Genomic DNA, 72089 nt, shown 5'->3' with positions numbered 1-72089 from the left:
TTGGGTGGACAAATGCTTTCATTTCTCTTGGGTAAAGTAAAAGGGGTAGAATTGCTGGGTCATATGATTAGTGTAACTTTATAAGAAATGGCCCAACTATTTTCCAATGTGGTCGTCCCATTTAATATTTCCACCAGCTCTACATCTTTGCCAACACTTACTTGGTGGTGTTGTCAGTTTTTAAAATTTTGGTCATTCTAGTGGATTTAATTTGTGGTTTTAGTTTGCATTTCTCTGATTAATAAAAATGATGAGCATTTTTCAAGTGCTTAATCCGAGATTGCGAAGACTTTTTCCTATCTTTTCTTCTAGAAGTGTTATAGTTTTAGCTTTTAGGTCTAGGTCTTTGGTTATTTCAATTTAATCCTGGGGTTTGGGGAGAGGTAAAAGTCAAAGCTCATTTTTTCCATGTGGTTATCCAGTTTTTCCAGCACATTTTATTGAAAAGATATCCTTAGCTCATTGAATTATTTTGGTACTTTTGTCAAAAATCAATTGGCTATATATGTGAAGATCTGTTTCTGGACTCTTTACCATATTCCATTAATTGATATGCTTGTTCGTACACCAGTACAACACTGTCTTAATTACTGTAGCTTTATAGCTAGTATTGAAATCAGTTAGTGTAATTCCTTTTTTTTTTTTTCAAAAGTTCTTGACTTTTCTATGCCCTTTGCAATTCCATATAGATTTTGGAATGAGCTTGTCAATTTTTTCAAAACAATGTGCTGAGATTTTGACAGGGATTGCACTGAATCTCTGGATCAATATTTTTTCACTTAAAAAATTTCATTCTGATTTTGCTAACTCTTGTGCCTGAGGGCTTTTTTCCTTGTATGTTCTGAGATATATTTATTATGTGCTCATATTCCTTGGAAATCTATCTCTGATAATTTTTTGAGGCTTGGATTTAAAATACATTTATCAGAGGAGAGTTGTACTTATTTTTCCCAGGTATAATTTACTACCCTGGCCTACATTAGACCAAAATTTCAGGTAGGATTTTTTTGGAGGACCAGGTAAAGTGAATTCATCAGTAAGTCCAATTTATCCCCTATCTTAGGTCTGGTTTCCCCAGAAACAGACCCTGAGATGTGATCTGAGTGCAAGTAGTTTATTTTGGAGGTGATTTCAGGTAGCCCCAGTAGGGGAGGGTGGGATTAGACAAGAAAAGGAAGTGGATAAGGTGCATTAATGAGGATGAGTTACCCTTGGACAACTGGGGCCCAATTCCACTAAGGTCCTCTGGGAGGCGGTATAGAATATACGTTAGATTTGCTTGATGAGAGAGGTGAGGAAATTGGGGTATTTCTCTACCAACTTGCAATCGTCATTGGTTGAGGACTGCTCCCCCTGGGGCAGTAGGTCCCTACCTTCCAGCCATTCAGAGGGAGTGTGCTCCTGCAGCCAGGGAAAGTTCTCAGGGAGATAATCACACTCCTTTGTACAAGAGGGAGTTTCCCTCTTAGGTTCCTTTCCATCCAGAAAACTCAAGTATTGATAGAACCTCCAACATGAATATGCTTCTTTGTCTCATCGTTAGTCTGTGATCCTGTGATGATTAACTTTGTGTGCCAACTTGACTGGGCCCTGGGGGCCCAGATATTTGGTCAAACATTATTCTGGGTGTGTTTCTGTGAGGGTGTTTTGGAATGAGATCCACATTTGAATCAGTGGACTGAGCAAAGTAGGTTGCCCTCCCCCATGTGGGTGGGCCTCATCCAATCAGTTGAAAACCTGAATAGAACGAAAAGGCTGACCCTTCTGCCAGTGAAAGGGAACTCTCTGTCTAACTGTTTTGTGTTTGGACATGGGTCTTTTCCTGCCTCCAGACTCAAACTGAAACTTGGCTCTTCCTGGGTCTACGTCTGCCAGCTTTCAGACTGGAATTTATGCTATTGGCTTTCCTGAGTCTCCAGCCTGCTGACTACAGATCTTGGGACTTCTCAACTGCCATCACCTTGTGAATTGATTCCTTATAATAAATCTCTCTCTCTCTCTCTCTCTCCCCCTCTGATTCTGTCTCTCTGGAGAACCCTGACTAATACAGCTCCCGTGACAGAAGCCGAACATGAGCCCCCTAATTTTGATTTATTTCCCCACCTGGTAAGAGCTATGTTCTTTAAGTTATCTATGAAGTAAACACATTACAGAGACAATGTTCCTCAGGGTCCAAGGTCAGTCCGATCATAAATCAAGAAAAGGATGTTCCTCCTTTGAGCACAGCTCTGGTTTTACTCTTTAGGAAGTCTAAGCTCCCCTCTTACTGTACAGAGAAGCAGTGGGCCCTCTGCTGTCCTTCAGATCCTGCAGGCAGGTTCAAAGAAGCATTTAAAAGTTTCTCTTTTTTGTCATTGTATCATGATGGTGCCCAGTCTGATCATTTTGTTCTTTCCAGTTTTCCCGTGGAGATCAGGGTGAGGAATATTGCCCTGTTTAAGCCATAATAAATGTGTGAAAAATGCAGGAGTTAGAATTGTCTTAAATTAGGCCAACTCAGAGAGGACAGTCCTATTGAACTACAATCGGGACTTCTTTAGAATTATAGAGCCATTGAGTTTGTTTCTTTTATGTAAAAATTGGAGCCAATCAGTGGCGGATTTATTTTAATCCATTTTTATTACAAATGAGCCATAAAATGTGAAAATAGATAAAGAGGTGTACAACATTCAGCACTGGCGGGATGGAGCCAGAGGGGAGCTGCTGGAGAACAGTAGTGCGTGAACAGGCCACCAGAGCCTTGCTTTAATCTAAGAGGTATGGGGAAATCAGGGCCAGGACAAGGTGAGAACCAAACCAAGAAATGGAGAAGAGGCCAGGAGACCACCTCCATGCTGCAGAAGAAGCAACAAAAGGAGGTGAGGGGAAGTCTGGAGGATTTTCCTTACCTGGAGGCCTGGGGACTGTGCTAGGGGCTGGGGTGTGATGGGCAGGTCAGTATCTGGGCAGCCTGCCCTCCCCGTTGTCTGACATTGACTAATCCACTCATTCATTCAACAGATATTTATCAAGCACTTGTTCCTCGCCAGGCCCTGGGGAGGAACACACAACAACAGCACACAAGACACTCCCTGCCCTCATGGGAAGGGGGAAGTTGGCCAATAAACAGACACGTGAAAATGCCAGCAGAGGCTGTGGAGAACCACAAAACAAGGTTAGAGGGATGGGAATGCGGTGGCCTGGGTGCATTTGCCATTCTTTGTGGAGAGTTCAGGAATGCGGACTCTGATGGTGCTTAGCAGGGACTTAGAGAAAAAAGGGAGCAGGCTCTCTAGACCTTTGTAGGAAGAGTGCTTCAGGCAGAAACATTATGGACCTTAACTCCGAGACCTGGAAGGGGCCCAGAATCTTATATTGGGCTCCAGCGTCTACACAATTGGCCTAGCTCACAAAGCATTGGTCATGGCCTCAACGATACCTGATTAGAATGAGATGCTTACCTTCTTTAAAACAGTTTTTAAAAATTTTATTCTAAGGTTGGGATAGAAAAAAGTATTTGTAGCTTTCAAATTAATTGGCCCTGCAAATGGATTCAGGTGGAAGGAGGCTGGCTGGGGCACTCAGAAAAGGCTTTCCTGACCAAGTGACATTTCAGATGAGACCTAAAGGATGAGGGAGAGTCAGCCAGGGGTGCAGGGAAGGGCTGAGTCGGCCGTGCAGAGGGAACAGTGCGTCAAAGGCCCTGAGGAGGCCGGCTGATTTTGTTTTTTAAATTAATTTTTATTGGAGTATAGTTGCTTTACAATGTTGTGTTAGTTTCTACTGTACAGCAAAATGAATCAGCCATATATATACTCATATCCCCTCCCTTTTGGACTTCCTTCCCATTTAGTTCACCATAGTGCATTAAGTAGAGTTCCCTGTGCTATACAGTGGGTTCTCATTAGTTATCTATTTTATACATAGTATCAATAATGTATATGCGTCAATCCTAATCCCCCAATTCCTCCCACCCCCCCTTTCCCCCTTGGTATCCATACATTTGTTCTCTACGTCTGTGTCTCTATTTCTGCTTTGCAAACAGGATCATCTATACCATTTTTCTAGATTCCACATATATGCATTAATATACAATATTTGTTTTTCTCTTTCTGACTTACTACACTCTGTATGACAGTCTCTAGGTCCATCCATGTCTCCACAAATGACCCAATTTCATTCCTTTTTATGGCTGAGTAATATTCCATTGTATATATGTGCCACATCTTCTTTGTCCATTCCTCTGAGGATGGACATTTAGGTTGCTTCCATGACCTGGCTACTGTAAATAGTGCTGCAGTGGACATTGGGGTGCATGTGTCTTTTTGAATGATGGTTTTCTCTGGGTATATCTGGATGATTTTGAAGATCTCATTTCCAAGGTGATACTCTATAGCCTTGAGTCTCCAAGCACGGGTGGGGGGCACCATCTCCTTAGTGTAAACCAAAGCTGTTAGCCCGGGCGCGCTGCAGGCATTCTGGGGTGTCTTCTGTCCCCGTGCCCCAGGCTGCTATCCAGGTCCTGTTTATATATTAGACTCTGGTCCTTGAATTTTTAACCCCACCCCCACCCCCCTTATGGCTCCTAATGTGCGTCTATCTCCCTTGGGTCCTGAGGGCAACTGGCCTGCTGGCCCTGAATTCCTGTTCTCTTGCTTCATTGCCAGGCTTGGCCAGGTTTATTCAGTGACATCTGGAAAATGACTTTCCTGCCCCGTGTTTTAGCTTTTTCAAACTACGTGCTATTCTGTCATCTCACAACTGCACTGTGATCGCCTCGGTTGCAAAAATAAAAAAGTTTAAGATCCATCCTTTGAAGAAAATATTATATAATCATATTTCCTTTCATACTAGATGTTGGTGGGGAACTAAAAGTGTAATGAGAGGTGTATGCAGTTTTTGGGAAAACTGATACACGGACATTCTCATAATAGTTACATTTGGAAAGGATTTTCCACATTAAAACATCACCCCTGTGTCCTCTAAATAATTTCCTGTGTAGTTAAAGTAAGATCAAATTTTCCAAAAGCCTCAATCCATACCCAGCTTCTCAGCATCTGTAGGAAGATAGTCATTGTACAGAGAGGCACATCTGTATTAGTGTTTCCTTGCTCCTGTCACTCATCACAGCAGGATTTACTTGGCCCCTCCTCTCCTCTCCAAGCTTCAGTTGGGCCCCCTTTGCGCTCACCCCCAGACTTCGCCCAGTCCAGACTCTGGAACTGGAGCTGTCCTTGGAAGACCCTAGGCTCATCAGCCTTCTCTTGACCCCAAACTCACTCCAGCTACTGACCCATTTCTTTGCTCTTCTTTCCAACAAAACTCTCAGAAGGTTGTTGATACCAGCTGTCTCCAATTCCTTTCCTCCCTTTATCTCTTGAACCTGTTCTAGTCAGGCTTTCATCCCACCACGGCCTTGAACTGCTCATGTCAAGGTCACCAGCCAAGTCTGATGGGTGCTGCGCAGTCCTCATCTTACTTGACCTCTCAGCAGCTGACTGTTCTCTCTGCTGTGAACCCCTTTCCTGGCTTGGCCTCTGGACCACCATTCTCTCAGGCTTCTCCTCCTGCCGCCCTTGTCCCTCTCTGCTGGTTCCTCCTCTTCTATGGATCCCCAACCAATGGAATATATTCCAAGACTCAGTCCTAGGACTTCTCTCCTCCTTCTGCATTCAGTCCCTAAGTAATATCTTTGGTCATGTGGCTTTAAATATATTGTGAAAACTACCGAATTCGTATTTCAGTTGGGACCTCTCCTCTGAACTCCAGACTCATTTATCCAACTGCTGACTTGATGTTTCCACTTGGATATTACAAGATATCTCAAATTTAACATAGGCACAGCTAAGCTCTGATTCCACCTTGCAAATCCAGCTCTTTCTGCAGTGTGAATAATGGCCCCCCAAGTAGGTCCATGTCCGAATCCCTAGAATTCTGAACATGTCACCTTACATAGCAAAAGGGACTTTGCAGATGTGATCAAGTTACGAATCTTGAGATGGTGAGATTATCCTGGATTATGTGGGTGGGGCTAATGTCATCACAAGAGTCCTATAAGATAGAGGCAGGAGGATCAGAGTTACAGAGAGAAAAAGGAGATATGACAGCAGAACCAGAGGTTGGAATGATGTGCTTTGAAGATGCAGGAAAGGACCATGAGCAAAGGAAGGCAGGCAGCCTCTAGAACCTGGAAAAGGCCAAGAAATGTATTCTCCCCAAAGCCTCCAGAAGGAACATAACCCTCCCAACACCTTGACCTTAGACTTCTGATCTCAAGAACTGTAAGGGAGTAAATTTATGTTTGAAGCCACTAAGTCTGTGGCAATTTGTTACAGCAGCAACAGGAAACTAATACATACAGGCTTCTCCATGCCTGGAAAGGGGGGCTCCATCCTCTCTAGTGTCCTAGACTCCAGGGGACAGTACAGTTGTCTCTGTTTTTCCTCTCACTCACTCACACCCCACATCCAATCCAGCAGCAAATGCTATTGGCTCTACCTTCAAAATATATCCAAAGTCCAACAACTTTTCACAACCACCACCAGTACCATTTTGATCTAAACCATCGTCACCTCTTTATCGCAAGTATCTGTGAATGAGTCTTCCTAACCCTTCCCCCGCTACCCCCTTTGCTCATCTACGGTCGATTCCACTTAGCTGCTAGAGCCAGCAGGTTAAAACATAAGCTAGAGCTTAGCGTTGCTTTCAAAAAACCTTCAATGGCTTCCCACCTCCAGTGGAATAAAAGTCCAAGTCTTCACCAAGCCCTGTAAGGGCCTTCGCAACCTGGCCCCTGGACACCTCTCTGAGCTCATTTTCTGTCACTAATTCCTTGCTCACTCTGCTCCAATCACACCAGCATGCAGTGGATGGTGGGAGGGGCCACCCAGAACCTTCAAGAACTGAGGACTTAGCGCTGGGTGTGCTGCTGGCTGACAGCCCACAGACACTGAGGATGCCTCGGAGGAGGAGAGATGGCCCCCCCATCCCATCCCGCCCCTTTCCCATGGCAGCCACGGCTGATGGACACCAGGGTGTGAGAGCTCAGCCCCTTCTGCTCAATGTGGGGCAGCTCTGAAGGGCCATCCTATCTCCAGAACTCCCCGTTGGGGGTCTGAGGCGTTTGTTGAGACCATCACAGCTCTTCCTCTTCTTCTGCCCAGGCTTGCTTCCTTGCCCTCCCTTCCCTTCTACAGGTTGACCCCAAGGGCGTTCCCTAATAAACAACCTGTGTGCTAATCCCCAACTCAGACACTGTTCCCTGGGGAACCCGACCTGGGAAACCCATCTCTGCTATTCCTCCAACGCCCCAAGTACCCTTTTGCCTCAGGGCTTTTGCAGTTACTGTTCCTTCTGCTTGTAAATCTCTTCTCCCAGATGTTTGCACAGCCTGCTCCCTCACTGCTTTCAAGTCTCAGCTCACGTGTCCCATAGCGAGCGGCCCTTCCTGACTCCCTTATGGAAAATAGCAGGCACCGCCACCATCAACATTTCTATCCCCCCGAGTCGGCTGAACTGTTTTCTATGTTATTTATCAGTATTTGTTAACTACTTGTTTATTTGTTTTCTTTCTTTATACTCTGCCTCCATAAGGGCAAGGACTTCATCTGTCTTGTTCATGGCTATTTCGGTGCTAACGAGAATAGTGGCCGCCACACAGCAGGCCAGTGCTGGTCTTGCTCTGACCTGGCTCTAGTCATTGGCCATTGTCACATTCCCTGTGGGTTTCCACCTTGAACCCTTTGATCCCTTGATTCTGAGTCAAGAACATAAGCCATGAAGCTGTTTTTTTTTTTTTCTAACTTTTTAAAAAAATTAATTGATTTATTTTTGGCTGAGTTGGGTCTCTGTTGCTGCGCGCGGGCTTTCTCTAGTTGCGGCGAGCGGGGGCTACTCTTCATTGCGGTGCACGGGCTTCTCGTTGCGGTGGCTTCTCTTGTTTCGGAGCACAGGCTCTAGGTGCGTGGCTTCAGTAGTTGTGGTGTGTGAGCTCAGTAGTTGTGGCTCGCGGGCTCTAGGGCGCAGGCTCAGTAGTTGTGGTGCACGGGCTTAGTTGCTCTGTGGCATGTGGGATCTTCCCGGACCAGAGCTCGAACCAGTGTCCCCTGCATTGGCAGGCGGATTGTTAACCACTGTGCCACCAGGGAAGTCCAGCCATGAAACCTTATATCCTGGAGAGTTAGAGCGGGAATCCCACCTCTAACTCTCCAGATGCCATTGTATCATCAATTAGTGTACCCCCCCGCCTCAAAAAAAAAATCAAGTTCTCATCCTCATCAATGTCCCTCCATGGTCTGGGCATCCTCCCTGAAAGCCATGTCCAAACTATGAGCACAGCTTGATCCTCAGCCTCAAAGAGGTACTGGAGGTCAGTGTCACTGCTACAGGAAAAGAAGTTTGCATTTGGACCAGGAGGGCCTGGGTTTGCAGCAGCCCAACTCTGTCACTTACAGTGGAAAACACTCGGCAAGGCACCCACTTCCCTGCGCTCCAGCTTCCGCCCTCGGATAGCAGTCAGTGACGTCAGCCTTACAGAGTGGCTGTCAACAACACGTGAAGACGTGAAACACTCATGGAAGGGTCTGGCACATGGCTGGCAGTCAGCAAATTTCTCTCAACTGTACTGAAATCCTCTGAAACCTCTGCCCCATTGTGTTCAGTGGAGTAGCACAACGTCCCCAGCAGGGAAATTTCAGACCGGGTGGCTCTATGTGCAACATAAAGTGTTTCCCAAGGGAACACGTTCGGCATTACGTGAAATTCCATGATCATTTCAAACATATTGGAACAATACAACAATAATCTGTGCAGCAAAATTACGTTGTCAGCCAAGTATACGAGGTCCAGGCATTGTCTCAGGTACAGGAAAGCATGGCTTCAACCTCCAAAAGGTAGCCTTTAATGAACAGGTGACACTAAAGCACTATGAATAGACGGATTTCCTTCTGCCATCCTCACCTTTTCCATATTGACTGGAAACATTTACCCCAACGCTTGCCAAATTCACAGAAGTTTTTCTAGTTCCCACTACTTTGCTACTCAAAAGGAAAGGAATGATCGCTTCTGTGGTAGGGTGTGGTATATTTAACAGAGTGCTGAAAGCAAGTTCAACACAAATGACCAATGTTGGCAGACTGCACAGTTCTTGAGTTATTTTTGTGATGGGCAATGTTTTTCTTTTTCATTCCATTTTCCTCCCTCTTGAGCTGGCTAATGATTTCCAGTGAACAGAACTGCATCCAGCACAAGCCAGTTAGCCCACATTGACTACCTACCGTCCATGAGAGGTGCTGTGCTGACACTCTTTATTTTCATGGACTCCCAGTCTAGTGAGGCTGGAACATGAAATGCAGTTGGGATGTTCATCTGTAATTTGTACTCTTGGTTTGGAAGTGGGTCATCCGTTCAGCACAGAGAATATGAAAATACACAATAAGGTTACCACAACTTCTGAAGCCAGAGCCATCGTCTGTTGGGGAATCAAAACATGTGTAGACACATTATGAAAGTGTTTATGAAAGTGCTCATTCTTCTACATGACCAGGTGTGGAGTTTCCCTGTCCAACCTGGATGAGCCGTTTTATGCTGGCTTGACAGAACCTCAGGCATCATGTATATTTTCACTCCCTGCAGTCAGTGGGCTGTTACATTCACCACCAGCTACGTGTTCTTTGTGAAACTGTCAGGAAGAATGTGTTTAAAGCCATTATTGATTACTGTTGAATCTGACAGACATGGTATCTCCACTCAACCCCCTTTGTCCATGCCAATGGACGGGGGGAGGAAAGTGGCCTTGAAGATGCGTTCTGTGCACCCAAGAAGGCAGTCAGATCCCACCTTCAATATTCAGCCCATGACTGTTCAGAGAGTCCCAAATTCTTCCCGGGGAGCTGAGTACAGGAGTCAAAGGGAACATGTGAGTCAGTGAATATCTTCCAAAAGAAGCCTTGGCACTGAATCTCCAGATTTCATTTTTAAAAAGTATTACATGCTCATGGTAAAAAAAATTAAATAATACACAGTGAAGAGTGAGTCTCCCTCAGCCACTGGCCCCCTAGTTCTCTGCCGCAGAGGCAGCTACTCTTACCACTTTTTCACGTGTCCTTCCAGGCAGAGTCTATGCATATAAGAGGAGCTTTGATTTCTGAAATGCAGTTTTATACGTCAGCTGAAGTGGTTCATAAGACGCCTTTTCCAAATAACTCTCCATGGTAACATAACTTTGGAAAACACACAACACACACTCGCACAGACATGCACAAGCATACACGCAGTCATTCTCTTAAGCATAAAATGGAGGGGAAATGATGCAACAGAAAGTGACTAGAAAATATATTACAGTAAACTACAGTGGTTAGTGACTCTCAGATGGTTCCAGACAGCTTTTTGCACAGAAATAGCCCAGCGAGAAAACTCCAGCCTACTCAGGCTACAGAACAAATCCCAGGAACTTGCTTTTATGCGACCTTCCCCGTGAAGTTCAAGTCTAAACACATCAGAGCTTGGCAGGGCTGCAGGGGGTACATTAGCTGACAGACGAAACATTCTAGTTCCTGAGGCTCCCCTTGCTTCTTCCCTCTGAACCTGTAGATTCTTCTAGATTGCACCTGTTCCCCCCACCCCCCGACTCCCAACAACACACAGAAATGGAGAGCCCCTCAAGTTTCTCTGGGTCACGCAGTTGAATAAAAACCCAACTCACTCTCACGCTCTGAAGGAAAGGGGGAAAACAACCTGGTAAGTAGAAAGTTAAGATATACAGGTACATGTTTGGCAGAAATAAGAAAAATTGTTCTATCTACCAGACTATTCTGGAGCTAAGTGATGGGAAGTGTTGTTCAAACTGGGAAGGTGTACTTGTCTTCCGAGTGGAGGTGCCTGACTGGGAGTGATACAGAGTAACTGTATAAGATGTTGTTCCAGAGACTTTCCGTAACTGAAATGTGAATAAGGACATCGGTGGACTAGCTTTTACCAAAGTACTAAACAGAATAAAAGAGCTGTCATAATTACCAGTAAAATCAGCCAGTCTATAGGAGCCTCATCAGAAGCCAACATTCTAGTATAGGAGCCATGTGGAAGCCAACAGAAAAGGTACCTTTCCACTGTATTGTGGAAATACTTGGGAGTGCAGGGGCTTACTCCTGGTTAAGGAAATAGTTACTTGTGGGTATGGTTTTGGGGGACCCTGGAAAGATCACTCGCTGAGAAAATAGTACCTCACCTGCCGGCTAGCACCTGAAAATCCTTTGCTAGTTGAGAAAGCTTTAACTTCCTAAATTAACAGAGCAAGGGTAACAAGCAAAGTCCCCCGAGAAGAACAGCAATCATAATAATACTCATTTCCTGAGCACTGACTTATGGTCAGTGCTTCACTTACATTCATATTCAGGACTTTACATGAATGATCTCCTTTAATCCCTGGGGTAGCTGGTCCCTAAGATGGCCTCTCAATGACCCTTGCCTCTGCATATTCATGCCCTTGTGCAGTGCCCTTCCCTTGAACCTGGGCTGGCCCTGTGACTCACATGTAACTAGTAGAATAGGACAGAAGTGACACTCTGTGGCTTCCAAGCCTAGATTAGGAGAAGCCTTACAGATTCTGCCTCAGTCTCTTGGGACGGTCACTCTGGGGAAAGTCAATCATCATGTGAGAAATCCAATGCTTGGTGGGGAGGGGGGATAAATTAGGAGTTTGGGATTAACATACACACACTACTATATATAAAATAGGTAAAGAACAAGGACCTACTGTATAGCACAGGGAACTCTATTCAATATCTTATAATAACCTATAATGGAAAAGAATCTGAAAAAGAACATATATATATATATATATATATATATATGTAAAACTGAATCACTGCTGTACACTTCAAACTAATACAACATTGTAAATAATCTATACTTCAATTAAAAAAAAAAGAAATTCAATTCTGCTAAAACTGCCATGTTGTGAGGAAGCCCAAGCTAACTATGTGGGGTGGCTGAATGGAGAAAGAGATGCCCAGCCAGTCCTCAGCTATTCCAGCCACCCCATGCCAGGTACCAGGCATGTGAATGAAGAAGCCATCTTGGGCATCCAGCTCAAAGTAGCCATTGGGTGATTCCAGCCCCATTCAACATCTGACTACAACTATATGTGAGACCCTAAGTGACAATTGCCCAGCTGAGCCCAGCCAATCCACAGAACTATTAGAAATAGTAATAAATTCGTGTTTTAAACCACTACATTTTGGAGCATTTTGTTACACAGCAATAGATTACTGTAACAATCTCCGCATTTACTCCACAAGATTTTGAATATCACAGTTAACTCTGTAACATCCATTTCGCTCTTTCTTCCCTGTGCAATTTGAAGAACTGACCCCAGTCCAGGGGTAGCCCTGATTAGTCTATGTTAGTGGTTCTCAAAGAGAGGTCCAGCAGCTTCAGTGTTATCTCAGAACTTGTCAGAAAGGCAAATTCTCAGGCTCTTCTCTGAACCTATTGAATCAGAAACTCTGGCACTGAGTTTCTGTAGTTTAATAAATCCTCAGGTAATTCTGACGATGCTCAAGTTTGAGAACCACTGGTATGTATACCAATCATGGTAATCATGTCCCTACCTTGCTGGTAATTGGTTTAAGAACCCAGGCCTAAACCAATCAGCATTCCCTTGGTATCAGTTATCAGTTCTTGGTCGAGGGCATTGCCCTCTCTGTCCTGCTGGCAGCCACCCTGATTGTGAAAGAAGCCAGTCTTAAGGTGCAGCTGACACTGAGGATGGAAGGCAGAGACGCAGAAAAAACCTGGGCCCCTGACACCAGGGTTCAGTCAGCCTGTCCCACCTTTGAACTTCCGATTATGTGGGTCAATATATCTCCTTTTGGTTAAACCTACTTGAGTTTGCTTTTTGGCTACTTGCAGCTGAAAACACACTACCAGGTACGGTGAGTGTTATGACCTGTATTGTACATAGGAGAGGTCAGGCAATTTGCAATAGTTTAGACAACTAGGAAGCAGAAGAGCGAGGATTCGAACCCAGGTCTCTTGGTTTTTTGTCAAAGCCCACCCTTATAATGAAGCCATGAAAGGGTGAGATTTGCACTTTTCCTGAGAGTAGAGGGTTTAAGGTTTGGTTTTGGTGGGTTAGGGTCTTGAGAATACATGAAGGGAGTGGGCGTGTGACAGAAGAATGGAGACCATGGGATGAGGAAAAGGCCCAGAGAGCAGAGAGGGAGAAGCATAAAAGAGAGTTCCTGCTGAATTCTATTCAGGGCTGGCCTGTGCTCTGGTATTTCTTCATGTCCCTAAGTTGGAAGATGCCCTTTCTCTTCTCCTTTCCTCCCAAACAGACTGACGTATCATGTTGTTTTGCAAGAAAGCCTGGAAGACTGTAAAGCGAGCGTTCCTTTGAGGAGTAGGCCGAGTCGTCCAAGTAGTTCTATAAACTGCAGCCGCCCACATCATGCTACTCCAGAGACAGTTTATAATCACAAAAGGAACAATCTGCAGGATTCTAGTGGTCAATGCTGCTAAAACGTAGCAGCAGCAGACCTTTGCAAAGACGCATGAGCCATGACATGAATTCAGGATTTTTATAACCTTGGGGATCCCTGGGCCCCGTGCCCCCTCAGTGGATGCCAACATTTGCGGGGGGCTCTCCCCTCTAGCCCACGACCCCGTCCACTCCCACTGTATTCCTGCCTCCTCTGGTCCCCCTCAGAGAGTGAGCAGGCTTTTAACCTGTAATCTGAAGCCCAGTACAGAGCAGTCCCGAGGTACCAGGCTGGCGCAGCTACAGGACATTTTCAGGCCAAATATGAAACAAGGCTTCAGAGGAACAAGGCAAACAAGAAGGTGACAAGTCTCCAACAAACATCCGAGTTGACAATAAGGGCGGACCATCCTTGATAAAAATTCTGATGGAGGACTTTGTTCTCTAACTGGTGTCCTTTCCCAGTGCCCAAATAATGCCCTGCACACACAGAGTCTTTGGTAAATGCCTGCTGCTTCCCAGAGCAATCTGTTTCAAATTAGGAGAAAGTCCTCCATCAGAATTTTTACATCAGTTAGAGGACACTTCTTCCAAAGATGTTTGGAAGCAACTATAAAACATGTCAACATGTGGAAAATACACTCAATTCTGTGCTAACACAAATTGTTTCTAGGTAGTGGGTGCTTATGTATTGATACATAAACTAATTGAATCCTCACGATGGCCCTGTGAAGTAGGTTCTGTTATTATCCCTTTTTACTGAGAAGGAAACTGAGGCACTCCCTTAAGTCATTTGCCCAAGGTCACACAGGATTCAAACTGCAGCAGCCTGGCTCTGGAGGCCACGTTCCTAACCAAGCCACAGGGAGGAACACAGACAGCAGTGGAGTTGATCCAGGCAGCTTCTTGGAGGCGGTAAGTTTTAACAAAGAATGATAGAGATTCAGGGCAACGTTGGCGGTAAATGAGAATGAGTTAGAGTTGAAAAAAGAAGAAAAATGCTCCCCTTTTTGCTATCCTATGTTACTTTTAGTGTTTGTAATGGGCACTCTTTAATGGAAGGTCTCTTCCTTAAACACTTACATTTTATTGTTCCATGAGTCCTGGGTCCTGGGGTGCCCGCATTCCAAGACTGAAGTGCTTTAGAACCAGAGTTACGGTCTGGAAAGGACAATAAAAGCACCAGGTTCACCCTCCTTATTTTATGCACAAAGAAACTAAAGCTCAAAGTGATTCTGCAGTGCCCAGACCAGCACGCCCAGCCTCCTGGCTCTCCGTGGAGGTCCTCACACCCTCCCTCACAGGACCACTGGATGCCGCTGCCTGAGACAGGAGGATGAGGGGGAGGGGAGGGGGAGGGGGAGGGGGAGGGGAGGACGAGGAGGGGAGGAGGGGGATGGGCATCTCTCGGAGGAAACCGGAGCCTAAGAAGCCGGTCCACAGCTGGGGAATTGTGAAACACAGTTACCTGCCTACCCAGGCCTGGGTAAGTCCAAGTTGGGGGCATGGGGATGAATCACCAAAGTCCACTCAGCGTGGGGAGATGGGGGTCCTGGGATGGCTGACCTCTGGGCTTTGCTGCCTTTTACAGCGCCCCCTGCTGGCCCCATGCTGACTCGCTCCCTAGAAGAGGCCTCTGTCCCCTCGCGCCCCACCCTGGCTGCCACACGCATCTTGCTGGCCACTGGGGATGAGAGAGGAGCAAGTCCCGACTCTGCCCCGGGGCGGGGGGCCTACGGTGTCTTTGGAGAGACAAACTCGTAAATGGACGAGTTCTGATTCTCTCCCTTTGCTGATCAGGAGTCGACTCTGCCCCTCATAAAACGCTGCAAACATAAGGTGGACGACTAGGTTATGTCATTTAGTCCTCACTGAACCCTAATAAAAAGTAATTTAGGATTTAACAGCTACCAAAGCATCATCTCGGGAGACTAGTCAGGAGTCATGGGGCCACTGGAGGAGCTGGCCCCTCAGATCCCAGCCTGGGTCCCCAGTCACTGCTGTGTGACCCGTGCAGTCGAATGTACAATTCTCAGGCTTCATCTATAAACTGGAGGTGTAGAGTGGACATTTTTTAAAAAAAAACAGCTTTATTGAGATAGAGTTCAATGTACAATTTACCCATTTAAAATATGCCATTCAGTGGTTCTCATTACATTCACCAAGTTGTACAACCATAACCCAAATTGGTTTTTAGAATATTTCCATCACTCCAAAAAGAAACCCTGTAGAAATAGTAGAATTAGCTTTCACTCTTCATTTTCCCACACCCCCCAGCCCCAGGCAACTATCAGTCCCCTTTCTGTCTCTGTGGAGTTGCCTATTCTTGTGCAGTTGTGTATGTGTGTGTATAATATATACCAACATTTGGGGTGAAAGCATGGTGTGCCCTGTGTGTCTATTCTTATGCAGTTGTGTGTGTGTATATAATATATACAAACATTTGGGGTGAAAGCATGGTGTGCCCTGTGTGTCTATCCTTGTGCAGTTGTGTGTGTGTGTATGTGTGCGCGTATAATATATACAAACATTTGGGGTGAAAGCATGGTGTGCCCTGTGTGCCTACTCTTGTGCAGTTGTGTGTGTGTGTGTGTGTGTGTATAATATATACAAACATTTGGGGTGAAAGCATGGTGTGCCCTGTGTGCCTATTCTTGTGCAGTTGTGTGTGTGTGTGTACAATATATACAAACATTTGGGGTGAAAGCATGGTGTGCCCTGTGTGTCTATTCTTATGCAGTTGTGTGTGTGTGTATAATATATACAAACATTTGGGGTGAAAGCATGGTGTGCCCTGTGTGTCTATTCTTATGCAGTTGTGTGTTTGTGTATAATATATACAAACATTTGGGGTGAAAGCATGGTGTGCCCTGTGTGTCTATCCTTGTGCAGTTGTGTGTGTGTGTGTGTGTGTGTGCATATAATATATACAAACATTTGGGGTGAAAGCATGGTGTGCCCTATGTGCCTATTCTTGTGCAGTTGTGTGTGTGTGTGTGTATAATATATACAAACATTTGGGGTGAAAGCATGGTGTGCCCTATGTGCCTATTCTTGTGCAGTTGTGTGTGTGTGTGTGTGTGTGTGTGTGTATAATATATACAAACATTTGGGGTGAAAGTATGGTGTGCCCTGTGTGTCTATTCTTATGCAGTTGTGTGTGTGTGTGTATAGTATATACAAACATTTGGGGTGGAAGCATGGTGTGCCCTGTGTGCCTATTCTTGTGCAGTTGTGTGTGTATAGTATATACAAACATTTGGGGTGAAAGTATGGTGTGCCCTGTGTGTCTATTCTCGTGCAGTTGTGTGTGTGTGTGTATAATATATACAAACATTTGGGGTGAAAGCATGGTGTGCCCTGTGTGTCTATTCTTATGCAGTTGTGTGTGTGTGTGTGTGTGTATAGTATATACAAACATTTGGGGTGGAAGCATGGTGTGCCCTGTGTGCCTATTCTTGTGCAGTTGTGTGTGTGTATAGTATATACAAACATTTGGGGTGAAAGCATGGTGTGCTCTGTGTGTCTATTCTCGTGCAGTTGTGTGTGTGTATAATATATACAAACATTTGGGGTGGAAGCATGGTGTGCCCTGTGTGCCTACTCTTCCTCCCACCTCCTTGAGATCTGAAGTCTTGCTTTGCTTGAGAAGAGGACGAGACACAAGGCTTCCATGGAAAGCTGAGAGGAGGCAAGAAAGGTTTTACACAAATAAAGCAGAATTTGGAAGGGATGTGAGCATTCCCAAGGGCCTGGTCAGGATTTGGGTAGCCCAGCTTCCTGGGAAACCTGAAAAGCGGCTGAAATTTTTGAAAAGTGCCGCAGATGGTTGACTTGGTTGATTAAGAGTGAAGTATCCTAGTTAATGATCGTGTCACAGAAAGAAGGGTGCAGAACTAAGCAGTAAGGAATTAGTTAAGGCCTAAACTTGTAGATGAATCTAAGGCTTGGACAGTGGGCTCCATGCCAGCACCAATCCTTTTATAGAAAGACGTCCAAAGAAAAATGTGAACAGTCACCATCACCCTGGGATTTACATGAAGGGCTGCTGTGGTATAACACTTATCTCCACTAGGCCCTCTATATTCCTCTAATAACTACTCTAATCTATACAGCAGCCATTCAGAGGATTATGTTCTTTTGCTGGGATACTGCATCATCTGTGTTGGTGCTCTGGGGCTGCTAGGGAGCAAGCTAAGGGAAATGGACTCGTTCGGGTGGTGGTGTAAGTAGGATTCCAGTTATTACACATGGACACTATGTTTCCATGCATGTATGGGTTTACAGTTTACAAAACATGTTCACATGTTTGGCCTCACTTGATCCTTACCAAGTGCTCTCAGTTGGGCAGGGTCTCTATTCTTTGGTGTCAGAACCCTTGGGTTTGAATCTGGAGTCACCGCTTGGTAGCTGGGTACTCTCGGGCAAGTTATTTCAACTCTCTCTGCCTTCATTTCCTCATCTGTAAAACAGAGATCATTACAGTTCGTACTTCCTAGGGATGCGATGAAGATTCAGTGAGCACGTAAAGGCTTTAGTGTAAGACAGTAAACAAATGCTCTATAATTATTCCCATTATCATCATTATTGCTGTTATTATTATTTTAGAAATGTGGCACTCAGGATTGGCAAGGTTAAATGGCTTCCCAAGAAGCAAGTGGTAAGGCTGGTAAGGGGGCTAAGCCCAGGACTCCTGATTCATCGTATCAGTGGTTGTGAAACTAGCTGCCTGTAAAAACTGGTCTTTAGCAACCAGACCAAGATATTGTGCTGTCCAAACAAAATAATCATGGTTTTACTAATTGGCAGGAAGAAGTTAATAGACTTTTCTCCATCTTTCACTCTTTCTCTTAGAGTTTTCTTAAACTTTGTGGACTTGCTACTGATTTGCCTCCTACCACTTGCTGGTGTTCATAGCCAAGCAAAGGCATTCACATAAATATTAATGCAGAAAACCCAGATCTCACTGGCCATGCTTGGTTCAACAGCTACATTCTTTTTCCATGAACCCCTGACCTTTTGATTTAATTGCATACATGCATCAGAAGCAGACTTTCTGCAGGTACACCTCCCCTGGGTTGTAGGAAGCAAGTAGATACGTCAGTAATTTGCAGCATTTCACAAAGAACATATTGTTCAGTAGAGAACACGATGCCTTCTAGGTCCACCCACCCTGAACAAGCCTGAGGGCCACTGCCTGTGCCCCAGACATCCCTTCTCGACCTCGAATTCTACCAAATGTAGACTTACTTTTTGCACTTCCTGCAACCACTCAAATTTCAGATCAAGCTAGTATATAGCTCTGTTTAGTCTGTAGCCTGTGTTTTATTTTCACGAACATTGTAACCAACACTGTTGAATGCCAACCAACAACCATTTCCAGACTCCTTCTTCCTTGCCGGCCTCCTACCAGAGGGGCTGAAACAGTTAAACATTCCCTTTTGCAACCTCTTGCTACCATGTGACCTAGTCCTGGCCTATGAGACATAAGAGGATTTCTGTGGGAAGGGTGGAAGATCTTTCTCCCCAATTAAAAAGAGACAGACATATGAGAAGAGCCCTTTTTGTGCATCTCTTTTTGCTTTGGATGCTGCTGTGTGAGGATGTGATGCCTGGAGCTGTGGCAGCCACGTTGTGATCAGGCAATCCCAAGGGTGAAGTTGGGGGCTAACACACAGAGGAAGGTAAGAGTGAAAAGATGAAGGGTTAAGCTGCCAACCAATCCTGAGAATCACCTATTTCTAGACTTCAGTAATAAAAGTCATGAGGTATAAGTCACTGTTAGTTTTATGTTACTTGCAGTTGAAAGCATCCAACTGATACAAATGTAAAAAAAAAAAAATTCTAAGTGCTCTCATGGGTTCACTGAATATCTTGATTCCCCCAGGCTTCCATCTTTTCCCCACGAAGTCTTACCACTGAGATTTTCAAGATAGCAATTCTTCAGGTTTGAGAGAGATACTGCCTGTTACAGTGCCTCTGGGAATGCTGTGAGGTTCATGCAAACCATAAACTAGTATAAAAGTAAAAGAGAACTAGTGGAAAATACTTCTGTGCTGGGCAGACACTGACTTTCAGGCTGAGGGACAAGAGGCCGCTAAGCAGTTTTTCTCCTGGGGGACTGTGTATTGTGGAGTCTGAGTCTGAGACGGCTGAGGAGGAAAGTTTTTAAAAAACTTTTCCTGAAAGACAGTAAGTGCAGAAACCACACACTGAGCTGAGTGTGTGAGTGCAGCTCCTGGGCTTAATAAGCTGACTTGAAACTTCAGAATCATGTACAACGGATCCGGGTTTACCGAAGCACAGACTGCATGCAAAAAAAAAAAAAAAAAAAAAAAAAAAAAAGATTAAACTGAAAGGAATAGTTAGGATCTTGCAAAATGTGAGCATGTATCAACTTCTTACTCCTGCGTGTTGGCCTAAAAATAGTTCTCTACATACCTGCGAAATGTGAAAGAGCAGCAGCTCACTGCTCCCTATGTGTTAGAAATGCCCGGGCTCAGACTCTGTGGGTGACGGGGGCCACCACGATCCCTTGCCGGTGTCTTAGTCTGATCCTCCAGTGGAAACTGCAGAACTAAGGTAGAGACATGGCTGCCAGCACACTGAATGGTGGTGAGATTCTGCTGTGGAACGCCAGGGGTTTAGATTCCAGAGACAAAGCTGTCCCTAAAAATGTCTTTCTTTAAAACAATTTTCTTACTTTTAAAGAAACCAGAGACCCATGGCAAAGAACAGGTTTTTAGTTTGTCTGCACATCACAGATGCGAAAGTGGGATTGAGGTGAGAAGGCAGATGGGTGACCAGCATCTGGGACACCATTTTCACACGAAGACTGGGTTTGCAGATCATGTAGGGCCTTTGAGAAACTTGACGGCTCCCCCTCAAACCTAGGCAGTTTTTATGTGACTCTCCAACTTGAGTTAAGATTCACGGTTGGAGAAAATGGTATCTAAAATTAATTTCCAGGCTTTCATTTACCCACTCTCCCAACACGTTCCTTTGCTTTCCTCTCGAGCAGACGTCTGTCCCGTGGAAGGTCAGCTTCTGCAGGAAACTCAGAAGAGCCCAACTTTTCAGAGGTGGCACGTTTGCTGAACAGGTCCGGGGGGCAGAAGCGTGGAGGACCCGCCCAGGACCCTTCCTCTGGCTGCTACCTTAGGTACTTGCTCTGGAGTCTTCCTTCCAGGCTTTTCCAAAGTGGAACTCTCCCATCCTAAGACTTAGGGCATGTGCTGGCTGCTCTTCCACACGTGAAGTTGGTTTGAGAGAAAAAGCAGAGGTGTGAGGCGCCGGAAGGTGAGTTCTGATGGCATTTTCGTTTTGCTCTTCCTGAACTTTGATCGTGTAAGCCAAGAAAAGCAAATTCTTTGCTCAAGCTAGTCTGATTTGGATTTTATCACCTGTAACCTGAATCTTCAGCAGTTTTTAAAAACTTGCGTATAAACTTCATTTCCCCTCAAGCAAGGAGTTAAAGCACTTTACAGGAGCATGCAAAAAGAATTCTTTTGAACAGTAAAAAAAATTTATTTTGTAAATCAAACGATCACTTTCAAACATATCCTCTATGCAAATCCAAATGTTTAGGTATTAGATTTAAAAAATAATACAGCAATGTTACCATTCACAATTGGAGGGAATAATAGTTGAAATACAGCGTAGGCAGAAGTTCTAGTTTTCACATTCAATTGGAACAGATAGAAAAGTATATCAGTCACATATAGAGAATTAAATATTTTATTTTATATCATAAAAATATGCCCACTCTATTATATAGTAAAATGTAATTGAATATTTGCTTAAGTAACGAAAGGGTTAAGAAATGGTTTGGGTTATAATCAGAGGAACATAGGTTATAAATCTGTAGAAAGACTGATATTTTCCAAATGAAATTCCGATAAAAGGCTAAACAGTCTCAAACATTTTATATAAAGAATAAATTATTCCTGATTAACATGTTTTTGCTTTAGTGTCAGAAAAGTCACAACACATTTGATAAACATATGTTAAGAGCCACTTTTCTAGACATGAGCTCCATAGTGCCATCTATATGACATTTGTTCAGAAATGACGCCAAAATTCTTAAGAACACAGCATAGCAGGGGGGAGGAAGAGAGGTGCCTGCCAACGCTGACACAGCTAATTAACAGGAGGAGAGGCTGCAAAGGAGGAGCCTGGAGCAGAGGGAAGAGCCCGTAGCTCCATGCGGCGGCCAAGGGACACCACCCAGGCAGCGACATAGACACCGCAGCTCAGGATTTTGGTTTTTAAAGAGTTCAGAGACAAATTCCAGTAAGATGGCTGCTTTGAGTCAAGCCTTTCTTCCTGAACTTGTGACTTCTCAGCTGAGGTACTTGGCATACTTAAGGGAAAAGATGAAGACCTTCAGACTGAGTTTTGTTAGATACTGAGCTGGAAAACCAGCGGAGGACTAAGACCAGCACAGAAATCAAAATTCAGGTTTCTTGGGGCTTCCCTGGTGGCGCAGTGGTTGAGAGTCCGCCTGCCGATGCAGGGGACGCGGGTTCGTGCCCCGGTCCGGGAGGATCCCACACGCCCCGGAGCGGCTGGGCCCGTGAGCCATGGCCACTGAGCCTGCGCGTCCGGAGCCTGTGCTGCGCAACGGGAGAGGCCACAACAGTGAGAGGCCCGCGTACCGCAAAAAAAAAAAAAAAAAAAAATTCAGGTTTCTTGTAAAGAACCGTACACACAAACAGGCTCGCTTATTAAGGGTCCAGGAAAGAAGTGGGGTTGGAGTTTAAGCTCTTTAAAAAAAGATAAAGAGTAGGGGAGGGGAGAGAAAGCAGGAGGGCGGAGGAACCTCCTAAGTGATTTGTGCATGAACAGGAAATACAGATTCTGTCCACCTGACATTCTGCTTTAGGCACCTGTGCCTGGAGGGGTAATTTTCAGGACGTTGCTATGGCTAATTTCCCCGTGTGCTTAGACGCTGGGTATCTGGGAATTTTGCCAGGCATCTTCCCCCTTATGAGTGCTAATGCCGAATTTCCTAAAGTGACCTGCATCCTCTAAGCCAGGTGAGCTCAGGAGCCATCACACTGTGTCCAGTCCCAGTCACTTACGTGTTCACAGACGTCTGGGTCCACACCAGGAAGGGTACACTTGTATTTCTGGCTCTTATGCTTTTCAAATACAATACACATGACTAAAGAAAGGGAATATGGTCCTGAACCCTCCCAGCCTCCATATACGCATGCAATCCAGGTCACCAAAAGGAAAGTGCACTGTTCCCAAGGCAGGGAAGGTGGGGGGGCTGTTCCGTACTGCAGAGAACTCTGCAGCAAAATCAGTGGTCCAAATTAACTGACAGACTGATGTGGCCCCCAGCATCACCAGTAGGAATGTCATCTGGAATACTTCTGACAGAGGACAGAAAGTCACCGAACTGAAATGTTATTTTAAAAATATCTTGTCAGGATATAAGGTCACTTCACTTTCTGTTTTTAACCTGTAAAAGTTATTATTTGCTTTGAAACAAAATTGCATACAGTACTGTTTCCTCTTGGGGATTCTTTTTTTTGGAGGAGTGTCTGTGCTCCAAGCTCCTTCAGGCTCCTACTAGCCAAAGTTATATCGCAAAGGTGGTCTGAATGGTATGTCATTTATTTAACTCTTTAATACTTAGTGCAGTTGTTAAATGTACAGTATTTTCTGGGGCTCCTTCTCTGAAAGGGGAAGAATATATCTATAAAATGTTTTATGAACCAGTTAAGATAATTTTGGATCTAGTTGAAAAAAGATTAGATTATTATTCACTTTGAAACTTACACCACTCATGCCAAAGTACTTGATGTTTATACTTATCTGGAGCTCAGAATCTTTATGCTACACAAATGTTTCAAACAAGGCAATGGCTTACACTTCACAAAGTTTAGAAATGACACCCAAAGGACAGAGGGTAACTTTTCACCAGTGTGCATGAAACAATAACGATGGGCACTTGTACCAGTCTGATCCAGAAGTCTCTATGTGGTTTCTCCACTGGACCAGGTTATATGCACACGCGTGCATTTGGAGAAAGACAGGAAGGTGCCATTCAGTGTCATCGTTTCTCAAATGCTATTCTCTCTACGTGCAGGTCATTCAAGTAAGATGAGAATGTGCGTCTCCAAAATGCCCCCAGTTGTATCTTGGAATTTGTTTTAAATACAGAGGTAAGGTTGGTATGAGAATGTCTTTAACAACCAAAGAAATCAACCTAGATTAGGATACCTGGCATGAAAATTATCTAATTTTCAAAGCCTATGACCTGAGCTTGTAATGGGCAAAGGCGTATTCATTAAAGACATTTCTGGAAAGTACGTGCACTATCTACACATCTAGATATTGCTACAGAAGTTACACCTTGTGCCTCCCTTGGAAGACCAGAAGGAAGAAAGCCTGTCCCACAGACTGAAGTGGACTTCCACGCCGAGGGTGAGCCTGTTCTCTAGGGAGGCAGGGCCACACCTGAGGCGTTGTAACAACTCTCACACCAAGAGGGAGGAGAGGAGAAGGGGCCAAATGAGAGGGAGGGAGGGAGGGAGGGAGAGGAAGTTACCACTCTAGGAGGCTGAGAGAGTCTGCATCCCAATCACAGTGCTTCATCAGGCAACAAGATTTTCTAGCTGGAAGGCACACAGAAAATGAACAGAACAATAACTAAGACAGTGGAAATCACAAGAAAAAAATCTCTTTTGGGCGTAAAGTACAACGTAGCATGAGGCTACCAACCAAGCGGACTTGAAACAACCTCTAACACAACCTCTAACAACCTTGAAACACAACCGGCTGACATTAGGGTCTGGGTCAGTAGGTGAAGAGGATTCAGTTACAATGATTCTTCAGCACTTAGTAAAGCTCCTGTGCCTTTTAAATGGAGACCCCCAATCCTCGATTAAAACAAAAGATTTAAAATTGTGGAGAGTTATACAAATATTTACTGTTGGTATGTCCCAAAGGTTAGACCAAGTTCACTGGCCCAGCTAAGTGGAGTCTTCCTTGCTTCGTCCACCACCACTCAGAGTCATAAAGTCAACTAAACAGAAAAGATGGAAGAAGCAGTTATGAAATTTCTCACTTCTCTGCCTTGGTTATAGGTCCATAATTTGCATACAATAAATAATATGCATTAAATTAAAAATCAGCATTAAAATTGGAAATGAGGGGAAAAAAAGCACAGCAATCTGGTATTTTAAGGCAAAACAATAAAATGCTCTTTAAATAGATACTTTATTATATCCACAGACGATAAAATCCCAGAGCTACTGTTAGGCACGTAAATACAGATCCTGTAAGAAAAAAAACAATTGTGCATAGTATTAGTTCTATGAACAATTACTTGCGGGAACATCTTTTTATTAAGAAAACAGACACTTTTCCACCAAGAAAGTAAAACCAAACCCAAGAAACTTGGCTTGCTCACTGATGTGCCACATCCCATGAAACACCTGCCTATTAGAAAACCCCACACCTGAGACCATCATCTTGAAAGTACAAATGCATCCAATATCCAAGAAAACTTTTTTGGATATTTTCAGTAAAAGTACAGAATCACAAAAGTACAGCAAAAGTACAGAATCACAAAAATTCTGTGGTCACAAAGTATATGCACATGTAACACACAGGGACACACCTTTTAACTTGATGAGCAAATCCTACTTCTAAATACTATTAGACTTCAAAATATTGATTGATCCAAAATGTTAAATCTGAGTTAAAATAATGGCTAAGTAATATTTTTTGGTACATGAATCTTCCTTCCCTCTTTTGGCTCAAAAACTGCAAAAGGAAAATAATACCTTATAAGGAGTGTCACCCATTGAAGCAGAAAAGATCACAACTCAACTATCTGTAAAATATTCCATCTTGAATGTTATGAAAAATAACTCCAAATAACTATAGTTCGATGCCAGTATCTCATGAAATTTAAGATTCTATCAATAGTAGTAAATAAAATCATGTACTTTACAAAGAAAGAAAAAATGCCAATTATTGTATGATATTCCATCTATTGGAAATTGTAAGATGCCTTCCAATTTCAGAGATGTTAAAACATGAAAAAAAATTGTGTTAGACTCAACCAAATGCAATATCTGTCTTTGACTTAATTTATAAATTTTATTTATTTTGGGACTTCCCTGGCAGTCCAGTGGTTAGGACTCTACGCTTCCACTGCAGAGGGCACATGTTCGATCCCTGGTCGGGGAACTAAGATCCCACATGCCACATGGCATGGCCAAAAAATAAAAAAAAAATTTTTTTTTTGTTTAAATTTATTTTCAGCTTGTTTTAACTAATCTAGATACAAAATGGCTTACCTGCTAAATATTTAATATTATCAAGCTTGTGTGACTCAAGCATGGTTTTGAGGCCAGCAACCTCGGTATCTATCTTCCTGTCTGTCTGCGTGATGGCCCGATCTTGCTGGGCGTGCTTTTAAAAGAAAGATTCACAGCATTAAACCACTTTGGATGCATCCCCTCTGCTGTTAGTCCTAGAGTCCCTTCCCAGCAGGGTCAGACTAAGGAGACCTGGGCTTTAGTCTGAGTTCTACTAGCCTCATGCTGTATTGTACTGGTCAGGGCTGTAGCTATCTCTAGGCCTGTTTCCTTCTGTTTGAGACAAAGAAAAAGGCCCTGCCTTCACATAAGCTGTTTAGAGAATCAAGTGTGATAACTGATGGAGGGAAGCTTTTTAAATTATAGATTGCTCTGCAAATAAGATTAAGATTATGAAGCTGGTCTGTTCTCAATGGCAATGACTAAGCCTCATCCTTCTGAATTCCTCTTAGTGAAAGGTATACAGAAAGTGCTTTAACAAAATGAATGGAATCTCAGGCAATCTAAAAGCAACAGCGCTCGCCTTGATGCTATTTCTATTCAGTTTTAAAAAGTTTTCTTCCTTTATAGTTCGAATGCCAAGTGTTTTATTATTATGAGGCTTGGCTATACCAAGGACCTATATGCGTTCTTTCCCAAATATAATACAGTTAAACCAGATACACAATTAACTCCCAAAGGGTGGTAAGTCTGGCTGATGTTATAAAGGGTTTGTAACATTTCATTAATGCATAAAAGCATTGGAAATACTTCACTAAAAGTCCTAGGGCAAGTAAGTGGTTCCCTGTGATGAATAATTCAGGTAATGAATAAGGAAATAAATGCCTGGATGAGTAAAATATTCCAGAGGAATAGTTTAGTGTTCTCTCATGGAAGTCTCTTGCAGGTTTCAAAGGTCCCAGGTAATATAGGATGGTAAATAAGTTATGCATAAGCTAAAAATATAACAAAACATCTCCATTCCTTATTATTCTTCAATCACTGAGATTTAAAGTTTCATTAAGATAATTAAGTATTTTGTGTTCCAAAAAATCCTATGATGTTCCACTTCTCGGTATATATACCCAAAATAATTGAAAACAGGAACTCCAATAGATAGCTGTATGCCCATGTTCATAGCATTATTCACAATGGCCACAAGGATAATCAAAATGTACTACATCCATACAATGGAATATTATTTAGCCTTAAAAAGGAAAGAAATTCTGACATATGCTACAACATGGAGGAATCTTGAGGACATTATGCTAAGTGAAATACACCAGTCACAAAAGGACAAATACTGTATGATTCCACTTACATGAGGGACCTAGAATAGTCAGATTCATAAACAGAAAATAGAATGGTGGCAGCCAGGGGAGGAAGAAAGGAGGGGTTGGTGCTTCAAGGGTAGAGTTTCAGTTCTGCAAGATGCAAAGTGAATCTTTTCTTACCAATGACACCATTTCTGTTTTTACTTCCAGCAGCTTCCTTTCGTTTAATGAATACTGAAACAAACACGTAATACAGGTCAGATTCTGATTTATACCCCTCTCCCTCCTCCTCCTCTGGTGCCTTAAATATTCTGGTCTCAGTAATTCCAAGAATATGTACCACTAGAAGCCACCCCTAGGGTAAAGCAGCCTACTTGCCTTCTCCTTTTGATCTGTGTTTTGGGGTTTCTTATTTATATTCACTCATCGCTCCAACATCTGGATTCCCTTTTGTCATCCTCCACCACTCTCTGCTGGTTTTCTCTTTTCATCTCTTCGCTGGGATGTCTGTCTCTAGGTCCCTCCCACTATTATAACAGCATTCCCTGGGACCAATTTAGATGGACATATGCTTTTTGGCTTTGAGAGGGTTGAAATAAGGGGGGTAACAATTCAATTTAGGAGCTATCCCATTGTAACCACAAACAAAATTGGTCACTATTTGAGGCTTAGACAGAAGAGAGAAAAGATATAAAGTTGGGAAAAAAAAAAGTTTCAAGGAATATTATTCTGTGACATAGATGTCACCTTGTGATTATAAAACACTATGTAAATATACAGATACAAGAAATACACTAAACCGTCACATGTTGGTTTTAATTGAAAAAAAACAAAAAACAAACCCACATGGGCATTGTCACAATCCAGTGTTACTAAGGGAACTGACTAGTTCTACCCAGAATTAAAATGGTATCTTGCCTTTGGCTATTAATATCTATGCAAAGATATTGTGCAATTTTGTTGACATTGAGACCAAAATCAGACACATCTCCTTAGTGGTGGGCGTTAGGATTTAACTGAGCAAATGAAAATCTATAATTTAAGTGAAGAATTAAAAAACTTCAATAAATTAACGTTGTTATAGGGGAAAAAATTAATGGTTTTGAAGTATCTAGAAACTTTATAGCTATACAGTGTTCCCCTGTGACTACTAGGGGGATAAAGTATAGAAACAGCATTGCTTAGGAGCAAAAAAAAAAAAAGAAAAAAACCCAAAACCCCAAACCAAGAACCAGCTGCAGGACCAAAGAATGCTCAACTCCAGGGAGGGAGGGAGGGAGGGAGGGAGGGAGGGAGGGGGGGAGGAGAGAGAGAGAGAGAGAGAGAGAGAGAGAGAGAGAGAGAGAGAGAGAGAGAGAGAGAGAGAGAGAGAGAGAGAGAGAGAACGCGAGTGAGCGAGCGCTATGTGCCACATCACCACCAGAGGGCAGGGTGGAATGGGATTTTCTGCACCTCTTAAAACTCCAGTTTTCAGTAAGTCAATATTGACTCAACCACAAGAGAAAGGAAAAACCTAAGTCTTGATAGTGCCATGATTTTTTTTTAAACATCTTTATTGGAGTATAATTACTTTACAATGTTGTGTTAGTTTCTGCTGTATAACAAAGTGAATCAGCTATACATATACATACATCCCCATATCCCCTCCCTCTTGCGTCTCCCTCCCACCCTCCCTATCCCACCCCTCTAGGTGGTCACAAAGCAGAGAGCTGATCTCCCTGTGGCTGCTTCCCACTAGCTATCCATTTTATGTTTGGTAGTGTATATATGTCCATGCCACTCTCTCACTTCGTCCCAGCTTACCCTTCCCCCTCCCCGTGTCCTCAAGTCCACTCTCTACGTCTGTGTCTTTATTCCTGTCCTGCCCCTAGGTTCTTCAGAACCATTTTTTTCCCTTTAGATTCCATATATGTATGTGTTAGCATATGGTATTTGTTTTTCTCTTTCTGACTTACTTCACTCTGTAGGACAGACTGCCATGATTTTTAAAATAACATCTATATAGCTCCATCTCCCTGCACCCCAAAGCAGTTTACGGGCTACATTGCTTTTGAAACTGGCTGTAAATATCACCACAGTTAATTTTGTTGAAACAGTATTATAACTTTATTAAACAAGAGAATGAGAGGTTTGAATAGCTTATCTTCCTCAGTGCAGTTAAATTCATGCTAGGTACATACTAATATACTACTGTCCTGCACTTCAGAGTAATCTGAATTTAGGATTACCAAGAACGACTTCTCAGCTAGGTTAGTAAGTCACATAAATTCACTGGCTTTAATCCATGTTCACATCCCCTATCTCCCAATCTCCTAAATGAAGTTCTTCCTGGCTCCGTTAGCTACAGGAATCTTCCTAAATCAAGTGAATAAGGAATTCCTGCTAAGTCTACAACCCTGAGGACAAAGGTAACCAAAAGAGTTCTTCCTCTTCTAGATACTAGTCATATGCTAGTGATCATCACATATTTTAGTAATACTAAGTGATTTAATCTTCAAGGTTAAAAGTGTTTCAAGACTAGAAAGACAGGTAACACGGACATAATCATTATTCTGTATAACAAAGCTCAACTTAACTCTTGAAATCCAGAGGCAGTTTCAAAATTCACTTAAGTACTTGTTTGAATTTCAATATTAGCTTCATTTATCATTGTAGCACAGTTTGGTTAAAAGTAAATTGTGAAAAATGAGGAGACAATGAAAAACTGTGAATACTCATTTTTAGTAAAAAATGCTGTATATGCCCTATTTCTTTTTATGCTGAGAATAAAAAAGGTATCTAACTAATAAATAAAGAAATGCAAATACAGCCTGAACAAGAAGACAGACGGGTTAAAAGTCACTAGAGGCAACCCAACACATATAAAACATCCAACTTATCGTACCCCATGTTCACTGCAGCATTACTTACAATAGCGAAAACGTGGGAGGAACCTAAGTGTCCATCGATGGATGAATGAATAAAGAAAACACAGTGCGTATATATATATGCAATGGAGTATTACTCAGTTATAAAATTAAAAAAAATCTTGCCATTTGCAAGAACACGGATGGACCTGGAGGGTGTTACACTCAGTGAACTAAGTCAGACAGGGAAAGACATATGCCATACGATCTCACTTATATTTGGAATCTAAAAGAACCCAAAAAAACCCGAGCTCACAGATACAGAGAACAGATTGGTGGCTGCCAGAGGTGGGCGGGGAGGGGGTGAAATGGGAGAAGGGGCGTCAAAGAGTACAAACGTCCAGTTACAGAATAACTGCGTTCTGGGGATGTAATGCACAGCATGGTGCCTAGAGTTAATAATACTGTACTGTACCGCTGAAAGTTTCTAAGAGAGGGGATCTTAAAAATTCTCATTATAAGAAAAACAGTTTTGTAACTATGTGGGTGATGGATGTTAACCAGACTTACTGTGGTGATCATTTCACGATATATAAAAATATTGAATCATTACACTGTACACCTGAAATGTAATGTTGTATGTCAATTATATCTCATTAAAATTAAAAAATTTACAAGAAGTTACTGTGAAAGCCCTGAGGGAAAAACATTGTATTTATATGTATTACCTTTGAAATGCACATAAACAGGCATTTCAAAGGGAAGCGGAGCAATATTTCCAGTTTTCTTAAGTCTTGGGCATGGATCCCACAAGTTGTTGCACTGACATATATATATACATATACATATACATATACATATATATATATATATATATATATATATATATATATATATATATATATCCCTTCCACTTATTTACAACCCACATTTTGTGATATCTTTTTGGTAACAAATATATAGCACTACTTTCCCTAATAGAAAATTTCAATTTGATATAACTTCAAGAATCATTTAGAATTTGCACTTTAAAACAATGCAGTAAAGTCATTAAGATTTCTCTATTAAAAAAAAAATTTATGGAAATATTTTTTAAATCTTGAATTTTTAACATAGAATTTAATGTTATTTAATATTAATAATTTAATATTATTCAAATCAGATAATCAACTTAACTTTTGAAAAATCGGGACCAGAAGAGGTTTAAGTCAATATCAAATAGATCAAGATTGAATTTAATTTCTTTATTCATGCCTAAGTGACACATAATTTAGTATCTCTGAAACATACAAGATTCAAACTTGCTTTGACCAAGATTTTAATTTTAGTGTTACTTTTGAAAGCATCAAATTTAAGCCTTAATTCAAAATATAGTCAAAATAAAGAAAAAACTGTCTAACAATGATATACAGGTAAATATTTAACAATACTTCTGAATGGTATGTAAACAGACTTGACCAAATGTTCCATCCTGCAAAGAAATTAATTCATACTATATTTTTAGTAAAGAAACATACCAATTCTTTTACTCTGCTCTTTTCTAGACTGAAATCTAATTTGGTATCTGTTCGGACTTTGATCACTTCATCCTAGTGGGAGGGCAAACAACAAAGAAAGAAAGAAATCCAAAGTAAGAGATCCAAACTCTGAGGATGTGCGCCTTCCCTGCTGCTTCCACTGCTCCACCCAAAGGGGCTAAGGGGAAGGGGGAAAGGGGAAAAGGGGGGAAGGGGGGAAGGGGGGAAGGGGGGAAGGGCCGGGCTAGGGGCGCGCACAGGAACGGAGCTGGAGACTAACAGGGTCAGGAGACTGGCTAAGCGACGTCTGCAGTCAGCCCTGCTGGGACTTCCCAATTATATATACAAATAATTCCCCTTTGATGTTTAAGTCAGTCTAGAGTGGGTGATTGTTGCTTTTAACCTCAAGATTCCCAATGCAATCACCTTGTGAAATTTATGAATCAAGCTGTTCCTTGGACAACTTTGGAAAGCAGAGATGGACTCAAAAAAGTAAAATATTAAATTCTGGTTTAAGTAAAGTCTTCCTACTGACACTCATCAAAATTTTTTCTTCTTTAACATCAATGTCCTTTCGACTTAAAAAAAAATCAAACAGCTGGCACAGTCAGCAGTTTAAAATCACGTGTAGTTCTCTAAAGACAGTCTCTCCTAAGATAATCTAAGGGTTCCAGGTGGCTATTTTAGAAAATTTTTTATTTAAAAATGACTTCATTCCTTCTAGATCGCAATTTTCTTAATGAATTTGGTTACAGACATCAGTAACTTATTCATTGGCTATGTTCTTGGTTAAATCTTCCAATGTGTACTTTCGAGACACATCACACAAATATTTAACACAGAATTAAGTTTTTAAGAACATATAAGTATTTCGGACATTATATTTATTACTAAGCTTATGTAATTATAAACAAGCAAGCAAACAGGAATGAAGATCTTACCATTACTTGTTGTTTTAACTGATGTAGTTCAAGTTTTATTTTCTAAAAACACATTAACAAGAAATGTCAAGGATATATTTAGAAGATTATGAAAAACATAATAAACAACTATTAGAACATGTATTTGTGAACAAGTTCTTTCCTCATTCAACACAAATTCGGCCACGTTCAGAATACAAGCATAACTGAATAGTCTCAGTGGCAGAAATGACTGTCGTGCAAGGATGGTACTACAATCATGGTGTGTCTTGAGATACGTCTTAATCCATCTTGAAGGCCACATAAAATTAGTAACACAACGGTTTTCAATATATTCATCTCCCTTCAGAGCCCCTGCTTTAATTCCTCCTTCAATTTTTCTTTGAACTGATTCTGCCCTCAAATAACTGACTTCCAGACAACTTTGACAGTTTCACAGTTTACCTTTTCCTAGCAAAAGAAGGATCTTTTGCTAGGCGGTTTCTTATAAGATTAAGACCAACAGATAATAAATGAACTTCCTTCATGGGACTTTAAATAGGGCTGAAAATAAAGGAAGACACGAAGATAGCACTTATTTAAACGCTGATCCCAAACACCACACTTGAAGAAACGAAGCGATATTTTACAGCAGCACTTATTCATAATAACCTCAAACTGGAAACAACTCTAATATACGTCGCAGTAGAATAACGCGGCATATTCCTATAATACTATGAACAATGCAAAAGAATGACCTATCACTGCAAGACACGCTGTGATTCCATCCGATAAAGTTCTGGAACAGCCAAACCACTCAATAGCCATGTTAGCCAGGATAATGGTTTCCGCTGTGGGAGGTGTGACCAGAAGGGGGCGTCCGCAGCACTTCTGGGGCACTGGTCACCGTCTATTTTTTTTTAAATATATATATTTTTTTATTTCTTGATTTCACTGATAGTCTATACTGAAAATTCATCGAGACGTACACTTGTTTGTACACTTCTGTGTGTATATCATATCTCAATGTCTTAACATAAAGCATTTGGTAAATATGAGTGGTTCTTTAGTTTTACCTCATTTTCTGATCTGAGGGCTGAAAATTCACTCTTCTCCAAAATAATCATATCTTTTTTCACATTGGCAATCTGAGACATTATTTCCTGAAGAGTGATCTCCTGGGAAAAGAAAAACAAAACATATAACCTAGTCTGGCCTAGGAACTCTACCTCCTACTGTCTCTACCCAGTATCATCTTATTGAGAAACTAGAAGGACGGGGGAACAAAAAAAGAGGTTCAGCAAGGTCCTCCTCTGTCTGAAAATGAGAAAAGAATAAGAACTCATTTCCAGTGTCGGCATCAAGTGAATCACAGTTAAAAGGGTGGCAGTCAGAGGACCAGCTGCTGTAATTCTAGCCACATCTCCATTTATTAAAGCACAGTTGACTAGAATAGTCAGTTTTCAAACCCTAAGTGATTCTGTAACAGCTGACTAAATAGCTTTGAATAAATATTTTTTATGCCACTGTAACCATCTGTCTCTCGTTTATGTTAAAATTACTATATGCTTTTCAACAGAATATTATCCCAAAACATATATTACAAATAATACGCATTAGATTTCAAATTTGCTCAAGTGCCCCAGCAAAGCTACCTGCTGCATCTTGGTGACCATATCTTTGTAGACGATATCCATGTTGGCCTCCATGATCTTGACTAAGGCAGAGACAATGATTTCTGCTTGTTGAGTAGTAAACCCTAGGCAAACACACAAAGACAGTCACTCAGGAGACTCTAGTTGCCAGAATAAAAAAATCCTTCATAGAAAGGGGGAGAATGCAAACTGACACATGCAAGTGGATGTCTGAATTCAGAAGCACGTGGAAAGCCTAGTGTAGCAGGAGGGTAGAGTCTAGCCACAGGCTGTGATGTGTCTGTCACTTGGAACAAGTAGGACACATCGGAGTGTTTCCTCGTGTAAAATGAGGGGCTGGGATGACTGAGCTCTGATGTCCCTCCTAGCCATCAAAAACCATGTTTTCAAAAAGAGAATGCATAATGACACAGGGGATGCCTGCAGTGCAAGGTCAAGTGAAAAGATGCAAGACTCAAAACTATAGATACAATTTATTTCTTCTGTAATTTAACAAAGATTCTAGGTAATTGTGTTGTCTAAATTTTCTACAATGGATGTGACTTCCTTAATTTCAAAATGTATATGTTAGTAAAAAATAATTTACTTAAGTAGAGAAAGCTTATTTTATTTCCAGCACAAATCAGTCAAATCAGTGGCTATATAAATAATAATTCAGCTGTTAATTTACTTAATGTTAAAAGACAAAATTGGCTCTTATATTTTTCTTCCATAATTTTCCTCAATCACGAGTGGGGGGGGGCTCAAACTGGAAAAAATATATTCTTTTATACTCAATAAATGCTGCTGAACTGAATTACCTAAAGACTCAACTCAGCAGTGCTACTGTTTTTAATAACTTTAGGTAGTAACATATTTCACATTGAAAATTCTAATTAAAATGCTTAATTTTAAATGCTTAAGATGCATAAATCCCTGGAATACAATTCTTTCCGTTAAATACTTCCAGCTACGGGCTTCCCTGGTGGCGCAGTGGTTGGTTGGGAGTCCGCCTGCCAATGCAGGGGATGTGGGTCCGTGCCCCGGTCCGGGAAGATCCCACATGCCGCAGGGCGGCTGGGCCCGTGAGCCATGGCCGCTGAGCCTGTGCGTCCGGAGCCTGTGCTCCGCCACGGGAGAGGCCACAGCAGTGAGAGGCCCACGTACCGCAAAAAAAAAAAAAAAAAACTTCCAGCTGTAAGAACTTTAGAAGAATTTACTGATTCTTGCAATTAATCCATGGCACATTTGTTTGGATAAAGTTATAACTGATTCAATTTGGATGAGATTAAGCATATTTTATAATAAAAAAAAGAAAGCAACAAACTTAAAGGAGCCAAAAAGACCTCCAAAGACCTACTCTTTTCACTTTATTCAAAATCCTTTAATTTTCAATGTGTGGGTCATAAACAGCTAGAAAAAAATCACCCAAATATGAACACTGTTTAACTCTGGTACTGGGATTCAGAGTAGCTTTTCTTGTTTCTTTTCTGTCTTCCTAATTCTTTAAAAATGAACATGTCTTTTGAAAATTTTAAAACTTATTAATAAGAGTTCATAGTTAAACATAATTAGGTTTGGGAATTATGAAGAAAAGAAAGAGGGAGACCAAAGAGAACTTACGCTGCTAAGAAAAGAAACTTTAAAGCCTTATTATTTAGAACCACCTATAGGAGGAGAAAGGATAAGAAAAAGGAGAAGCCTGAAAACCTCCTGGGTTGCCATATGCAAATTAATTTTTTGTAGGAATGAGAGAATGGGACAGAATCAGGGCTAGTGAGATTACAGACACAGAGAAAGTTTTGTGAATCAAGAGACATAACTCTGGAGAGAAAAAGGGATAAAGGATGGAGCATTCCTTGAGGGGTCCTTCCTGGCCTTATCCTAACCCAGCCATCGCAGACACCCATCATTCATGTAAGCACCTTCACACCCTACATCCAGTGGGGTCTTCACATCACTGGTCTTGAAATATGCAAATATTCATGGGCCAGGGTTTGAAAATCAAGAAAAGCAGGCAGTACATATACTGAAACATCATATTTTAAACATTCAACATCTGCTATTTCTAATTTGTCAAAAATAAATAAATAAATGGATTTTGAAAGCGGGGAGGGGAAACAAATACCACCTCGCACTGGGAAACAGGATTTGGGACCACTGCAGCTACCTGGCCATAGTTACGCGTAACTAAATTAATGATGTTCCTTTAATATCATCAAACATCTAGTGTATATTGAGATGCCCCTATTATCTCTAAGATGTCTTTTTACAGTTGGTTACTTTGAATACAAGAACACAGGTCCATCAAAAAGAAAAAAGAAACAGAACGAAAGAAAAAGAAAAGTAGAAAGACTTCTGCTTAACAAGATCATTTTAGATGCCCCTCTTCTCACTTTTACTTTTCTTTTTTAAATTCTTAGCTGAAAGCAGTCTTGGTGAAAAAGGCTAACTGTTTCAAGTTTGAGAAGAAAAGCTGTAAAAATTATCACAGGGCATGTGACAGTTTTCCCAAAGTGCATTCAAGTACACTACTTAACACTCAAAGGGCTCTTTGGAATTCTTACCAAGGGATAAATGGGAACTGAGAAGGCACCAAGCAGCTGGAACGCGGCAGAGCTCGAATCCAGAGCTGCTAACCGTCCCACATAAGCACAGAAAGATCCCCCCCAACACAGTGTCCTGGGCATGTAAAGCACGTCCACACAGGGCAGCTTTTCAGATATGAACACACACAGCAGGATGAATAACTATACAATAAAGTCAAAACACAGATTTATTTCAGACATAAGCTATGATATCTGAGATTCTGATTTTGAGAATATATGTGTCACAGTAGAGAGAATTATAATGTGCATTAAATTGTATATTTGTCTAGATAAGATTAAATATGAGAATGCTACCTATATATTAAGTGCACTTTCAATAACTCATACATGTCACAGCAATCTTTTACATTAGTTAACTCAACAGCAGTAAGAGAAAAAGTCTGAATATTTTTAAAAAATCACAGGTTGGAATTATCGATAATTGTTGCTCAGCAACATTTTAATTTCATAAAAATTTTAAAGCACACAAGATGCACAGGAATAAAACTATCACTTTGGTGCTTAGACAGCTGTCATAGGAATCGTTCCTGAGCTTTGCTGGCTTATGTCTAATTTTTCACCTATAATACCATACTTCCAGAGTAATATTATAAACAGACGCTTCACTTGGACAAAGAGAGTATGTGGGAGAAAAGTCTCAATTGTATGGATGAAGCAAAAATGTCCTTAAACAAAAAACAAGGACTTAAAAAATGGAGACTGACCAAAAGATTACCTACAGACTTAAAAGTCAAAGAGAAATATGAGAAATTCGATAAGATCATAAGGGAAGTCCTAATTTATAGTGTTTTTCTATGGCACTGAGTAACCAAATGAGAGAGGATTACCATTTTCTTCGAGTAAACACACGAAGGCATGGGTGTCAAAGTAGAGCTTCCTACTCCGAGAAGAGGTGAAATCTCTCCTTTTGCTCTCCAGATGCAGGCTCCCAGCACAGACGCTAAGCTCTAGAATGGAAAGGACAATACAGTTCAAAACAGGTGGATGGTAAACAGGTGGATGTTTGATGGTAAACAAAAGCAACTCAGCACCATGAAAAAACAGGGCATACCTCAAAAGTCTATCTGGTTTTTTACAACAACTTTATTGAGACATAACTTAGATACATATGCTTCACCCATTTCAAATGCATATTCCAGTTGTTTTCAGTATATTTACAGTGCTGTGCAACCATCCCACAATAAACTTCAGAACATTTTCATCATCCCCAAAGAAACCCTATACCCTCTAGCTATGCTCTAGCTATCACCCCCTCATCTTCCTACTTCCCCCCAGCAATCACTTATTTTCTGTCTCTATGAATTTGCCTACTCTGGACATTTCATTTGAATAGAATCATTAGGATATGTGATATTTTGTGACTGGTTTCTTTTACATACAGTGATATTTTCAAGGTTCACCCACCAGTGTAGTATGTTGGCATATTTCCTTTTATTGCCAAATAATATTTCATTGTATAGATATGCCAATTTTTTTTTACCTCGTCATCAGTTGAAGGACTAACTGTATGAGGGTTCCAATTTCTCCCCATCCTCAACATTGTTATTATCTGTCTTTTTTATTACAATTATCCTATTGGGTGTAAAGTGGTATCTCATTGTAGTTTTGATTTGCATTTCCCTGATGGTTAATGACGTACATCTTTTCATGCACTTATTGGCCATTTGTATATCTTCTTTGGAGAAATATCCATTCAGACCTTTGCCCATTTAAAAAATTGGGGTTATCTTTTTATTACTGAATTAAGAGCATTCTTTATGCATTTTAGATACATGTTCCTTATCATATGTGTGATTTGCAAATATTCCCGTTCTGTGGGTTGGCTTTTACCTTCTTGATGGTGCCTTTTGAAGCACAAAACTTTTTAATTAAGTCCAATTTATCTTTTTCTTTTGTTCCTTATGCTTTTGGTGTCATATCTAAGAAACCACTGGCTCATCTGGGCACACAGAGATTTCCATCTGTTTTCTCCTAAGAGTTTTGCAGTCTTAGGTCTCACATTTAGGTCTTTGATCCTTTTGAGTTGATTTCTGTATATGGTGTGAGATGGGGGTTCAACTTCATCCTTTTGCATGTGGAGGTCCAGTTGTCCCACACTATTTTCTCCCTTAAATTGTCTTGTGACTCTCATCAAAAATCAACTGACTATAAGTGGGAGGATTTATCTGTGGATTCTCCATTCTATGCCATTGATTTATATGTCTGCCCTTCTGCCAGTGCCACATGTTCTTGATTACTTGTAACTCTGTAGTAAGTTTTGACATCAAGAAGTGAGTCCTCCAACTTTGTTCTTTTTCAAGATTGTTTTGGCTATTCTGAGTCCCTTGAATTTCCATGTGAATTTTAGGATCAGTTTATCAATTTCTGCAAAGAAGCCACTTGAAACTTTGATAGAGATTGTGTTGAATCTGTAGGTCAGTTTGGGGGAGTACTGCCATCTTAACAATACTAAATTCTTCCAACCATGAACTTGGGATGTCTCTCCATTTATTTAGGTCTTTAATTTCTTTAATAATGTTACATATATTTCAGAGTATAACTTTTGTGCTTTTTTTGGGTGAAATTTAAGTATTTTATTCCTTTTGATGCTACTGTAAAGGGAATTGTTTTTTAGATTTTTCGTTGCTAGTACACAGAAATACAACTGACTTTTGTTTTTGTACAATTTGTATATTGATCTTGTATCCTGCAATCTTGCTAAATTTGTTTATAAGCTTTAATAGTTTTTTTTAGTGAATTCCTTAGAGTTTTCTATGTACCAGGTCATGTCATCTGTGAACAGTGATAATTTACTTCTTTTACAATCTGGATGCCTTTTCATTTTCTTGCCTAACTGCCCCGGCTAGAACTTCTAGTAGAGTGTTGAACAGAATGGTGACAGCAGACATCCTTGCTCCGGACTTTGGAGGGAAAACACTCCTTCTTTCACCATTAAGTATGATGGTAGCTGTGGGTATTTCAGATGCCCTTTATAAGGTGAGGCGGGTCCCTTCTGTTCCAAACTTGTCAAGTGTTCTTTAACACAAAGAGGTATGGAATTCTGTCAAATTCTTTGTCTTTTGTGATGATCATGTAGTTTCTCTCCTGTATGCTGTGGATGTGGCGTACTACATGAATAGATTTTTCAGATGTTAAGTGAACCTGCTATTCCTGAGACAGAATCCCACTTGGTCATGGTATATACTCCTTTTTACATATTGCTGGATTTGGTTTGCTAGTGTTTTCATAAAGATATTGGTCTGTAGTTTTCTTTCCTTGTCTTTGCAAAAGCCTATCTTTGGAGAGATGTGTTCTAACAATTTATATATTACCTTTGCTATGGATTTCTGTGCGTTTAACCACAGATCCAACCTGTTTTGTAAACCTGTTTCAAGGTGCTCATTTGAAGGAGGTAGATAGTAATGGTTTCCTGGCTTTTGTATTCCACAAACCACAAAAAACAGCTTTAAAAAAACAGAACAATTGCAATGAGAACTTGTAATTTTGTCAAGAAAGGACATTTAAACATAATACCTCCTTACAATCACACTAAAAAAGGCATTTTGACAGAAAATGAGAGATGGACGATATAAAATAAAAAAATCTTTCATTTAAATGTAATAAACATAGCTATATAAAAATCTTGCTTCATACTTGTTCTTACTTTTCCATGATGCCAGGTGTTGTAGAAGAGTGGGAGAAGACAGAATAGTCATCTACTAACTCAAAGTTCAAAGGTTTTCTCAGTACCTGTCCTAAATGACCAGAAAAATACTTCAGCTAATCAACTCTTATTCTCAACCCGTAAACACTCAAAGGAAATTCCAAGTAAGCAAAAAATGTGACATGGACAGGACCCTACAGACCTGCTGCTTTTCTGTAAGATGACAGCAGTGGTTCCCAAATTACTAGCAACGAGGAAGGAGTGGGGTGGCTGTGGTCACAGTCTGCACCAAGGTAAGTACCAGAGAGCCAGGAATCACTCTGTACCAAACACGGTTTGCAGACTGACAAAATATAAAATGCAACAATTCGTGTATGCATGTGTGTGTTTAATGGTTAAAAAAAAAGGTGGGTCGGATGGTGTTTAGATTCAAAGAAGCACTAGCCTATAGTGTAAGGCCCTTGGCAAGGCATACAAAGCCTGTTCTAATTTAGCCACTTATCGTTTCAGCTTTTGTTCTAGCCACCTAAACTATTCTGTTTACTGCACGTGCAGACCTTACTCCATCCTTAAGGTTGGCTTGCTCCCCTTTCTCAACTGGCAAATTTTAAGCATCCTTTTTACCCTTCCTCATCTAATGTGACAACGTGGTAAGCATCCATTATGTTCCGGGCAGGGCACTATGCTACCCTGTAAGGTTCTTTCTGCTACCTCCTCCCAGGTCAGGGAGCAACCTTTATTGCTTCCTTATCTGTGTTCTCAGCCCGGTACAGATAGCTCTACCACAGCACTTACATTTATTCCCATGTCTGTATATTAGTCCAAGCTCCCCCAGAGCGGCCAGTTACTTTTGTGTCACTAGGAGAGGGCCTGGTATACTGCAGGCCAGAAACAACTTAAAAGAAAATTCAATTGTAAGAATTCTAAGATCCAAATCTAGAGACTATCTAGAAAGAGAGTTTGAGATGAACCCCTTTCTGCTCCTCACCTATGGTCTTCCCTTTTCACGTTAAGGGCGCTCACTTAAATCTGGCACCTCTTTTTCCATCCTTTATCTCCAGCCCTGGGCCTCCATGAGAAGAGACCCTGACACAGAACAGCCCGAGCTGGATGGCAGATAGATGAATGAATGAATGATTGTACCTCTTACAGGTGCAATGTATAATATATATACATATATATTAATATATATGTATATATATTAATCTCTTCACAAGCCACCCTGCCCACTTCAGAACCGTGCTGGACTGTCCCGTGGGTCAGGGAGCTTGAGAACATCTGGGTCTAGAACTGGCTTGTGAAAAGTGACGGGATTATTCTAGCCCCAAATTCCTTTTTTCTAATAACAATAACCATTCATGTGATTTAAAACAAAACTGCAAGCAAGCTTATTTCAAAGATATACTGTGGGCTGAAAAGAGGAGAAAGGGCCTAGTCACTCGTCACTTGGCCCTCAACTCTGGCTGATGGAGGCTGAATTCCGTCTTGCCTCTATCATAGGGCAGCGCCTGGGGACTCTGGCACTGGGAACACCTCTGACTCACTTTTCCTCCTTTATTGTGACAACGAAACGAGGCCCAAGAACTATGAATTCCCACTAATAACCGGGAAGCAAGTAAAGAGAGCTATGTTAAAGTGTAATATGTAATTCTCCTTTTGGGGGGGCCATCGGCATATCAAAAGGATGTGAAAACACACACACAAAATAAGCCCAAAGCTAGCCCTGGACAGGGGAGGAAACTGGGCACAAATTTCTTATTCATAAACATCCTTAAGTCTAAGTGGCTCTACTGAGAACCCTGGACACCAAACAGGCCACTAGCCTGAAGACAAAGGGTCAAAATTCTCATTAGCTGAGGGAATTATGAGAGGAAAGCAAATCACGAATTACCAGTTTGTCAAAAACAGAGCAACGAAAGGCGAAGTACAGAAATAAAGCCTCACAGGCGCGGCAGGACACTGACAGAGTTCGCCGCTCATGTCCCAGCCTCTGGACACAAAGCTGCTTGCACTCCTTGCACTACCAACCAGTTTCTCCCCCAGCCAAAGGTATTTTTTTTTTCCGGTACGCGGGCCTCTCACTGCTGTGGCCTCTCCCGCTGCGGAGCACAGGCTCCGGACGCGCAGGCCCAGCGGCCATGGCTCACGGGCCCAGCCGCTCCGCGGCATGTGGGATCCTCCCGGACCGGGGCACGAACCCGCGTCCCCTGCATCGGCAGGCGGACTCTCAACCACTGCGCCCCCAGGGAAGCCCCGCCAAAGGTATTCTTAAATCTTAGATGCAACTAACATTTACCGAGCATGTCTGTTGAGAAAAACGTTTTCTTAAATAGCCATCAGTGTAGTTACTGAGAGCCACTGATGGATATGCATAGACTATCCAAAGTTAGATTTTTGCCAAGTTTGCTAATTAATAAGGATTCTCCCGGATGATTTTTTAATCGGCAATTTGTAATCTAGTAAACTGAGTCTAATCTCATGCAGGCCGTGACTGCTCTCACCTCCTTAAAGTATTTAATGAAATGCCAACTTCTCAGTGAAGCAAACTTATTCCGAGGACTCCATTTAAATTAGCAACTGAAGGCCCACTCCACCTCCTAACCTTTACCCCCTCTATTTTTTCCGACAACATTTATCAGATATTATTATATATGTATATATATTAATCTCCTCTGCTACAATTAAGCGCCAAGAAGGAAAAGAGTTTGTTGACTGATAACCATCCCGAGTTCCCAGAAAAGTGCCAGGCAGAGTAATGAACCCGCGAGAGTTTGCAATTAAATTGTGAAACAATCCCTTCGTCTCCCAGAGCTTCGAGCCTCAACTTGCCAGCTTCCTGCACACCCCTTCACCCGAGCCCCCAAACGCTGTGCACCTGACAAAACGGCTCTACAAACGCGCGTGCGCTGTGCCCGCACGCACCGCCCCCACCCCACCCCGCCGCAGCCCATCACGCTTTGCGCCAGACACCTGGTGCCCGCATTCCGAATAATTCAGGTCTTTTCACCCGAGGAAGCCCAGGTTTGCGTGGCCCAGAGGGCGGGACCAGACAGACCTTCATCCCCACGCCCGGAGGAGCCCGGCGACCTCGGCTGACCCGCCCAGCTCCCGCCGCCCCGGCCCTCACCTCTCCTGGAGGAAGCGAGGGCGGCCACCTGGCCGAGGCACAGGTGGAGCGCGCCCGCCGCACAGGTGACGCCTGGGGCCAGGCCCGGCTGGCACCTCCTCGCGCAGCCGCGCCCCGCCGGGGCAGCCGAGGGCCCGGCGCGCGAGCGCTCCCAGTCCGCCAGCGGCCGGCGCGGGGAGGCAGCAGCCAGGCGCGGGGAGGGCAGCAGCAGGAGGAGGAGCAGCGGGGAGGCACGTGACGCGCCGCCGCGGGCCGCCGGGGCGCGGGGGCGCAGCGCCCCCAGACCGCCGAGGAGCCCGGGCAGGAGGTGGCGCGTGGGGACGCCGCGGCCTCCGGGACCTCCACCGCGGCCGGCGACCAGGGAGAGCAGAAGCCGCCGGCGGCGCTTCGGCCTCTCGTTCGTGACGGAGCCGCAGTCCATCCCTGACGCGGTCACTGGCCCGCGAACGCGCTCATGCCGGTCACGCGCGGCCCCAGCCAGACACCGACGGCAGGAGCGAGCGTGGGCGGTAGCGCCGAGCCTGCGCTTTCCTGCCGGATGGGCGGGGCTCCGGGCATTCTCCGGGGGCGGAGCTGAGCGGCTAGGCGGGGCTCCGGGCTCGCGCCGGGGGCGGGGCTGGGCTCCCAGTGCGCGCTGGGGGAGGGGCTGGGCGGCGGGCGCCCGGGGCGGTGCAGAGCTCATCCCGCGGAGCAGGCACCCCGGGAGAGGCGAGTCTGGTCCAGAGCGAGCACCCGGCCCTCTCGGTGTAGGCGACTGGGAAGACCAGGAGATGGGTGTGGACCCTATCGGAACTGGAATGAGCTCGGCGCTGCCACGATTTGCATATTTATAAGGACATACACGGATGTCCTTATTAAAGACATAGTTACCCTGGTGCTCTTCAGAAGCCCATGAAAAGTCCGTGCACCACCGGGCTGCCCTGGGTTTTCCAGACTTTCCCCGTCCGAAGTCCCCCAACGTGTTATCTCTGGGGTGCATTTTAAGGAATTATTAACAGGGCCGAGGGAACAGCGCTTATATAGTCCACACATTTAAATCTAAACTTTCAGAGCTTGTTTCCGGATTAGTGTATCATAGGATTAAAAAATCTCAATCTTGGAATTTCAAACGTAGGGGCTTGAGTTTTAAATGAGACCTACTGGTATAAAAAGATATCTGAGACTAGCGGTGTTCAGTTCAGTGAGCTTTTTGAATGACTACTGCACCTGTCTCAGTTACTGGTCCGTTGTGTGAACTCTGTACTGTTTCTTGAATGAAGGAATGAAATGCACAAGGCACCAGCCTAGAAGATACAAAGAAAAATGAGATTGTCCTTGTCCTCTAGGAGTGGTTTTCTTATCCACCCATATGTGTACAATACATGAGGGAAGAAGAATGTGTTATGAGCCATAAGAGAGCTACAAAGTGCTGGTAAGAGAGAAGAGAGGGCATATGGCTGTGGAAATGGCTATCAACATATAAAGAATTAAAAATATTAAGGTGCAAGTAGACACTTTCATAAAAGGTTAGTAGGAATTATACATTTGTAGAACTGGTAGGGAAAGCAATTTAGCAATATGTACAAAAGTGTTTTATGGTTGTAAATTTTGCTCAAGTCACCCAACTCTGAAAATTTAACCTAAGAGAATAGTCCAAAATATTAAAAATCTACTAGATTGAACCATAGGAACTTGCCATTTTTATAGGTGGAAATGTTGAAGATTGGTAATTTCATTTGGATCAACCTAATATATGCACAAAGATATTCATTGTATCATAGTTTATGATTGTGAAAAAATGGAAAAAAACAAATGTCCAACGTTAGAGGACTGGTTAAATAAACAGTGGCACAAACTTTATTTAATGAAAGCCCTTTGTAAGTTTTTGAGGTTGAGGTATAATTTGCATGTAATAAACATCCACAGATCTTACTTCGATTTGATGATTTTTAACAATTATATACCTCATGTAACCACCACCCAAACAAGATATAGAACATGCTTGTTTTGCCACGCTGCATGGCTTGTGGGATCTTCCTTCCTCGACCAGGGATTGAACCCCGGCCCTCGGCAGTGAGGGCATGGAGTCCTAATCACTGGCCCACCAGGGAATTGCCTAATTTGGTCTGTTCTTGAACTTCATATAAATGGGATCATACAATAAGCATTGCCTTTCATCTGACTTCCTTCTGTCTTGTGTCTGTCTTCAGTGTAATAGCTGGGAGATTCATCTATGTTGTTTTATCAGTAATTAGTTCCTTTCTGTTGTTGAGTAGTATTCCATTGTATAACTGTGCCACAGTTTGGTCATCCACTCTCCTATTGACAGCATTTATTTTGTTTCCAGTTTTTGGGTGTTATGAATAAGGCCATTACGAACATTTTTGCATAAGTCTTTGTGTGGACATATGTAATTTATCCCTTGTTAAAGAAAAAATTAGTCAACTACACTTTTTTGGTGTTTTTTTTTTTAAGAAGATGTTGGGGGGGTAGGAGTTTATTAATTAATTTATTTATTTTTGCTGTGTTGGGTCTTCGTTTCTGTGCGAGGGCTTTCTCTAGTTGTGGCAAGCGAGGGCCACTCTTCATCGCAGTGCGCGGGCCTCTGACTATCACAGTCTCTCTTTTTGCACAGCACAGGCTCCAGACGCGCAGGCTCAGTGGTTGTGGCTCATGGGCCTAGTTGCTCTGTGGCATGTGGGATCCTCCCAGGCCAGGGCTCGAACCCGTGTCCCCTGCATTAGCAGGCAGATTCTCAACCACTGCACCACCAGGGAAGCCCTCAACTACGCTTTTTAAAGCCCAGTAAGGAAGGCTTTATTTAAGGGAGGTGGACTGTCTCATTAGGTACGGGGACCACTGTGCTGGAATGTTGTAGTGGCAGGGAGAGAGAATGGGGTCAACTTGGAAATCAGCTGGGGCAGGTGGGAATTTATAGCCAAGGAGCAGTGTGGGGAGCAGTGGATGGGAAATTACTAAGAGGAAACATCGGGAGTAAGGGGGATTTTGGCTAAACCAGCTAACAGGACTCTTGCTGAAGAGGGGCCAGTGTGATCGGACGTCGCACAGAGGATGGTAAAGGATGAGGAACCCGACCAAATATGGAGGGTGATCAGACACCTTCTTTCCTTTGGTTCCAGCACTCCAGTTTTCCATGGGGAGCCATTCTTCCCCGCTCTTAGCCCATGTGGTTTGGGCGGGCCAGTCTTCCTCCAGGCCCCAGGCGTGAGCATGTCACCCAGTCAGAGTTGATGAGCTTCAATTCTAGGATTTTTCTAGGAGTTATTGGAAAAAGAAGGTCACATTTTATTGTGATACAGCTTTTGAACCTTGAGCCGTTGGGGCTACTACATGGCCTGAGACTGAAGCTATTATGGAGAAAGCAGATCTGAAAGACGACAAGAAATGCTCCTGGCTCTAGCTCAGCCTGAAATCGACGTTTTTATTTATATAACCAATAAACTGCTTTTGTTTAGAATAGCTAGAGAAGGGTTTCTGCCTCTTATCCTGACTAATACTAGGTACAGAAATCTAAAGCCCACATGAAAAAGAAGTATCAACAAATTAAGACTTCAGGCAGGGGCCAAACAACCCCCAGGGCTCAGGACTTTCTGACAAAGTTGGACTAGAGAATAAGCTTGGACATGGGGCCAAAGTGGGGCCCTCCTACTGTCTCCCCACGTCTGGACCTGGGGACCTGCCATGAGCAGAGTTGGGTTCACAGAGCAGACCCTCTGACATCCACCAGCTGTGAGGTCTCTAGGTGGACCTCACACACTCTGAGGTCACCAGGAGAAAGGAGAGGAAGGATGGCAGAGCTGCCGCTGGAAGCTCTGGGCCTGCCCTGTGTGTACTTCCCAGGAGGTGGCAGAAAGGTGACAAATATAACATAACTACAAAGTAAAGGGGCAGGGATAAAGAGACCTCTATGGTAGTGAGGTTTCTATATTGCACCTGAAGTGCTAAAATACTGATTCTAAATAGGTTTAGAAAAGTTAAATATGTACATTGTAATCCCTAGAGTAATCAATAAACATATTATCCGAAGAGATATAGTCCAAACACACAATAGATAAAATGTAATAATAAAATATGTTCAAATAACCCAAAAGGAGACAGGAAAGGAAAAAATGGAAGATCCAAAAGCAGAGGGAACAAATTGAAAGCAAATAGTAAAATGGTAGACCTAAATCCAAACATAGTAATAATTATATGCAATGTAAATGATCTATACTAGAGAAAATCAAGCTAAAATACTGTTAAATAAAATATGTTCTATCCTTCTTCCTTGTGAAGAGTAGCAGACTATGCCACCCCCAAATATACCACTTTGGCATGAAGATTATTTTGAGCTGAAGGCAATTGAGAAAAAGTAGATACAAGAAAATCTCTCTACTCTTCCCCTGTTGGCCTAAAAGCAGGACGTAAATTTGTAAAGTTGTCCCCCCTCCTCTCTCTACTAGGAAGGACAGAAGGTAATCACCAGAGAGAACCCTTACCAGCCCAGAGACAGAATCAGAGGAATCTATATAGTAAACTCACTCAGACTAGCCCTTATCTACCATTATTCCCCATGTATTTGCCTTCCCACAATTTGCTGCCCTAGGAACTTAAAGTCTTTTTCCTTTGTGTTGCCATTTCTCTACAAAATTATTGTTCTTTGCTAAGATACTATGTGAGCCCAAGTTCTAACCACTCCTCTGTGTTACTCCTCTCTGAGTACTCTCTGGTGAATGTGCTTTGTACATGTTAATAAGCTTCTGTTTGTTTCTCTCTTGTAAATCTATCTTTTTAAATCAGCCTAATATATGGGGCCCCAGCCAATGAATCTAAGATGGGAAGAGGGAAAACTGTTTTTCTTCCCTTACACTTGACAAATACACTTTCAAACTGGAAAAATAGAAAATATGTGTAAAAGTCATGATTTTTCATGGTTTTGTATGGTTTTTACACAACTGAAACTTGGCAAGATATTAAAGATGATGAATGCAATTATCAGTGGGCACATTTGAGTGTTCTGTTCTTTGGCCATCAATGCTTAGATGAGTACTGAAATAAAGACTCTCCTACATCATCTATTTTTGTCTACTCTATGAAATTGATTTCAGCAAAATCACTAATTATCTCAGTATAATGAAGATTTTCACATAGTTTGTTTTCTTAGGATAGGAAAGATCTAAAGGATTAAAACGTAAAATGTACTCAAATTGAACAAAAGTTGAATGATTTACATCAAAAACATAAGGTAAATATAAAAAATTTAAAAACTAATTGCTTTGATGATTTTTATTTTCTTCTAAAATATAGAAATTTCTCTTTTAAAAGACAAAAATAGGGCTTCCCTGGTGGCGCAGTGATTGAGAGTCCGCCTGATGCAGCGGACGGACACGGGTTTGCGCCCCGGTCCGCGAAGATCCCACATGCCGCGGAGCGGCTAGGCCCGTGAGCCATGGCCAATGAGCCTGCGTGTCCGGAGCCTGTGCTCCGCAACGGGAGAGGCCACAACAGTGAGAGGCCCGCATACCGCAAAAAAAAAAAAACCCCAAAAAACCCAACAAAACAAAGACAAAAATAATTACAATTAGCAAAAATCAAAATTAAAGTTGACATTTTAATTTAATATTTACAAATTTTAATATAATCATAGTAAATCTTGTATTGAAAAACTATTTGCAGTTTTAGTTTTTCATGTCCACATAGTTACCAATGTAAAGAATTAGAACCATGCTTCACATATGTCATGTCTTGAGTGTATGTATGTACACACTTAAGAATAATATATAATTGTTTAATACTGCAGAAAGTTCTTTGGATGCCATGTGCAACAGCTGTGAATAATGTCAACCAAAAAAGAAAAAAAAAAAAAACCCACAGAAGGCCTACATCTGACACCATGTAATGTCAACCAAGAAAACCTGCAGAAGGCTGCAAATAAAAAAAGAGTTTATTTATGGTCTTAAAAATTGCAATTTGGGAGACACAGATTTGGGTAAAACCAAAAGAGTGTTCCAAGGAAGAGAAAGAGGGGCTTCTAAAGGCAAAATCCATGAGACTGTACTCTAATGCAGGAAGGGAAATATTTGTCCTTAAGAGATGGCTGTCAGAAGTTACTTTATGGGAAGGGTCCATGAGTATCCCGAGTTTCTAGCAGATGTTCTGGACGCCTTTGTTAGGACAATAAATGGTCAAAAGACCGGATTCCATCCAGGCTGAGATGTGCATAGGTCACACGTCCTCAGTGGCCTCCTGGCTCCATTTTAGGGAGCTCTTTTAGCAATATTGACTCCATTTTGATTTTCCTTTCGTATTAATCCCCTAATTTTTTAGTATCTCCCAAACCAATGAATTAGATACAAAGAGAAATGACAAAATGGAAGCTTGGCCTACTGGGAAGCAGTATTTTGTTAGACAAGAATCTAATGGATTCATGGTATCTGAGACTATTTGATATGCTAATTAATTGGTCCTTTATTTTTCCTAAACACGTCAGCTCAAATCCTGCTCATATTCTCAACCAGTGGCCATCTCTGAGGCTGGCAGAGGCACACGAACCTTCATGGCATTTGACATTCTTTAATGCATTTGAAGAAATGTTTCCTTGGGGCCTGAGAAGTATTACTTATGAAGCAGAGTTTAAGGCTATGGATTTCACGGTGCCAGAACAGAGCACTGGAGGTGCCTGTGTGTTCTTTAAAGTTTATTTTCCTGGATGTTTGGAACATTTGTGAGATCACCAGCACTCTAAAGATCAGGGTCCCGGGCAGGGATCTCTTTTGCTTGTGTGTAAGGGTGTATAAAAGAAACAATTTATTCAGCTATACTTCAAAAAAAAAAAAAAGAAAAGAAAAGAAACAATTTATTAGGTATTCTCTCTGTCTTTATTTTGTTTGTGTAGAATTACAGATCTCTCTTTTCATGTCATTGCTTTGTGTTTCATCTTGTCTTTGAGTTCGTGGGGTTTTAAAAAATTAATTAATTAATTAATTTTTGGCTGCGTTGGGTCTTCGTTGCTGTGCACGGGCTTTCTCTGGTTGCGGAGAGCGGAGGCTGCTCTGCGGTGCTTGGGCTTCTCACTGCGGTGGCTTCTCTTGTTGCGGAGCACAGGCTCTAGGCGCACGGGCTTCAGTTCTTGTGACTCGGGGCTCTAGAGCGCAGGCTCAGTAGTTGTGGCGCACGGGCTTAGTTGCTCTGCGGCATGTGGGATCTTCACGGACCAGGGCTCAAACCCGTGTCCCCTGCACTGGCAGGCGGATTCTTAACCACTGCGCCACCAGGGAAGCCCTCGTGTTTTATAGAATTCATATTTTTATTGAGTTGTTTTATAGCAAAGGCATTATAGATAATTCTCTTCTTGAGTTATATTTTCTTTGATACTGGGTTCTGTGTCTTTATTTCTAATCTTGTTTGTTTCCTAATCCTTTAAAAAATATATTTTCATAACACATAGTGTGTTTTCACCTTCTTAATACTTAAGGTAGGCAACTCTATCCAGACCTTCAATTTGCTTCGATGTGGATGAACTCATCACAAATCTTTTCTCATTTTGATGTGAGACCTGTTTGTCTCACTGTCTGAACTTCAGCATGAGGGCGTGGTTCTCGTGCTCTATCCACTTTTCCATAGCCTAAAGCTGTAACATTGATGGGAGAGAGCTCAGATGTAATTGCCTCCGGCCTTTCTTGGAGAGATTGCACTCTAAAATCTTTTTGAGGTTTTATTAAGTATCTTGCTATAGACTTTGCTTCACCACAATGGGTTGGATGTTGAGGAAGAGGTAATGGAGGAGTAGTTCTATTTCCATTAGAAGGAAAAATTTCCTCAAGTGTATGTTTCTGTTAAGAGTCAAACCTGCCTATTCAAGCCCTCATTTTACTTGCTTTCCCCCAGTAGCTAGAAAATAGCATTTTTGGAAGATTAGTCTTGCATCAGTTGTCAACATGGATTGAAATGGAGGAGATTGGAGTCAGGGAGAGCAAAGAGGTAACTCTTACGGTAATGTTGGTGAGAAATGAATTAGGTTGAAACTGAGTATGAAGGGCAAAAAGTAAAATATTTGAGGGGAAAAAAACCACCACAAATCTATGGTGACAGAAGAGACAAGATAACTAAGGAATGAAAATATTCAAAGTTTATATATTTAAACTTGGAGACTGAAAGATTGATAATGCTATCTGCTGAAAACTGTATTGATTTTTTTTAAATATGCAGGAAAAGATTAGCTCAGTTTGGGTATACAACTATTCAAAAGTGAAAAAGAAAGCAACGTGTTATTGATTACATATAATCAATAATAATAAACATAGCATTATATATAATCAATGTATTATTAATATAATAATAGTATGTGTTACTATCATGTAGTAGAATATATATATACTATATATTATTATATATAGAGAGTAATATATATGTTATTCTAGAAGCATGTATTAAAATATTTAACACATACTTCGCAGGGGGGTTTATAGATGGATTTATTTATTTTTCTTTGTACTTTCCTTTATTTTTCAACTTTTCTACAAATGAACATGTATTCCTTTTATAATACAGAAGAAGTTGCAAAAAAGGGAGATATTAAAGTGTATAGTACTATATTTTATGCAACTTGCCATGAAAAATTGTTAAACAGTTTTTTAAAAAAACCTTGACCAGAGAAGCTTCAGTGCTACTGAGCATTTCAAATGCGGCTGGTCCAAACTGAGAAGAGCTGTAAGTGTAAAATACAAAATGAGGGACTTCCCTGGTGGCACAGTGGTTAAGAATCTGCCTACCAATGCAGGGGACACGGGTTCGACACCTGGTCTGGGAAGATCCCACATGCTGCAGAGCAACTAAGCCCGTATGCCACAACTACTGAGCCTGAGCACTAGAGCCCTCGAGCCACAACTATTGAGCCCGCATGCCACAACTACTGAAACCCATGCACCTAGAGCCCGTGCTCTGCAACAAGAGAAGCCACCGCAATGACAAGCCCACGCACTGCAATGAAGAGTCTCCCCAGCTCGTCGCAACTAGAGAAAGCCCGCGCACAGCAACGAAAACCCCAATGCAACCAAAAATAAAATAAATTAATTAAAAAACAAAATGAGCTTCAAAGATTTACTGCCAAAAAAAAAAAAAGAATACAAAATATCGCCTGCATTTTTAGACATTGGTTACACATTGAAATGATAATTTTGGATATATTAGGTTAAATGAAATACATTATTAATATTAACTCCATGTATTTCTTTTTATCTTTTTAAAACATGCATATTAAAAGAAACCTTTAAATTACATGTGTGGTTTGCATTTGTGACTATGCTTTTATGAGGCAGTGCTGGTCTGTATTTCATCCAACTTATTTATTTATTTATATTTTTATTATTTATTTATATTGATTTTATTTATCTATTTATTTTTTATTTTATTTATTTATATTTTGGGCCACGCCTTGCGGCATATGAGATCTTAGTTCCCTGACCAGGGATTGAGCCCATGCCCTCTGCATTGAGAGCTCGGAGTCTTAACCACTGGACCGACAGGGAAGTCCCCATCATCCAATTTTTAATAAACCAGTGAAAACCAAGTGACTTCAAGTGCTCTATTTTCCAGTGTCAACTATTTCTGTACCATTTGATAAAAGGTGTTACCCTCTCTGAGCCATATTTACTCACACTTCTGACATCAGGTGTGTGGGGAGTTTTTCCACACCGACTTTCTCCAACTCTCCAGGCACCAACTAGGTGTCTTATAATTCAGTTCAACAACTCTGGGAGTTAGTGTCAGACTACATGTATTTCAGAGCTCAGTCCCACAAGATGGTCCCCACTTCAGGTACCAATTACAAATCTCAGATTGTACCTGTTTGTACTGCTCTTTTATATAAGAGACTTGACCATCCGTGGATTTTGGTATCCACAAAGTCCCAGAACCAATCCCCTGTGGATACCAAGGGATGACTGTACTTCTGCCTAAATAAATGGCTCTCTTCACCAACCCAGATGCCATCTGGATTCTGTTATTTCGGGGGTTTTATGGAGCTTTCATTACTTAGACATGATTGATTAATTTCATTGGCCATTGGTGATTGTCTCAACCTCTAGCCCCTCTCCCCTTCCATGCCTTGGTCTTTCTGGACACCAGCTCCCATCCTGAAGCTATCCAGGGGCCCCCAGCCACCAGTCAGCTCAGCCCACAAAAGGCACTCATCATTGAAAAAAATCAGCTCATGCAGAAACTCAGGTTACTTCAGTTATTGATAGATCAACAAAGTCATTTCTCCTCTTTAATAAGTTAAAGTGGTATCATTTATATTTACCCTGTTAGAACAAGACACTTCAGTTCCATTTTCTGGAAAAATTTTGTACTGAATGTACAAAAATGCCCACATTTGGAAGAAAAAAGGTATCATAAAAACACACATACACAAAAATCAGAAGAATACAGCTGTCTGATGCCGATGTTGTGTGGTGATCGCACGAAGTATACAACCTAAACACACGTGCATGGCGGCCCTGAGCATGTGGATATTGAGGAAACGTGGAAGACTAGGTGATGTGAGGGAGGGTTAGGGAAGACCAGCCACAGCCTGCAGGAGTGCCCTGAGTTGGCATCATGAGCTTTACTCAGGAGGTTATTTTCACTTACTCCCTAAGGCAGCCACAAAGGACATTTTAGCCTCCCTTTCACCAAATTTTTTTTTTTTTTTTTTTTTTTTTTTTTTTTTGCGGTACGCGGGCCTCTCACTGTTGTGGCCTCTCCCGTTGCAGAGCACAGGCTCCGGACGCGCAGGCTCAGCGGCCATGGCTCACGGGCCCAGCCGCTCCGCGGCATGTGGGATCCTCCCGGACCGGGGCACGAACCCGCGTCCCCTGCATCGGCAGGCGGACTCTCAACCACTGCGCCACCAGGGAAGCCCTCACCAAATTCTTTAAAGGGACAAGTTGAGGGGCTTCAGTAAGAATGTTTAGTGTAGACATATGCGTGGCTCGGGTGCACCCAATAGGAACAATGCTACCAGGAGCCCTGCCAGGCACTTTGGGGGCAGCAGGTTTGCAGAAGTACCGCTTGTAGGCCCACCCTGCAGGGACCAGCTAGGAAGGGACCTGGTGGTTAAGGAAAGGGGCACGCCCAGTCCAAACTCCTGGAAGACTCCTGGGTAGATGGGTGAGAACATCCTGTGGGCTCTGATCCAGCCCGACCATATGAGTCATTCAGGAAAGCAGCTCTGGGGATGAGTCCAGAGGTAAAAAGGAGGAGGAGATATTCTGAAGGTCGAAGAATAGGCTTTCCTGTCTTCCTCTTTTTCTTCTTCTTCTTTTTTTTTTTTTTGTTTTCATTTTCCCTTGCATTATTTCCTTTAAAGGAAATCTAGGAAATGGGAGTTTAATGTGCAGATTTTGTGCAGATCGAAGTGGAAAAGTCTTATCCCAGAAGAAGTTTATCAGGGCTAAAAGACATACAGGATGTGGCTTTTATACGTGTAGGGATTTGTCCTGGGGATGTCAGGGCTTGGCACGTATACCCACTCAGGGTGACTGAGCCAGTGAGTGGTTCCTACTTGCAAAGAACAATTCTGGGGAACTGCATGGAAGAACTTTCTATAACAAGGACATGAAATGACAGGATGGCTGAATTGAGTGAATTTGCAGCATTCAGTACCCAGGGAGAATTGGATGGAGGCTTGTGATTGGTTTAAATTGATGAGAACACTGGGGGGACTTCTGCCATTTTCCTTTTATGTCTCAACCCTGAGTGTATCAGACTGTTCAATAAAACTCAAGGGACTCATGGACTTAGAGCTAGGCTTAATCACGGTCCTTTGAAGGTGAGCAACGTTGTAGAAGCTAATGTTTCCGATGCCTTTCGGGTACTGCTTCGCGTCCTCTTAGCCTCAACTCTGGTTTCAGTAATGGCTGAAACAGATAGTTTTCTGTGGGCTTGGGCTCATTTCTTGCTGACAGCATCTCACCCTGAGCATAAACTCTGTGTCTTTTGTTTTCTGCCTAAGACTTCTCCAGTGTAATAGTACAGGATGACGGTAGGTCTTTGCCCTGCACGCATGACTGCGAAACCCACTGGATGGAAGGAGCAGGCTTCTTGAATTGCCTCATGGAAGACTGCCTGCTGAATGTATGATTGGTCTGTGATATGAGTGGGAAACAACACCTCTAATATGATAAGCCTCTGGGACTTGGGGGATCGTGGGATAAGTGTCCGCATACCCTGAATAATACACTAACTATACAGCTCTGAGGAGAGCCACTCACATAACTAGGACCTTGTGCAGTGTGCAGCCTGCATGTCTGCACAGTGACCCTACTTGCCCCTACAAGAGAGAAGCCAGAAACTCACTTTCCCTACTTCTCTTGCAGTTAGATATGCGACTGAATCTCTACCCATCAGACACATGTGTCAGGGTGGGACTTTGATTGGGAAGTGAACAATGGGAGGTGCAAGCAGCATTTTTCTGGTAATAATGGTGGTTGAGACATCTAGTACAGGGGCAATAGTGGCAGCAGCTTTGGCATCTAATGCACAGGACAAATGTGATCTGCAGGGTCTTTGCTGGTGTAGTACCGTAGCATGGTTTGGGCATTGTTCCTGGCTGTGTACCCTCCAAGCCTGACTCTGATACTCCCTCAAATTTTGTAACCTACCTAAGACTCTTCATTAAATTAATTTTCTGCTTGAATAAGGCAAGAATTTTATAGGACAAATATCTGTGTCCCCTCCCCCCAAATTCTTATTTTGAATCCCTAAACCCAATGTGATGGTATTAGGGAATGGGGTTTGGGGGGAGGTAATTAGGTTTAGATGAGGTCATGAGGGTGGGGCCCCCATGATGGGATTAGTGCCCTTGTAAGAAGAGGAAGAGGCATCAGAGCTCCCTCCCTGATATGTGAAGACACAGTGAGAAGGTGGCCATCTGTAAGCCAGGAAGAGAGTCTTCATCAGGAACCAAATAGGCTGGCACTTTGATCTTATACTTCCCAGCCTCCAGAGCTGTGAGGAAATGTCTGTTGTTTAATTGCCATGCATGGCATTTTGTTTTGGCAGCCCAAGCTGTCTAATGCACTAGGTAAATTGGCATATTAATTAGGATATAGGATTAATTCAGCATCTAAAACAAAGACCTCATCTCTTCCAGTGAACTTCAGGAACAGTGGAGTCTGTGGGAAGGAGAAGGAAGAAAGGGCACCAGCCCTTTTCCCAGATGGAAGGTTTGACTGTGGCCAGTATTGCCGTCACGGCACTGGTGGTTGGAGAAGGTGCCATCTGTGGTGGCAGTTCAGCTCTGGCCTTTTCCCAAGAAAGCTACATCAGTGCCATAGCTCCCTCTGAAACTAGAAAAGATAATGTCACTTTAAAATCCTTTTTTCTGTTCTCCCCAAAACAATGACTTTGATTTTATATGAAAAGATATACATTTATAAAACTGAGGAATTTGGGGATGAATTTTCACTTGAGCATAAGGGTTAAAACTCTAAGTTCTAGAGATAGACTCCCTGAGTTTGAGTCCTGGTTCTATCACTTCCTAGTCTTGTGACTCTGGGTAGGTCATCCTATCCCTCTGTGCCTCAGTTTCCCTATCTGCAACATGGGGATGATAACAGTGTTTATCTCAAGGCCATGCAAACAAAATGAATTGTGTAGATAAAGCATTTAAAGCAGAGTAAGCATCCATAAGTACTATTATTATTATTATTGTCATTTAAATAATGGGCTCCTTTATTATGTTTGAAATATTTTATTATGGGGTATAAATGAAGGATCCCTGGACTTGGGTTCAGAATCAATGAGTTTTGATCCCAGTTTTCCGTTATTCCCACAAGATGCCTTGAACATGTTGCTTAACCTCTCTGGGCCTGAGCTTCCGCACTTATAAAATGGGATAAGGGAATTCCCTGGTGGTCCAGTGGTTAAGACTCTGTGCTTCCACTGCAGGGGACAGGGGCTCAAATCCTGGTCGGGGAACAAAGATCCTGCGAGCCGCACTCAGTGTGGCCAAAAAAAAGGCATAAGATGATATCTAAGTACTCTTTCAATGCAAATAGTATTTGCCCATTTTTATGACTTCTGCTAAAACTTAGAGCTACCTTAAGAAACTTGTCCTAGTACTGGACCTACAGTAGTAGTATCTACGCACACACTCGCACACACCTTATTGAGGGATCTACTTTACACACCCCTAGGCTGATGCAGAACCATTGAGCAAAGTGGGAATTGGATGTACTCTTTTTCAGCTCACAGTGATACCACACTGCAGAAAATAACTAGAGTTGTGTGGCTTAAGACACACAGGCACAAACAAACAAACCCAACATCTTACAAAGAAGACGTTTCAATATGAGTCCATAATATTTTGACAAATCTTCCAGCCTGACCATTTTGATATCAATTCATTTTGAAAAGCTAACACTATGAAGAAGAAGAAGAAGGAAAAGAAGGAGGAGGGGAAGAAGGAGAAGAAAAAGTTGATATGAAACATACACGTTTTGAAAAAAATTACCATCATAGTTTGAATACTTCTTGAGAGATAAGCCTGAATCAAATACTTGAAGGAAGGGTGATTCCAGGAAAAAGAAAGGAAGAAGTGGAGAGAAGTAGACCAGGAAAGAGGGAAAGCTGATATATGGGTGAGTTATCCAGGTGATGGGGGTTCAATTCCACTTGCCCCTGAGTAGGGTACCTCCCAGAATTATCTCTTCGCAGGTTAAGACTTGGGGCATCATCCACCACCAGCTCTGTCAACCTCCATGGGTTGGGGGTCACCCTAGGAGTGTTAATTGCCCTGTGTGTCCAGGCCCTGTCTTCATGAAGTCCAAGTGGGCTCCTTAGAGTTCAAAGAAATACTTGAGGCAGGTTGTGGAGACAGGAGGTGAAGGCTCGGAGTGGGCTCCTTAGGTGTGGGTCTAAACTAGTAGGAACTGCCTACTGCAGGTGTGACCAAAATCAGAGCTGAGTCAAGGGGGGTGGAACACAGGACACCCAAAGAGGTTCTACAATTTCCTGTTACTATGGGCATCTAATGTCTCACTCTGCCTGGACACGAATTTTTCTTGAGCTTCTTTCCATCATTGTTGGGCCTCTTACTGAGCTTTTGTAGCTCTTTGCATCAGAGGCTCTTCAGTGTCAGTATATGAAGGAAGTTGTAGGTTAGGTAACATCCCCGAAGGGTCTAGTACAGTGCCTGGCTTATAGTTGGCAGTGTAACAAAGTTAATTATTTACATTTGATATTTTCAAGTCCAAAAGATTTAAGTACCTTTCATGACTCCTTTTATCATTTACAGAGATTCAGAATTGCTCCTTTGATAGTGAAAGCTCCCTTTGGGGCACATATGGTTAAAAATACTTTTGGCTGCAAGTAATATAATATTGATACCAACAAATAGTAGTTCAAGCTAGAAAGCATGTAATTATAGCACTAAACAAGAAGTTGGGATAGGCATTTCCATGTTTGGTGCAGCAGCTCAACAGTGTCTTCAAGGACACTTCCTACTATCATTTTGCTCTAGCCTAAGCGTGTTACTTTTTCATGCTAAGCTGTGCTGCTTCATGGTTGCCAGGTGACATAACAGCTCCAGATACTGTGATTACATTTGAAGATAGGAAACAAGTGGAAGAGGTGAGGGCAGAATGACAATCTTTCTTTTTCTTTTTAGGGAGTTAAAATATATTTCCTATAGTCCCTGCTCCCCCAAGGAGATTTCTGTCACAAACCTTTGGCCAGAACTGGGTTTTTAGCTACCCTGCCTTCAAGGTATGTTGGCAAAACAAGTTTCTGAGGTTTTCATCCTCTCTAGTTTATAGTAGGTGAAGGACAAACAGGCAGGGGATGCTTTGGAACTATACAACCAACAGCATCTGTTACAGCATGAATACTGGACAGAGGGAAAAAAAAAAGTAGCTTTCCACTTGTCTGAACATTTCCACCAGTTAAATGGCTGGTGATATGAGGAATTCTTTTAAATTGCATTTTGGGTTATACTTTTAGGACTGAAATGTTTATATTTATTATATTTTAGGCATATGCTATAAGGAAATCACACATACATTCCCCTGATAATAAAAAATATTGACAGCAACATCTCATTTGTTTTCTTCCTGGTGTTTATGCTACTGAAAGTCAACTTCCAGGCAGGGTGCAAGTTGGGAAATCTAGCCGCCTCATGACCTTCACGTCTGACCTCCTATCCCATTCTCCTAAGTGCTGTCCAGGTATGAACAACATCTTGAGAAAAGGGGGTGCTGAGTTTAACCTTCTTCCAAGAATGATAAGCACACTTCAGGGTGGCCACGCTCGTTAGGGCTGCATATTTTGGGAGAAGTGTTTCCCTCTTCACATGAACGGGGGTTGGATATTCAGTCACGTCATGTCATGTCAACATGTCAATGTAGGGTCAACAGGAGAAGACCTACAAAATCTTAAAGAGAAGGAGTCAGACGGCCTGGGACTGAATCCTCAATCAGTCACTACCCTGGTCAACTTTCATACCCTCTTTATATATTCATTTCTTTATATGTCAAATAAAGATGATATCTATCATGTTCCTGGCACACATTAGGTACTTCCTATTCCCTTCATTTTAGGAAAATTCTATGTCTAAAATTCAGATTCTAGTTCAACACAGTTATTTTACAAGCAAAAATGTTGAAGAAAAATGTAGCCATTAGCTAACTGGCAGGAAGAGTATTCACTAAGTGTCCGAATTGTGACTGGAGCTCAACTGTCCTGACGTTGGACTGTCAATCCTTCCAGGAATCACTGGTTGATCGCTTGTGATGCTAAGCTTAATCATTAGAATAACAGACTTTCTTTTGCGGGAATTTCATCTTTCATAAATTATTCAGTTTCTCATTTAGTCCGATGACATGGTCTAATTTCACAGCTATGGAGTGAAGAGGTTGGTGGTTTGCTCCAGAGCATAGAACTCGCTTTCCCTTCGAATGAACCTGAGGATCGAGTAAAAGAAAGCATGTGAGTAAATTTCTATACCAGGCAAGTAATAAGAATGCTGCTGTCTATAATATCCCATCAACGGCACTGATGGCATTATTTTCCATTATACACGTAGTAAGTGGTAATTAGAAAATTGGAAACTATGAAAATGTGTAAGGAAGAAAAATAAACAAGAACGCCACCATCAAAATAACATGATTCTCAGCTCTGGTAAGTTTCTTTCTGTTCCATTTTCCATTGAAAGATCTGACTGCACACATTTGAAAATATAATTTTATATCTTGCCATTTACCCTTGATATTATAACGTAAGCATTTCATGTTATTTTATAGTCTTCTTGACGCTTCTTATGGAAAGGCTGCATAATATTTTATTGAGAATGGCCGTTTATTTAACCGTTCTTTCTGGTAACCACTTGGGTCATTTCCAACTTTCTGCTATTACAACAGAATTGTAATAAACAGCTTTCTGGGTAAAGGTTCTCTGTATTAAAGATTACTGGACTAAAGAATATGAACAATGCTTGTGACACACAGTAACTCTCTAGAAGGATCACGCTCTATTTAGATATAAACTGTCATTTAAAACTTCTGGTTTATTAATTTTAAATTTATTATACCTATTTATATTTAAAATGAGACAGAAGCATTAAAAAATTACAGAAGTAATATGTGATGCTTGTAAAAATCTACATGATGCAGAGATAAATAAGGTTGAAAATGAAATTACCCCATAATGTCATTTCCTAGAGTAATTACTGTCTATAGTTTGTTGTACATTCTTCCAGATTTTGTGATATGCACATACTGACGTTTACTGCTGTTATCATTAGTATTAGAAACACACACAGCGTTTTGCATCTTTCTTTTTTCATTTATTGGTAGACGTTAAAAATCTTGTCACATTGGCACGTGTAGATCTACTTCATTCTTTTTCATAGCTTCATGGTAGGAACATAACACAGTTTCTGTAACTCCGCTCCTTTGATAGACTTTTGGTTTAGCTTCAAGTTTTCTCCTCTGGCAAACAAAGCTGCCATGAGAGTTCTTGACTCTATGGTTTATTTTTAATGAGCATTTACTGCTGTGAAAATGTGACTTTGAAAATAATTGTTGGCAAGATCATTCTCTCTCTGTGTGCTGAAACATACAATATTTAAATGTCATTTAAATTTTAAAACTTGAATTGAGTCATTTCCATGAAAACCAGGTTAAAATCACAGTGATCTTTTTCTGTCATAGAGGAATGAATCCTCTTGCTCCAGATGGGACATAAAGCTCCTTAAATTGAAATTCATTGCACAGGGGCTCTGATGGCCCTTAACAGATGGAAGTACAATCTCATTTGGATGCTTATGTAATTCAGTGATGATCATGGAAGCTGTCGGATAGCCTCAGACAGGAGGGCAGAGTCAGGCTCTGTGGCAAAGGCAGGTGAAGAGGCTGTGTGTATTTATTTGCCAGTGTCAGTAAGACTAGAATCTGAGATCTGAGCAGTATAACATGGTCTGGTCCAACGACTAACCTTGGGATCTCAGAAATCGAGCATTTGGATACCAGTGGGAATTCAAAGTTTCTTGTTAAACGACCTTGGGAGGATCATTCCATCTCTCTGAAGGCCTCATTTTCACTAGTATGCCAGTTAAGGCCTCTAGGAGGAGGGTATGATATTAATATTTATTCATAGATATTTATTGAGCTGTATGTGCCAAGAACGAAGTACCAGGGATAGAGTTGCAAACAAAAGAGGTAATCTATTTTCTTTTTCCCCTAAAGGTGGGGCTGTTGCCTTCCTCAGCTGCAAGTAATCAACGAATCTACTTGAAGTTAGTCAACATTCCCCACCAAAGTTTAGCCTTTATGCATTACATCTTCTTGGTAATGTAGGCTAAACCACAGCAAACTTACTAGCTAAAACAAACGACCTCGTCTGCACTCATCCATCCAACAAGGCACCATTTCTCCTGTCTTGTATCATGCCTGCATTGCTAAAGTTAGCACTCATATTTTCAACACACACTAAAATCCCTCCCTCCCTCCCTCCCTCCATCCCTCCTTCCTTCCTGCCTTCCTTCTTTCCTCCCTCCCTCCCTCCCTCCCTTTCTTTGTCCTTCCTTTTACCTGTAACGGTGCCTAGAATAAGCACCTAGAACAGTGATTGGTACACAGAAGTTGCAAAATAAATTTTTGTTGGCTAGGTATCTAAAAATATTTATGGTCTAAACTTTAGGCATTTGGAATACCTTTGGAGGATACATGTATAAAATACTACTTCTGCTATCAAATGTCTCATATCTACTTAGGAGATGGCACATCAACCAGTAATATGGTGGATGCTTCAGGAATTGTGTGCGCAGCGTGTCTTCCTCCATCGCCCAATTAAAGTCGCCATTTCCCATTTTCTTGTTCTAGTCACCTACCCTAGACTTTTTAATTTGCCTAAAATCAGCAGACCAGACAAGCCAAAACTTTTTTTGTTTCTGTTTTTGGTGAATCAGAGGTTACATTTCCTGTCCTTTTCAAGGATGTCTTTGGAGGCGGAACTGGTAAATGTTTTATACTTATTTGAAAAGCTGGTATAAATATTTCAGGTCACAAGTGAGCTTTTCATGTTAAAGCCCATTCTTCTGTTTCTGTATGCGTAAGTTTTTAGCTGTGGAGTGAAAGTACTATTTTAAAATAATTGTGTGTCAGGGGGATGGGTTAGGAGAGTGGGATTGACATATACATACATATGTATGGGTAGATAACTAATAGGGACCTCCTGTGTAGCTCGGGGAGCTCTTCTCAGTACTCTATAATGACCTGTATGGGAGGGGAATGTAAAGAAGAGTGGATATATGTGTATGTGTGACCAGTTCACTTTGCTGTACAGTAGAAACTAATACAACATTGTAGATGAACTATACTCCAATAAAAATTAAAAAAAAAAGAAGCCTGACTAATATGATGGCATATAAAATCATCAATTCTAGAACTTGGAATTTCAGATCATTCTGATCTTAACCTAGTGTCTTTCCAAACTGAATATTGGCTAAGACTGGGCCATACTAATGAATAACACTTTCTCCTTATCTAGAAGTGAGTTGTAAGAACCAGTGCAATCGTGCTGTTCCACCCACATGCATGCTTATCCCATAGTTCCTGCACAATGTTTTTTTTCAAAAGACATGGAGAATGTTGTAGTATAATAGAGAAAATAGAGCATTCTCAAGTGACCGGTTTATTCATTTTAAGAGAGAGTATGTATAATGAAATGGATTTTTGCTCAGAAATGAAAAGGGTCCTCTCTGCTATTGTCAAACATGTTTTTATAAACTCCTATTTTACATTTTATTTTGGTACTTTTGGTATTTTGAGTACTTTATTGTCAGGTCTTCATTGGTAAACCCCTTCCCTATGACAGTACAGTGTGTACTCAATTTTGGAGCATGGAAAATACATGTACTTGTTTTGTACCTGTAGTTTGGATATATAATTGACATCTTTGTGCTTTGGTGTTTCAACAATTCTAAGGCTGTGATGAGGAGTCACATTTACAATCATCAATATATTCTCTACAATGAATATGATCCCTTAATTAAATCATGATGCTGGAAAAACACGGACGCACACACACACACACACAATAATTGTGAAGAGCCTAATTCCATGGTAACCATGACAAATGGACTTTTGCTATAATAGGTTTTGATGAGCTTATTTTCCATCAGAACAATGACATTTTGTTATTAAAAAATCCCTTAACCTAATTTGATCTCTGCTTTTCAGCTTGCTCTCTGTTAAAGGCTGTGGTGGGCTAGAGAAATCAGAATCAATTTATTTTTCAAACCGATAGCATAACCTGTGAATCACTGTTCTCAGGAAGACTTGGTGATATTTGTTGTAGAGTTGGTAGATATCTTAAATCTTCCTTCTTTTGTTTCTGCATGAGAGAAAAATCAACAAATAAGCAAAAAAATCTTTGGTACTTTCCATAGAATTTCATTCGAATGTGCAGTAATGGATATGAGAAATTTTCATTTCCCCTTAAGTCACTTTTAATGTCCTACCCATAGATGGCAGCAAGTGACTAGACTGCTGGGCCTTCTAGCCCCTTCTATCAGACCCCTGGGTTGTAAAACCCTGGTAAAGGAAAGAACGTGGAAGATGACAGATTACCTCTCTGATGGATGTTTCATTTAGTTGTCTGAGATGCGGTTCTTCTCTTCAGAGCTGGGGAACTCTGTTCTGCTTTGATTCTTCTTCTGAGGCTTCGGAGAAGAACCCCAGCAGTATCGAAGCAGCGGTCATGGCCAAATAAGGAGGATCAAGGCTGAACAGGGAGGGCCGAGGCCATGCAGGGAGGGCATGTGGTTGAGGGCTTCCCTGGATTGCCCAGTGCCTCCGGCTCCTGCCTTGACTCATTCAAATCAAGCCTTACAAATTGGAGGTGCTCTGACAATTCAGCCTCGTCCATTTGGTCCCCGCGGGTCTGGAGTCCCTCTTTCTAATTTCCCAACCTCTCAGCAAATTGTGTCCTTAGGCAGTGCCTATCTGAGTCCTGATGTGCACTGCTGGCCCCAGGAGGTTGGAGAGTCAACATGCAGATGATTTTAGACAGAATAATTGAAAGTCAGCATAAACTGATTGGTAGGTATATGCCTTTTATTCTGTGCTTATTATTTGTCTAGTACTATATATACAACTTCTCATTTACTACTCATAAGGGCTCTATAAATTAGAGATTATGAATTTCATTTGACCAATGCAGGAGTGGAAGTAAATTAACTTGTTCAAGTTTGTAAATCTGGTTTAAACCGCTTCGGCTAGTTTAAGGAGGCCCCTTCTTGAGATGTGGGAAGACTTTGACCTTCTCAGTTAGTATGTACAGATTACTTCCATGTGCATCGTGAAAGATATAAATGTTCCATATCTTTGAAGACTTTACGGTGGGAAGGCTTACACACATCAAAATGACATCAAGGCAACAGAATTTGAGAAAACCCAAATTATGGTAAGTGGGGTCTTTGGAAGATACTGGAATAAAAGAGTTTTCATAGATACGAAAGAGGCCTGGGTAGAAATGTAAGCTAAGTAGAAGGCATATTGAACTCAAGATGAGCTATCCTATTCTTTCAGTTTCCCTTGATTGGTATAACATTAAACACATGGCTAGTGTCCTCACCTGGCAAGGGTCAAATTGTATGAACTGGATCTTCTCAAACTCTCTTGGGAACCTAGGACCTGGATCTGCTCTCAGAATATCTCTGGTGATATGTTTCCTGAAGCATGAGCGAGAGGTATTTTATAAAAATCCAAGGCTTGCAAATGGCCAATAAGCACATACAAAGATGTCAACAACATTAGTTATTAGAGAAATGCAAATCAAGACCACAATGAAATACTACTTCCCACCCATTAAGGATGGCTAGAATCAAAAAGTCAGAAAACAACAAATGTTGGTAGAGATGAGAAGAAATTGGAATGCTTATGCACCGCTGGTGGGAGTGAAAAATGGTGCAGCCACTGTGGAAAACAGTCTGGCGGTTCTGATTAAACACAGAGTTACAAAAGGACCTAGCAATTCCATTCCTTGGTTTATACCCAAGGGAAATGAAAATGTATGTCCACACAGAAACTTGTACGTGATTGTTCATAGAAGCATTGTTCATAATAGTGAAAATGTGGAAACAACCCAAATGTCCATGAATTGATACATGGATATAGCCATACAATGGGATATTACTCAGCAATAACAAGGAATGAAGCACTGATATATGTTACAACATAGATGGACCTTGAAAACACTGCGTGCCAAGTGAAAGAAGCCAGTCACAAAAGACAACGTATTGTATGCTTCCATTTATATGAGATGGCAGAATAGGCAAATCTATGGAGACAGAAGTAGATTAGTGGTTGCCTAGGGTTGGGGGGTGGGATGTGAGGGGATAGGATGATAGCTAAAGAGCATGGGGTTTCTTTCTGGGGTCATAAAAATGTTCTAAAATTGAGTGTCATGGAGATTGCACAACTCTAAGTATACTGAATCATACATTTGAAGTGGGTGAATTGTATGTATGTGAATTATATCTCAATAAAACTGTTAAAGAAAAAAAAAAAGAATCCGTAGTCTGCTACAGCTACTTCCTTAGAACTTTGTCAGGTACTCTGCTAAGCGCTTTACGTATGTTAATTTTTGTGATCTTCACAACAATCTCATGAGGTGGGGACTTCAATCTTCCCTATTTTACAGGCAGGGAAACCTAACCGTAGACACGGGGGGATTGAAGGATGCTGCCCAAGGTTATTTAGCTTTCAAGAGGCTGAGTTAGAGTCTTTTGGGTAGAACTAGGAATCTCTGCTCTTAATCATAGGTCATGCTGCCTGTGAGAGAGGAAATCACCTGGTTAAACCCCTCCTCATTTAATATACAGGAAGAAAGAGCACACGTAGGGTGGAGCTGATACAGATGCCTCATCTACTGCTCCCCATCTGGGACTCTTCATTGAATCCTGTCACCGAGGCGCAGAAGGTTTAGCAAGGACAAAGTCCTAGCCATTGGCGGACACAGGAAGACAGTTTTTTCTTAAACTCTATTTTTATTATTTTTGAATCTGGGAGGAGAGGTAGGTCAGAATGCATAGATGGTGTTGGAGGAGTATTAAAAAGAACATGATGGAGCAGGCAATAAAATTGGTTGGGGATTTGGGATTTATGAGTGGTAAAGTGAAATAATATGCAAGCATGTCCATGAAATAGTGCCTGTTTCATTCTTCAATATGCATTATCAGAGGATTTCAAGGCAACTAAATTTGCAGAAAGATCTTGCCTGAAGTTAGAGTGATTCTTTTTTGTAGGAGAAACTATTAGGTATTCCACATTCCACTTCTGCTTCACTGTTAAATCTAGTGAGAAAGTGGGTGGCTAGCAGCAGGCTATGGAGAAAGATGGGGGAGCAGAGACAAACCTTGACATCCCAGTAAGTGACTTAAAGTCAGAGTACCAATGAAAGCCTTCGGAATTAGCGTATGATCGAATTCCCCGTCACTGTTCCTCCTCCTAGCTATCTTTCATGCATCATTCTCTTATTTACCTAAATCAGCCTTCTGTAGCAGACCTCCGACAGCTCTCGTGCTCCTCCTGTCTCTTTACAATATGGGCAGTCATTTGGTCCAAGGTCTTCTGAGATTTCTTTGAGCCTGAACTACCTTTCTGTTCCCTGGCATTTTCATCTGCCTTCTTGAATTGTTCAATTGCCCTGTTTGTTCCCATTGCTGTCTCCTGAACGGCTCAAAATGGAGCTGAGCTTCAAAGAACACTCTGATACTTGTAGTCTTACATTAGATTTGTAACTGTGAAGGTTTCCCTTGGGGGGAATTTCTATGTCTGTGGGCAGCATTAGATTGCAACACGGTCAGAAGAACACGGCAGTGGATCTGTGAATCCAAGACACGAGGGAAGAGCCATCCCTGCAAGAATAAAGGAAATAAATTTGAGGTGAGCCAGAACAACCATAAAAGGAAGGCTGTAAGGAAGCATCCTGAGAAGCGGTGATAGAAGATAAATGGCAGCTGTAGTCAGGCTAGCAGGAAGTGACAAAGGTTGGGTGACTCAGTTTGAATGAAAGCTCCCAGCTATGGACAGATGGAGAGGAATTTCCCCACAGGTCGGGATAAGCCTCCGGGGCCCAGTAATTATACACAGCCACTATTTAATTTAGCAATGAGCGTGAAAAGAATAAATAGTGATAGCCTTTCGGCTTAATTTAAGTAAACATAAGATAAATGTTTTCAGTAACCCCGTATAAACATATCCAGGACAATGAAACGAACTATAGCTTAAATCAAGAAGACAGCCTTGGTCTTTTAGATTCAGTCCTTTATCATCATCCTTTTTGATGATGACGATAATAATAACAACAATAACAGTGGGCTATTATTATTACTTGATTTGGTTTGGATTAATCTGTATGGAAAGTCCTTCATTCACTCTTATCCGTACTGATTTATTGCCCATAAAGTACCTTCTCAATATTGAACTAGATGAAGAGCAGTGTACAGCAGTTAGCAGGTACAGTGGGCTGCCTGCCCAATAACCCTGTCCCCTTTTTCTTGCTCTCAGAACGTATTTCTTTTTTTTACCTGACAAAGTGCCCAGCTCCAGCGAATGATGTCATTGGTCTACACCGATCATGGCTTCAGAATTTCTCTTCAATGGTGATTGGCCCAGGGTGAGCATGTGACCCAATTCAGTCCACCAAAACTAAGGCTGCTGAGAAATTCTAGGAAAAAAATATTCCCCCCTGATTAAAGGGAGGAACATGATGAAAAAGGCCTTTTGTCACATCCCATTTCTACCTATTGGAGGTAGTTGTGTGAAGACGTGACGTTTGCAGCCATGCTAGCCATTTGGGGACACTGGCACTTACTGGGAGAGGACAGCAAGAGCCCATCCTTTGCAGATGTCATGAGAATTGCCTTCCTGCAGAACTGCCTTCCTCTAGATGTCTTGTTTTATGAAATAAACACAATTATTGGTACTACTTTGGGTCAGTTATTTCCTTCCTAGTAGTTGAAGGCATCCTTCCTGCTCTAAGTTGCTATGGTCTGAATGTTTGTGTTCCCCCCAAATTCCTATATTGAAACCTACTTCCCAATGTGATGGTATTAGGAGGTGGGGCCTTTGGGAGATGCTGAGGTCATGAGGGTGGACCCTTCACGAACGGGATTCATGCTCTTATAGAAGAAACCCCAGAGAGATCCTTTCTCCTTCTGCCATGTGAGGTTAGAGCAAACAGATGGCTGTCTATGAACTGGGAAGTTGGCCCTCACCAAGATGACTCTGCTGGCACCTTGATCTTGGACCTTCCAGCTTCCAGAACTGTAAGCAATACATGTTTGTTGTTGAAGCCACTCAGTATATGGTATTTTTGTTATAGCAGCCCGAAAGGACTAAAACACAGGTACTTTAATGCAATTGATCCTTTTGTTGCCACAAACGTGAAAACAGTCAAGACGAATATCTGGGACGTATGCCGTTTGTTTGGCCCAGTGTCCCCCGAGGCTGAGCTGTCTTTCTGCTTCCTGGCATTTCAATCACTTTAATCCTCTGATTTTGCACACACGCATTCCAGTTTTACAAATAAAGTCCCTAAAGAGAAAACAAAACCAAATTAAAAGTTTGCTTAAGCAAATTGATCCTATAAAATCCTTTCGGAGTAAAAGTTGATGAAACAAATGTGTCTCTAGCGCTAGGGTGTTCAGGGCTAAGCAGGGCAAAAGTCCAAGAAGGAAAAAACCTCCAACAAAAGAAGCCCACGTGAGTAATTAGGGACGCAGGGAAGGAAGCTCAGATTGCAACTCCAAAGCTGGGCTTTTGTGCCTTCAGAGCAGTGGGATGAGTTAATTTCCAGGCCACGTTTTACAAATGGGCACCTCTTCAGTTTGCCTTCACTCAAAACCCCCAACAACAAACCACCACTTCCCACACGAAAGAGAAAAAACAAATCGTTGATGTGCACTCTTGTCTGACAACTAAACAAGATGCCACAGCAATGACCCTGATGGAAGTTATACCTAGGCTGGGAGTTCTGTGTGGGATGAAATACTTACCTAATTAATTCAACAAACAAACTGCCTATGGAGGGCAAGACACCAGGCTAGGGGGAAAGAAGCCATGCTAGGGGCTATGAGGGATTCAAAGAGAAGACACCAAGCTTTGTGGTTCAGGAGTTTTTATTCCTGACATATGCAAATACCACCCTCGCACAAAATGCAAGGTAGTAAGCTCAACAAAAGAGATGCAAGGTCATGTGCTATGGGAGCTACTGGGGTGATTCTATCCCACCAAAAGGATGAGAGATTGCTTCAGTGAAGGATGGGCATCTGAAGTGAGCTTTTGAAGGGTGGGTAATATTTGAACCCGGGGAAAGTTGGAGAAAAGGGCACTCTGAGCTGAATAAACCTGTCACTACAGATGGACAGTATGTTTTAGTTCAGCTGTGGCCCGAAGACAATGTAGTAGGCATTACAGTGGGAAAAGTAAGTTAGTGCCGGATCGCAGAGAGCAAAAGAGTTGGGCAACGTTGTCTTTCTGTAGGTGATGGGGAGTTAACGGAGTGTTCAGGAGCATAGCATGGCACGTTCGAAGCTGTGCTTGAGGAAGATGAGGCCAGAAACAATGAGTCACATGACACAACGTGAGGGGAGACTGAAGGTCACATGACCAGTTCAAAAGCTATTATGATATTTCAGATAAAATATAGTAAAGTCCTTACTAGAATTATGAGAATGAAAGTGAGTAGGAGGGTGGGTTTGAAATTTAAGTAAAAACATGGAATTGACAGAATGTGGCACATTGCCAGAAAGCAGAGAAAAAACGTTCACTGGGGGTTTCCTCTATAATGTGAGTTTCTGAAAGGACAGAGTACCTCTCAGCCAACAGGTTTTGTTTTCATGAAAATCAAACTGTTCTAATGAATGTCTTTCCTGTTAAATGAGTTAACTGAAGCCCCTTGTGATTCTGCGATCTCAGTCGGCCTACACAACAGGCAGCTTTGGAGGATTGCTGGCTCGCTGCCTTTCTCCGGCAAGCTGTCATTGAGGATGTTGACAATGGCGCTGGTCTTGGCGACACTGGATATCCATCCATGGGAACCTGGACTGGGACCAGCCAGCCTCTTAACTTCCAATACACTTCATTATTAATCACATTCTGCTTTAATATTTGCTCAGCTCTTTTGAAGGCAGTCTCAAAGAGAATGTCAAACAGCATTCCAGAAAGGATGTGTGTGTGTGGGGGGGGGGGGGTGTTCACCTAGAAAATAAAGTCCCAGCTCTTCAGCTGGAAGAACTAGGGTCCCCTGAGGCTGTTAGTACTGAGAGTCACCAGGAAGTGGGAAATTCCATGAGGGAGGCGAGTTAGGCTCTGTGAGGTCCTGTTCACCAGGACAGAATTTTTCCAGGGCTAGATTTTACTATCCTGAGTTTTAATTTTACTAAAGAAAAGGACTCTTCCTTACAAAAGTCCATACAATCTGGTCTTTGCTACTGTCCCAGTATCATTCCTGCCACTGGCCGATAAATACCTTGAATTTTGGCCACACTGAATCAAGGTCTCAGAATATGATACACTGGCTCAGCATCTTAGCGCCTTGCAGCTGTTGTTTCCCCTACCTGGAATGACCCCCTTCCTTTATTCAAGAGCCAATGGGAAAATTACCTTCTTGGTGGCCATCAAGACCCGAAGCCTGATCTGCAGGCTGCTACAGAAGGCTCACCACCTGTGCTACGGTTACTCTCACCCTTATCTGCCCTGCGGGCTGCCTTGCCTCAGGGCTGGGCTGCCCCTTCTTTGTCTCTGGATCTCTGGCCTAGCCCGGAGATTGCACATGGAAGGAATAAAACCTTTGAATTCGATAACGTTCATCAACAGTGAAACAGGCTAGTGTCTTACTAGTGGATTATTCTTCTCTTGGTATATCTGTTCTCATTTGTTAAAATGTCTGTGGCTTTTCTTTTTATTAGAGGTTGACCTATTTGGTGCATTCCCTGGTCTTCATCCAGCCCCTCTGCTGAATTAGATTTCTCCGTGTAGAAATCTAATTCAGCGGCAAGTATGGCCTTTTGCTGGTAAGGTCAAGAAGCCACTCGAATGAGATCAAGGAAGAGAAAAGGTTATTATAAGGACATGGCTATTTTACGGCATCCAAGGGTAGAAAACAATTTATGGCCGGCTCCCTGCGAGCTAGAACCTGGAACTGGGAAACCACCCGGTTCAGAACCCCTTCACCAGGCCTTTACTGAGTGCCCACCATGCCAGCTGCTGTTCTAGGGGTGGGGGCATCAGCATGAAA

At 42.0% G+C, this 72089-nt stretch overlaps 1 protein-coding gene across 1 annotated transcript; it reads right to left on the bottom strand.

Annotated features, from left to right (window-relative positions):
• Positions 1–23644: 23644 nt before the first annotated feature.
• On the bottom strand, positions 23645–43824 carry MCUR1 (mitochondrial calcium uniporter regulator 1). Its single transcript, XM_082848814.1, has 9 exons — positions 43329–43824; positions 37386–37505; positions 33971–34074; positions 33392–33493; positions 32358–32399; positions 31417–31488; positions 27234–27287; positions 25780–25894; positions 23645–24750 (listed from the first exon to the last, which is right to left on the bottom strand). The coding sequence occupies exons 1-9, from the start codon at positions 43747–43749 to the stop codon at positions 24695–24697; spliced, it is 1086 nt and encodes a 361-aa protein (XP_082704940.1). The 5' UTR covers positions 43750–43824; the 3' UTR covers positions 23645–24694.
• Positions 43825–72089: the final 28265 nt, after the last annotated feature.

This window comes from Leucopleurus acutus, assembly GCF_964270905.1.
Source record: "Leucopleurus acutus genome assembly, chromosome: 10".
NCBI lineage: Eukaryota > Metazoa > Chordata > Mammalia > Artiodactyla > Delphinidae > Leucopleurus > Leucopleurus acutus.
This window is presented reverse-complemented; position numbering and strand designations above follow the sequence as displayed.

Bases quoted from the DNA above. Each gene is read 5' to 3' on its own strand.
- MCUR1 (XM_082848814.1), bottom strand. From the start codon at position 43,749: ATGGACTGCGGCTCCGTCACGAACGAGAGGCCGAAGCGCCGCCGGCGG. The intron at 37,506-43,328 runs GTGAGGGCCGGG...TTTCCATTCTAG, and splicing joins CCTCGCTTCCTCCAGGAGAG to AGCTTAGCGTCTGTGCTGGG. The intron at 24,751-25,779 runs GTAAGCCATTTT...TTTTTCTTACAG, and splicing joins TAATATTAAATATTTAGCAG to GATCTGTATTTACGTGCCTA.